Genomic DNA, 70575 nt, shown 5'->3' on the forward strand with positions numbered 1-70575 from the left:
ACGATTTCTGGGGCTTGGGGCATACAAGTCTTCCACTATAGACCGAAGTACGCAGGTGCCCCTCTTAGCCTCAGAACAGGCCTGGAGCTACAGTATTACCTTCTCTTCCCACCAAATACTGATTTGACAATTCAGCCTACACACCTGAAATTCTGGACCGGACCTCCATGATCCAAAAGACAGGAGGATGGATGCCTTACCTCATTTGAATGTGGAGTTACTGGGTCAACTTTTCCCAGAGAGAGATGAAAAAAATGTTTCTCCACCCCCATTACGGAACCAACGGCAGAACAAAGAACTTGGCTCACTCAAGTCTAACTTGGTGAGACAATGAGTTTAATTAGTGACTCACAGAAACTTGGGAAATTTATGGGCCGCCGCACCACTGAAGGAAAAAACCTCCTAACAGTCGGTATGTTGGAGAGAAGCTTGGCCTGGTGAGCACCTCCCTAAGCAACCGTTAACTGCCCTGGGCAAGGGCGGGGCCTCGGGAGCACCTCCCTGCTGTTCAAGAACCTTTCAGAATTAACAGACCACTAGCTTCTACCAGCCCTGAAGTTCAGACAGCATCTTGGGCCTATAGAAATGCTTCCTGTATTTTGCTGTGCCTGATGCGTTTTAAACGTGCGTTGATTTATGACTCTCTTTGCTCTGTAAAACGAGAAAAATCTATGAAACTGCTTCCAGGTTGAATCATGGAATTTAGGGTAGTCTAAATCTGTGTTCCTGGACCATGGTCACTCAAAATGGCTCCAGGAAAAAAAAAAAAACTCTCTCTTATTCCCTTTAAGATGAAAGCTGTGTTTTTTGGCACTTGATAGAGTGCTGGTTTAGCATGTGCATCCTGGATTTGGTCCCCAGCACCACAGAAAACAGGAATAGTGGGATCAGCAGGACCAGACCTTAAAAGACCTTAAAGGTCAATCTGGGCTATGTAGTATAAACAACATTATATATGAGTCTTTTCTATCCAATACCTAAAATTTGTGTTTAGGACAAGGAATTCAAATCTTTTTATCTTCCCCACCTCGGAAGACTTTTATGCAAATGTTTTGATCCCCCACCAAAAAACCCTTTATTTACACAAAAGCCCCCTGCTGTATTAGAGGAAATTGATGGCTGAAGCAGTGACCCCCCTTTTCCTCTTCCTCCTTCTTTTCCTCTGTTCCCTGTATTCTATCCAGGCTAGCCAATTGAATTAAGACTGTGAGGTCTAACACCCCCCCCCCAAAAAAAAGACATAGCCACCACTTGAGTTAGAGTAAAATGCAAGTGCACCCCCTGAGGTGCATTCGGTCAGCTGAGCACACCTTCTTGATCAAGAGTGAAACTTGCCTTGTCCAGACACTTCAGTTGGGATGGTGCTCTCTTTCTTTTCAACCCTCAAGTTATTTCTAACAACAGAGAATGTCAGATTACCCAAAGCTGTGGGAAATACCTCAACAAAGACTGATAGCTGAAATCCCCCTAACAGACTGTCAGTCCTCAGTGCTGAGTTTACATGGCTATAGGCCTAAAAAACAATGTCTATTTTTATTCTTTGTTGGAGATGGTCCCTGCACATCCCCTTGCACAGTTGCATAAGGTCTGAGGAAATGCTGAAGGAAGACCCCAGACTCAAGTATGTAAGAGCAAAGAGCATTTATTATTCCAGCATGCATGTGGGGTCATTCACCTGTACAAAATGGTGATGAGCCTGAGAGGAGCTTGTAGGCTCTTTTTAAACATAGCTAAAGGGAATTTTAGGGACAGTGAGATCATCTCAAACATAATCGGTTAAGCAAGCATTGGTTATTAATATACTTTTAATTGGCTGAGGTTTTATTTTTGGGCATATTTGTACAAGCTTGGGCAAGTCCCAATGTGATCCAGAAGGGGGGCTGTAGGACTTGTCCTTGAGACACTGTGGGCCTGACTTCAGGCTTCTTTCATGTTCTCTTCTCTCCCTTGACCCTGAATGTAATTTGTTGATAAATGGCCTTTTGTTGGGAGAGACAGCTGTCCGCCCCTCAGAGAACTGAAACTTAAATTCAGTTGAACAAGTGAGAGTTTAACCCCTTCAGTTGTTCCTCTTCTGCTGAAGGGGCATAAGGGAGAGGAATCTCTTTCCATCCAGTTGGTTTTGTGGGTCTGGGGTTGATGCGGCTGGAACCTGTGAAAAGACACGGAGGGATCACAAAGTGTCTCACAAGCCTGTGAGTGGTAGGCGGGAGCATCAGGAGGAACTAGGAGGAAGCATCTCTCCTACAACATGTCACAGTCCCCAGGCAGGCAGAGCAGAGAACAGACAAAGCTGTCTTCTTATGCACGTTGGCCAGCCAAACAAGTCCAGCAGAAACCAAGTTACACAAAGCAGCTAACTGGGACCAGGACCTGGGACTTAAGTTCCCAATGGCAGCATGACACATATGTTCCATAGTTCCCATTTTGGTTATGGACCTTGGCACTCATGATTCATGTCCGAGGGAAGTCTGGCCACTTTGTTTCCTGTTTCTTCTCCCACAGTTTGAGTGCAGCCTGTACGGCCCCACGAGGAAGGTGATGAAGGGAGAGAAAGGCAGTCCAGAGAGATGTCGAGAAAGAAGGTTGCTTATTCTTTTGCCCATTGACAACAGGAGTACATGGATCGAGAACACAAGCAAGAGTTTGTATGTCCACTCCAGGTCCACCCTCTTTCTTTCTTTCTTTCTTTTTTTTTTAAATATATATTTTTTTAAATTTAAGTATAATTATTTAAATAATTAACTTAATTTGACATATCAGCCACGGATTCCCCTGTCCTTCCTCCTTCCACCCCCCAGTCCTGCCCTCCAATCCACCCCCCATTCCCACCTCCTCCAAGGCAAGGGCTCCCCTTGAAGGAGGGAGCCTGGGAGAGCAGGAAAATAGAGCTTCTTCTTCCAGAAGACAAAGCAGAGGATCAAAGAAATGATAGAGCTGGGGCAAGAAAGAGGAATAGGGGCTGAGACGGGAGTCCTCAGCACGAGTACTAGTCAAAAGGTAGCTGCTGGCTAGGGTTTGAGTTTACTGTAGTTTTGCAGTTCTGAGTTTAGAGTGTGGAGTTCTTACTGTGGTGGTTAGGAGAGCAAGCACAGAGTTAACTTAGCAACCTATATTTGGCTTGAGCTAGACAGACATGTCTTGGGATTAGAGAGATGGTGAGCAGGTTGACTCACAGCTGTAACTCCAGTTTCAGGAGATCTGACTTCCTCTGCTGGCCGCCACGGGAACAAGGCACATACCTGGCATACATACACATATGCAGGCAGGCAAACACCAATACACACAAAATAAAATTTTAAACCTTAAATATACACTCCTTGCTGAAAAATGCACTTGTCAGCCTGGGACTCCCACCTACATTGCGTAGACCTAAACCTCCCTAGCAATCCTTAGTATGTACTTTTTTGTGGTCAAACACTTCCTGAAGCATGTCTTAATCCTAGGGGCTGTCGGCCAATTCAGCCTTGACTGGTTTTGGGTGGATGCGGTGTTATTCATTAAGCAGCGCTGTTTGTTTACTGTGCGAGAAAAGTCATGAGGTACAACAAAATCCACTATAAGAGTTTATTAAGGGGAGGGTAACAGAAGGGATGTGCTTAGGCCTATGGAAAGATAGTGCAGGAAGAGGTGGGGAGGGATATGTGTGACCCACTTTTATAGACTCCCCCACACATGTGAATATGGGCCTATGCCACGCATGCACATAGATTGTATATGTTCACGCTATACTCAAGTTATGTGATCACACAGCACACAGATTACATAGCATGTAAGGCCCTGGGATGAATAAGCATCGTGCCAGTGCATGCGCTATCATGGGGGAATGGCTAGGAATTCTAACATGCATAGTAAGGCAATCTGTGTCCACTGAGTGAACTGTTAGTAAAACCCCCCACTGCCCATTTTATGCTTATGCAATATTTGATTTATATATGATTAAAATTAGATGCTGAAGTGGAGCAAAAGTAGAAAAGTAAAATCAAATGCATCATGGGAAAGGACATGTACAGCAAACAAATACTTACATAAAAAACTGATTTGGTGCCATGACTTTAATCCCAGCGCTTGAGTAGCAGAGGCTGGTGAATCTCAGTAAGCTCTGGGGCAGCCAGGATAGCCAGTCTCACAAAGCAACAACAAATAAAAACAACAAAACAAAGCAAAATAAAACTCAATAAGCAAACAAACAACAAAGCCCATAAAAATTGACCCCCCTCCCATTGGGTTTAATACATTAAGAGGACAGAATTCAAAAATTATGTCCAATTCATGCATCTTTTTCTTTCTTTCTTTCTTTCTTTCTTTTTGTTTTGTTTTGTTTTGTTTTTCGAGACAAGGTTTCTCTATGTAGTTTTGTGCCTGTCCTGGAATTCACTCTGTAGCCCAGGCTGGCCTCAAACTCACAGAGATCCACCTGGTTCTTCCTCGAGAGTGCTGGGATTAAAGGTGTGCACCACCACAGCCCGGCTCATGCATCATTTTCAAAGACCTGGTACAACCAGAAATACCTTGGACAACAAAGACAACTTTACCTTTAAGATTTATTTTGTTTGTGCATGTGTTTATGTGTGCACATGACATGGGTGTTTGGATGACTTCAGAGATGAGAGGATCAGATCCCTATAGCATGAATTCTAATTGGGCTTATAAATAAAAATCCAGAGTCAGATATCAGGGTGAAAGCTGAAAGAGCAGAGTAGAGCAGCCAGCCACTAGAAAGACTTCTTACCTCTAGGAATCCTCAGACTGAAAGGGCTGAGTTCCTGTCTCCGCCCTGCCTTATCACTTCCTCTCTCCACCCAGCCATATCATTTCCTGTTTCCTCCTCCCAAGTGCTAGGATTAAAGGCATGTGCCTCCCAACTACTGAGATCAAAGGCTAGCTCCAAACTCTGATCTCCAGGCAAGCTTTATTTGTTAGAGCACAAACAAAATATCATCACAGATCCCCAAGAGCTAGGGTTACAAGTGAAGGGCTCTCTAACAGGCCTGAGCATGGCAAACACAGCACAGACAGGCTGTGCCCTTTCCTCTCCCCTTTTTCTTGCTAAACTGTTAGATTATATTCTTAAAGCTATCCCCCGGGGTCCATTCCCTTATTTGGCCACTGACACTGATCACCATTGTCTAACTATCAAAACATCAAGGTCCAGCAATCAAAATTCATTTTTTGGGTACCCTGTCCAATCAGGACTTAGAAACTCACCCGAGCACAGACTTCCCTCTTTCCCCCTTAAAACCCCCTTCTACAGAGACAGCTGCTGATTGTAGTCTGCCTTTGCCTGATCCAAAGGCAGCACTCCCATCACCCTGCTCCAGGGTAAATCTACTTTGCACTGAGAATTCAGTGTTGGGTATATTCTGAGCTCAGACGAGCACCCTTCTCCCTACAACAGGCAGTTGCGACTGCTTAACAGTAATGCTGGGATCCATACTCAGGTCCTCTGGAAGAATAGGAAATGCTCTTAACTGCTAAGAAGTTTCTCCATCCCACACAGTAAACATTTTAAAAAAGTAAATGCTCATGAGTATTCCTGAACCTTATGTGCTGGCTAATTTTCTGTCAACTTGACACAGATGAGGGTCATTGAAGAACCAAATCACCCCCATTTCAAGCAAGCCCCCCCACCCCAGCTTGAAATAGGCCTGAGTTTCAAAATTCTCAGAGCTGCTGACATAGGTCCTAGGACAAAGTCAGGATGTTTGAAGAGCCATCTGGTAGCAACTGATTAAACATAGAATGCCCCAGTGCCGGAGATGGTCAAAGTACCAAGTCAGGATGTTTGAAGGACTATCTGGTAACAATTGATTAACCACAGAATGCCCCAATGCCGGAGGTAATCTATAAAGTTTGACAAACAACTGTTTAAAACTACAAAGTAAGATAACACAGAAATTCTGAAAAGCCCCTGAAACTTGAGCCAATCAGAATTGTACCAGTACTAGCGCCCCTAAATAATGTAGCCTTATGGTTTTTGCCTTTAAAAACTGAGCTTGCAGAGGGGCGGGCACCTCCTCCAGCCTCTACTGTGTTGGATGGCTTGATGAGGTCACTACCTGGTGGCTTAAACTGCTCCAATAAACCTTGTTTTTGCATTTCAGTGAGTTTGTGTCTCTGGTGGTCTCTTGGAGTGGGGGGGCGTCTTGTGCTCAGGGCACAACAGTCATCTGGGAAGAGAGAACCTTAACTGAGAAAATGCTTCCATCATATTGGGCTGCAGGCCATCAGTGGGAGCATTTTCTTGCTTAATGACTGCTGTATCTGGCTCAGTCCACTGTGGGTAGTGTCACCACTGGGTAGGTGGTGGGCTTGGGGTTATAAGAAAAGTAGCTGAATCTGAACCTGAAAAGCAAGCCAGTGTTCCTCCATGGTCTCTGCTTTATTTCCTGCCTTGACTTTCCCCCAGTGATGAATTGTTACCTGGAATTGTAAGATGAAATAACACCTCCCTCGCCTCCCAGCTCCCAGGTTGTTTTATCACAGCACAGAAAGCAAAACTAAGTAGGACACCATCGTGCTTTAAAGGTGGGTCTTACTGATGCATAAAACACAGCTCCCAGCTCAAAGGGGAGGAGAGGTAGTTGATTCTGGGGCCAAATATGAGTGACCATGGTCCAGGAACATGTGGATTATCGCAAGTTCCATCCTATCAGCCTAGCTACAAGGTTAAGTTGGGAATCTAGTTCATTCAACAGAGGGTTTGCCTAACATGCACATGTTGTCTTGCATCCCCAGCACTACATGAAATCTGGTGGTGGTACACTGTGAAGGCCTATACTTAACTTTACAGGCTCAGGAATATGCCATGATAACTTGAACGAATACAGAGCAGTATCCTCCTGCAGACATCCTGTCTGCTGTTTATACAGTAAAGGAAAGCTTAACAGGATCCTGTCTGTGGTTTATGGCCCTTGGAGATATCTAGATAATCCTGCTGAGCAGTCCAGATAATCCTGTTCAGCGGGTTGTGGTTCGCCACCAAAAATCTAGATCAATAGTTTCAAAAAAATCACCTTGCCCCTTCTACCCAATCCCAAGTTGCCAATTCCCAGCTTGTGGTTTTTCCCTATAAAAACTCTCTACACCTGGGCTCGTGGCCATTGCCACATTTCCTTCCATCTGCCGTGTGGTGGCCCAGGTTACACCTGAATAAAAAGACCCTTGTGTGCTTGCATTGGAAACCGGCTCATTGGTGGTCTCTGGGGGTTTCGAGAAACAGGTACAAAGGCACATTTACAATTCTAACACTCTGGATAGAGACAGAAAGATCAGCCCTGGATGAAAATTTTTGTTATGTATGCCTGATGACCTGAGTTCAGTCCCCAAAACCCACGTAAAAGATGAGAGATATGACCCCATAAAAGTTGTCCTCTGACCTCCATCCACACTGTGGTGCACACACACATACACACCAATAATAAACAAAATTTAAGCCAGATGATGGTGGCTCATGCCTTTAATCACAGCACTCGGGAGGCAGAGGAAGGTGGATCTACCAGTTTGAGGCCAGCCTGGTCTATATATTGAGTTCCAGGGCTACATAGAGAAACCCTATCTCAAGAAAAAAAAAAAAAGTAAAATCAAATCAATCAATCAAGACATAAAAATTTAAAATCCCCATGAAACTCAGGCCAGTAATCCCAGCATCTGGGAGGCAGGAATGGAGGTCAACTTTGGCTATAGTGTGAGACAGTGTCAAAATATAAGCCTGGCTAAAGTGAAATTCTTTTTTTTTTTTTTTTTTTTTTTTTTTTGTGTGTGTGTGTGTGTGTGTGTGTGTGTGTGTGTGTGTGTGTGTGTGTGTTTTATTTGTTAGACAGGGTCTCACTGTCAGACCTGGAAATTGTTAATGTAGACTAGGCTGGCATCTAACTCACAGAGATCCAAGTGCTTCTGCCTGCCAAGTGATGGGATCAAAGGCATGCATCACCATATCCAGTGAGTTTAGCTACTCGATATGTAGCCATGGATGCCTTTAACTCCTAATCCTCTGGCCAGTGTTAAAATTACAGGGATCAGTGCTGGAAAGATGGCTTGATGCTTAAAAGCATTTGCTATCCTTGAACAGGACCTGGGTTCAATTCCCAGCATCCACATTGTTGACCCACAACCATCTATAAGCCCACTTTTAGGGCATCAAATACCCTCTTCTGGCCTCCATAACACTAGGCACACACATGGTGCACAGACATACATGCAGGCAACCATCATACACACAAAATAAAATTGAAATAACAGTTCTCTCCAGAAATGCATATTCAAACAAGGATGTACCACCATGTCTGGCTTCCACACATTTTTGCTATGCACCCTGCTGTTTTGAGAGTGAATCTCATGTAACCAAAGACAGCCAGGAGGCAAGATGAGGATGACTTTGAACTAAATTTCCTCTTGTTTCCACCACTAGAATCTTAGGCCTGTGCACCACCATCCCTGTTTAGTGCTAGGAATTGAACCAAGATCCTGTAGTATGCTAAGGCAGCACTCTACCAAGTGAGCTGTATTCTCCACACTACCAAAGCTCTATTCTTATGTTCTGCACCCAGGCTGTCCTGGTATTCACTGTGTAACCCAGACTGACCTCAAACTCTGGCAATCCTCCTGCCTCAGCCAATTCAAAATGTGTTTGCTGTGTATAGCATTCCCCATCTTGAATTTACCCCGAGAAGGCATTATGTCTCACCTCATTTGTATAAATTCAGATATGGCCTAAAAGGGGTGAGAGTAAACAACCAAAGATGTGCTTTTAGGCTTCCTATTAGGATTTCTCCTATTAGGCCTACTGAGGATGGGATGGGTCTCTAATTTGTCAGGACTGCTAGGGCCCAGACTCTGAGTACTCCACAATCCTCGTGTTCTGGAAAGTAGCCTAGTGCACCAAAACATCCTTCCCATACACTAAGATATTTTCCCATTTTTTAACCTAAAAGGCCAGACATACACTTTCCAAATTCCCACTGTCCGCCTCAAAACAATTACCTAAACTTGCCAGCAGAAACAGACCTCCTATGAGTTAAGTCTCAAGCCCTGGGGCAAATGGCTAAGGTGCCTATTTAACATGTCAAAGTGAACCTGGCAGCCAGGTTCTCGCTGCATCCTCAGCACCTGTTACAGAGTCCTTTTGGCTTACATACTCTGAACTCTCCAGCCCTGGGGGCTTCTTGTATAATATTAGAGGGACCAGCCTTAATATTATACATCCCAGGGGCTCAGGAGAGAGAAACTACTAACGGCGAAGACTATTTTCAGGAAATAGAATCTCAGCACACCGAGCTCCATAGTCCACTTGCTCTAATTTCTCTGGCATAACATCCTTTATACACAGCTTTAGTTCTGTTCTCATGTCTAGCTCCTTTCTTGCCTGATTTCTCTCTATACTTATCTATTGCTCCCTCTAAGTTCTATCTTAATTCTCTCATCTTAATTCTTCCTCATCTAGGTCCTTTTCAGCTTGTTCTTGCCCAGCTAGTACTTCCCCATCTGGCTCTTCCTCATCTTCCATCTCATTCATCTAGTACGCTCTTCTAGCCCTTCAATCTAGTTCTTCCCCATCTCAGTTTGTTCCTCTCAAGTTCTTACCCGTCTAGTTCTTCCATTCTCTTTTCTCTTCTCCATCCCTTCGTGCCCTGGAAGTCCTGGTATATAAAGCCAGGCTTCCATGGTCAAACGGAAGGGTGATAAGAATCACATAGGGAGGCAATAACCGTTAATTATCATTTGCAACCCCAAAGGGAAGTGACCCATGGGGAAATGAATTAACTAAAGGCTAAATTTGGGTAATATCTAAGAAGAGGGAATCTTATGTGCTCAGCTATAGTCTTAAACATGTTGGTAGAAAATGTTAAGAATCTATAAGTTGGGTCTATAGGTCAATGGGAGAAAATAAAACTGTCTTCTTTTTTCCTGTGGCTCCTATCTGTCCAAGCTATCTGCGGTTTTTCTGCAGGGTGGGGGAAAGTGTGCTCAGTCGCTAGGCAACCTGTGCACAGCTAGATGCCTCTGGTGATAGTTAAAGGGAGATCTGGAACCAGAGGTAAGATTTGGGAAAGGAGGAAGTAAAGCTTAGTTGGCACATCCGCCAGGCCTTCTCAAACAGGTAGCCTGGATGCTTAAGTCTGTTCTTAGAGAGTACAGAGGTATCTCTGATAAGGTACTTTCCTCCAACTGGGAATGGACCTGGCCAGATGCTGCCAATGATGATAATTACAGGGAGGCTTGAACTGGGGTTCTGGCTGAGCATAGCTGTCAGCACAGAAGGTTATCTAACTATTCCTAGAAGTGGATAGGTAAGGAGTTAGCGGTCTATAAAGTTAGTAAGGCTGTAAGAAAGGAGGGTCCAAGCTAAACTGTGTAAAGTTATTACTTAACGTCCACCTGACCTAGGTGGTGTCTCCTTGTGGAATTTACCTTAAATCAGGAGACTTGCATGTGGACTGTTACTACTGCTAGTCCTCGAAAGTAGTCAAGGGAGAATCTGATTCCAGAGAAAGCCTTTCCTGAGGCAGTTCTTCAAACACCTGGAATGTGTATGTCCAGAGAGTGATCAGTCCACACTGTTAGTCCTTCTTAGGGAAAAGTCAATTGGGAAAACTATGAAGGCACACATGATTTTCATAACAGAATACAGCTGATATATAACAAGCCAAGTAACATGAAAAACTCCTTAGGATTTGGCTTCCTCTGGAGGAATTCCCTGATTCCTCCAGGTAGTGACTTTGCCATAACCAGCTGAGTTCTTATGATATTCCTGTGGCCCGCAGCAGGGGCTGGGATGCCCTTCCCTATTTAATCCAACCATTTTGGTTGCCCTCCCTTTTGTACCTTTGGACTCCTGGCTGCTGCACCTGGTTCCTCTTTTCCCCCTCTCCCTTCCACTCACTCCTTTCCTAATATAGTTCAGGGTCATGACCACTCCGGACTCTCCCAGATGTCTCTGACTCTGGCTATGCTCTCCCTTTTATCTACAATAAACATTCCCCACCACTATACCTAAGAGCAGTCATGTCCTTTCCTTTTTCTTTCTTTTTTTTTTCATTCACTATGAAGCCAACTTTCCTTAAGTTTCTCTCCTCCCTCTAGGACTGTGATCTCGGACCCGCCTGAAACAACACACAGACCTTAAAAAATAAATACATACATAAAGAGGTTTATTTACTTTTATGTTTAGGAATGTTTTGCCTGCATGTATGTATCTGTATCACATATGTTATTGATACCCAGCCTTAGAGGGTGGAGGAGCTCCTGAAATTGGATGAAATTAAAGATGATTGTGAGTCACCACATGGGTGCTGGGAACCTAAAGTCCTCTGCCAGAGCAACAAGTGCTCTTCACCGCTCACTTTACCACTGCTTTAGAATAAGATCAAGTCCTCCCTTAATCAGCATTTTATTTTTAAAAGCAAAGGTGGAAAAAAAAAAAAGATCAAAATGAAGCAGGAAAATAGAATGGAAAACAAGGTCCCGAAAGACCTTCAAAATTAGCATATGAGAAAAAACAGCAAAGAACAGACACACTTGAAAGTAATCTATGGCTCAGAGTGGTGATATATTGTGTACCCTAATAAAGCTTGCCTGAGGATCCAGAGGACAGAGCCAACTACTAGATTAGACACAGAGGCCAGACAGTGGTGGCACACACCTTTAATCCTATCACTAGGGAGACAGAGATCAGGATCTCTATGAGTTCAAGGCCACACTGGAAACAGAGCTAGGCAGTGGTGGCACACACCTTTAATTCTAGTACTGGGAAGCGAAAGCACACGCCTTTAATCTCAGGAAGTGACGGCAGAGAAAGGTATATAAGGCTGAGGAAACAGGAACTAAGGCAGTTCAGCTGAGACCCATTCCAGTGAGGGCTCAGGATTTCAGTCAGAGGATTCGTGGAGTTGGCGAGGAGAGGTTGGCTGTGGCTTACTCTGATTCTCTGAACTTTCAGCTTTCACCACAATATCTAGTACCTTTTTTTTAAAATTAAAGACTATCTGAGATTCGAACAACAATACCACTAAAACCCACACCCCTGAGTAGACAGTTAAACTAGCGAGATATGTGACCTTTGAATTATGTGGGAGTGTGTAACTGGCAGAGTTTGCAAAGAAAAGCACTCTACATTCAAATGAACCTAAACCCCCTTAAACTACAGAACTTTCTTTCTGCTCATTTCAGCTTCCTCCCTTGGAACTCTGCTAATAAACTATACCAGCTTCTCCTGCTGTTGTGTGTCTGCTCAATGCCTCAGGGACTCAAAAACCCAAACTCAGGGGGAGGGATAAGACACACTGACCCAGATATCAGCTAACGTCTAAAGGTCAGAGGCCTCAGAGAAAGCTGTAGATCCCGCCTTCCCCTGGAAATCCAAATACTTGTTCATCCACGGTTCCAAAAAGTTTAGTTAGAGGGGAAAACACCTCTATATTTAAGCTGCATTGGCTCAAGAGTTCAGGGCATGGTGTTGAGGCATTGATCTCAAATAACTTGAAAATTCAGGGCAATTGACTCTGTCCAGAGGATATGGAGAAATCTGATACCCCACAGCCCACACCAGCTCTGGAGCACAAAACCAACACACTAGACAGTGAAGTCTTCCCCAAATTTTTCCCGCCATCACCAGAGTCAAGAAGATCTCTGGCTGGCGCAAAACTACCGAGCAAAGGCGCCAGGCCTGGAATTGCATCGCCACGCAGGAACCTCATAGGACACAGGAGCCCCCACCGATTAGCCAAGCTGGCCAGAGAAAGCCACAGACTGCAGAATTGAGATGGGGAAGCCCGGGCCGCCACGGCTGGGAGCAGCAGTCCACCCACTTCATTCCCGGGGGTCTAGGGATCTGGGAATGAAGTGGGTGGGACTGCTCCCCACACTCACCATTTCTGGCGTTCTCGGGGTCCTGTGTCTTTCCCCCTAGCACAATCGGCGCATAAACAAAGTCAGCGACTCAGCCTGCTACACGCCAGAGCTCCCCTGCAAGCCAGCCGCCTAACCACCTAACCGCCGTACCGCCATACCGAGTTAAGGCGCGTGCCTTCTCCTCCCACGAACCGGTGATTGTACAGCTAGACCCATCCCTTTGGCAATTCCGTTTGGCTAGCGACCCAACTCCACAAAGTCCTGGGAGATCCGACTGCCGAAAGTTAAATCAACAGGTTTTGACCACACAGCCACTTACATGGCTTCCTGCTGGGTGCAGATGCTGCCCAGGCAATTGTATTTAAACAAAACTTGATACTGGATTTTCAGAGTGTCCTCTGCTTGTTTTCCTCGAACTCCACCCAGAGAACTTCACATTTAGTGTCCCAGGGAGACAGCTCCTTGATTTCAAAGGAGTGCTGGCAGGTTAAGTGAGGCCTCTGGAATAGGCGTGGGGTCTTGGGGCTGTAATACTCTGAGAACTTTGAACAAGGTACTCCGCTTCGTGGGCAGGGATTTCTCTCTCACACTATGTCTCGCACTATTAGCTCCATTAATAAAGATATCGTCAAAAGGACGTTAAAATTATTAAATGTCCAGAGAAACTGGAGCTTTAGTACTACGGATGATTGAAAAGAAGACGGAGGTGGGGGCAGTGGGTAGTTTTGGATCAGCTTTGGCAAGCAGCCTGTGTATCACACCAAGATCTGTTGGTTGGGTCTGAGGCTTCATCTTTTATGTTCCTTTCTGGCTAGGTTTCTAGTCTTATCCCTACTTCCACACATAGCTTATAGCTTATCACTACTCCATTTGTGGTTTACTTACGTCATTCTATTGCTCATCATCACTTCTGACCAGGGTTGTTCACCCTAGGCCTTACATGTTCCTTACAAGTTTAAACTGCTTTTAGGTGCATATGCAGTAAGGTAAACCAGGTCCCCAAAATGAATAATTAAAGGGAGAAAAAAGCCGGGCGGTGGTGGCGCACGCCTTTAATCCCAGCACTCGGGAGGCAGAGCCAGGCGGATCTCTGTGAGTTCAAGGCCAGCCTGGACTACCAAGTGAGTTCCAGGAAAGGCGCAAAGCTACACAGAGAAACCCTGTCTCGAAAAACCAAAAAAAAAAAAAAAAAAAAAAAAGGAGAAAAAAACCTCCTATAATTACCATATTTGCCTATGCATGATTGTGCATGCATATAATGAAAAGTAAATGCTTCACGGGAAAGGGCATCCTTACTGAACAGTAACTTACAAACTCAAGCCTGTCAATCAGAACAAAACCCAACACATACCCTAGTGATATACACACACAAAAGGCAACACTTACCTGGTTTGGCAGCATGGGAACATATAACCAGTGCTCAGAAGGTGAAAGCTCAGAAGGATCAGAATGGTTCAATGCCAGCCTTAGTGGCATTTGAGGACAGGCATGCACACTACACATACAAATGAAACACAAAATAAATCTTTAAAAAAGAAATATTTATCAATTCTGGGAGGAAGATTCAAAGAATCAGAGTCTCATTCCCTCCCCAAGGTGCTGTCCTACATGAACCAAACCAACTGGTGAATGAAACCTCCCTCCTCGAAAGCAGTTGTTCCGGGGAAGGGGAGCAAATCTGTTCCCCGAGTCCCTCAGTCTTCACTGGTGATTAGATTCTCAATGTAGGCATTGAGCTCCTCATCCGTGCTGATGTTTATGTCTTCCTGCACCTTCTGCAGGAGTGCTCGGACATTGGTCTGAAGCTTCTGGAGTTTCTCCTCTGTCTCACGGAGTTTTTTCTGGGAGATGAGCAGGCTCTCCTCAGAGGCCTTGGCTCTTGAGTCAGCACAGCTTTGGTAGGACTTACAGAGATTCTGGAGCCCTGCTTCATATTGCTTAAAGCACTCTTTCAGAGGAAGAGACAGTAACTCTTCTGAATTCATAGCACCCAGCTCCTTCTTGGATATCGAAAAACTCAGGGGCATGAAATAACGTAAGCAATTCCAGAGAATCTGGACCAGGAGGTCAGTGGTCTCATGGCTGGTCTTTGGAGCAGTAGTGTCAGGTTCAGTGCAGAAGTAGTCAGAAGTGGAGGACCCTTGTAATGCAATAGCCTGCTGGTCCGTGGTGTCCTCCTCTTCTTTCACACCCTCTTGCTGCCCATCAGTGCTCTGGTATACTGGAGATGGCTTCATCAGCCATACATTTTCACTGCCTTTTTCCACCCAGCAGTCTGTTGGGGTAGTATCCTTGGGCACATCCTCAAACTTGACCTTCCACCATACCACATTCTCACCCACCTCCACGGCAGTGACGCGGCCCTTGTAGCACTCTCCTTTCACACGTACCTCCACGTACAGCCCTTTATCTTTCTGAGCTATCTTGAGGTCCCCTGGATTCTTTTCCTCAGCACTGTCTGAGAGCTCATTTACTTGAATCTTTTCCTCCTTCACAGTCAACCTGCCCCGTTTGCACGACTCCTTCCTTCTCTCCTCAGTCTCTTCCTCATCAGAGACCTCAAGACTCCGCTTACGATCAAATAGTACTGGTGATGGACTAATGGGTGGATCTGGCTTCTCCATCACTGGAGTTTTCATGGCTTCGGGGGTTTCTACCTTGCAAAGGTTGTTGGGGTTGGGGACTACAGATGTTGACAGGGATTGGACCAGAGGAGTCTGGGGTACAGTTTTAACCAGGAGGCTTACCAACTTTGGGGGTGTCTCAGGTGGCTGGAGCATAGCCTCTCTTTGGGCTGCCAGAGCAGGAGACTTTGGGTTGGTGTAGAAGATAGAAGCCCTTTGTAACTGTCTGGGTGGTCTAGGAACATGCATGGACTGAGGTCTTCTTCGGGCATTCTTGTTCACACCACACAACGGTAGTTGAAGACAGTGAAGTCTCTGAGCAGAACATTTAGTGAAAGGTCTGGTGGTCACTTCCAAGGGTAATTTTTTCAGGTCACCTTGGGAACGGATGGACTTGGTTTTCTTAAGGGCCTTCAGCTTCTTCTGCTGTTGGCGAATTTTCTCTGTCAGCTGCTTCCGTCTTTCTTCTTGTGTCTTTGGAGCCTTTTTAAATATTCCCATAGGAATCTTCTGTTGCAGTTCAAAAGCCTCACACTGGTCCTGCTCAGGATCAGGGTTCATTGAGCAAACCCAGTTGTCTGGGTAACCTTCCTCTACAGCACTTAACTGGAAGGGGAGAGTCCTCCACTTCAGACACAAATCACACTGTATGGTGGTCGGGACTTGCATAGCCCTCCTGCGTTTGAAATGCAGCTCCTCAGAGGGGGGTCGGTTCCAGTTGGCAGAGAGGTAGCCAAACTCATCCCAGAACTTAATGATTCCATACTGGGCAATGGCTATGTCCTTCCAGTACTGTGCCAGGTGCTCCCCCATTGCCCGAAGCAGGTGGCGGTACTCCTTGGCATCAGCAAAGTCTTGCTTGTTGTGTGTAGGCTCCAGGACCAAGTAGGGCACATCGATGACTCCAACAACCCCACCACATGTCATGCTCTTTTCCAGCTGTGGACCCACTTTCTCATACATCTTGATCAAACGGCTGCAGTTGTAGATAAACATGCCATCACGGTCACGGTGTTCAATGTTGACCCCAAAAACAAAACTCAGTTCCTTAGGTTCTTTGAGTGCTCGCTGCTTGGCATCCTTGATCCTTTTCTTGACATCAGCTTCTCTTCGAAGGGTGATGGCTGTATTCTGGACCTGTCGTAACATCACCCTGGAGACCCGTGAGATGTCTCCACCTATATGTATTTCTAATGCACGAGCTTTGCTTTCTGCTTCCCGTGCCTTCTCTTCAGCAAGCCATGCTACCTGGTCTGCCTTCTTCACCTCTTGTTCTGCCCGAGTCTTGAAACGGCTTGATGTGAAGGTGTACTTCCTGGGCTTGTACAGGCAGCAGGAGAGCTTTTTGGTCTGCACCTTGTGCCCGTGAATGAAAATCCTCATCCGAGGATCGATGTACAGCACAGCAGCATAGGCACAGAAGGAGTACCGCTCTGGCTTCATACCTTCTTGGGATATCTCCGCCATCCGGATATCTTTTGGATTTGAGGTGATGTCTAGTTCGGGTTCTCCATTGTCCATGAGCTTGAGATTAAAGATGATCACCAGGGTTCCACTATTCCCAGAAATCTTCATGAACTGGGTCATCATTTCTCCCTCAGTGTGGAAGGGAGAATACTTGTAGATGAGTTCTGTCTCAATGGCAAACTTCTCCACATTGTCTGTGACAGGTTCTCCTGTCTGTGTATTCCAAGAAGGCAATGGGACTATCACTTCATCAATGCCTTCTTCCTCATGAAAGGTTCGAGACAGGAAGAGGCAGCTCATGGTGTCTTCCTTCTTGGTGAAGAGGATAAAATCCTTCCCAATACGCATTGAGCCCGATTTTAGTCCATTCCCATATCGCCCAATCTGTGTGGATTCTGGAGTACGTTTGCCTGATTTCCCAAATTGGATCACACTGATGGCATCATTTGGATCCATTCCTGCTCCATTATCCAGAAAACAAAGCATGAATCCTCCTCGAAGATCTTCTCGCCTTTCAGCATAAATATCTATTCGGGTGGCATTGGCATCTCTTGCGTTATCAACCAGTTCAGCAAGGGCACCAAACAAAAATTCATGAGTTGTTGAATTTGTGTGTAGATATTCAAAGGTTAGTTGAGCCCGGTTAAGACTGTTGTAATTGGCGAATGCCATAACTCCAATAAAGTCTCCACTAACCCACTAACCAAGAAATATATATATTGAAGCAGATTTTCTTGGGTTCTGCTCAGTAGAGTCGTTTCTTGCTTCTTAATGATAGATGAAGCAAGTTATCTAGTAACTATCCAAAATACAGAGATATTTGAATTTGAGACTGGCTTTCTTTCTTTCTTTTAATCTTTTCAATGAATATGATGTAATTTTTTTTTTGAGAGGGGGGAGACTAAACTGCATTTCTAAAAAACTTTGAGTGTTGTTTCCATAGTTCATTTCAGACAACCTGGGTCAAAAGTGAATGGTCCTCAACAGCCACAGAGTTGACTGTTACTGTTTTATCTTGACATTCTTCGAGCCATTTCCTGTTCTGAATTTTCTGAGGAGAAGACTTACCAATGTGGAAATCGGCTTCAATCAGGAAATTTCTTTCACCTACATCTTCACCACCAGAGACCCAAGTATCTAGACGCTGTACTGTAGGGACTCTTACCAGAGTAGGTAGTTGTACATCCGGTGTCCTCTTTGGCAACTGATAAAGGTCTTTGGGGCTCCTTACCAGTCTTTCAAATTCAAACAGAGACTAAACTCAGCTTGATGTTATATACCGCAATCACCACAGGGTGATGTGTGAGATGACCTCACACTGGTCAACAGAACCACCCAAATCTCCTGTGGTGGATTGTGACCTTTCGCCACTCCCCTGCCTGCCTGGGTCCTGTGGCCACTTCCTCGCTCCTCCCTGGGAGGAGTGAGTCTCTGCTTTCAAGGCCCAGACCCAGGGTGTAGGACAGTTACCAGAGCACAACTAACCAGTTCGCGCGAGCTGCCCTACCTCCCTGAAGCCTCTGTGTCTCCCTTAGAACTGGAATTTAACCGTAGGCAGCTGGCTTGGAACCACCCGCTGCCTCGGCTTCGGCCTCCGCGGAGCGCCACCTGTCGGCTGGACTATGTCACTACAGTGCTAAAGTCGGGACCAGGTCTGGGTTGGGTGCTGCACCAAAAGAGTTTGCTGCTTCTCTGCCATCGCTAACGTACATCAGTTTCTGCTTTGTGTCGTTTAGTACGCGATGCCTTGGGCCTTATTTTATTAAACATTTTTCTTATGTTATCTGTGTTGACTACTATGCCACCTGTGTGTGGATGCTTGCAGAAGCTAGCAGGTCCTCTGGAGCTGGAGTTACAGGCAGTCCATAAGCCTCCAGACCTGGATGCTGGGAATCGAAGTCAGTTTTCCAGGAAGAACGGTAAGCTCTCTTCACTGTTGAGTCATCTCTCCAGACCTAAACTCTGGCCCTTCTTTAGTTCTTTGAACAAGATGTCAAGAACCTGGATAGACTAGCACAGGTACTATTAGTAAGAGCGAACCCAAGGAACCTATTTTTGTTGTTGTTTGGTGATGAGTAGTGTCTGGCTCCATGTTTTTACAATTAACTAGCCAATTTTTAATTAATACGGGATCCTTGCTGTGATGTGTGTCCCAGAGATTATTGTTTGCTGATCTGGTGCCTGTGTGTCTTGGCATTTGTGGGTTTGGCCTCCAGAAATCTAAACTAGAAACAGTGGTATTAAGCCATTACAAGACCAAGAGTGGTGGTGCACGCCTTTATTCTCAGCATTCAGGAGGCAGAGGAAGGTGCTCTCTGTGAGTTAAAGGCCAGCCTGGTTTGCACAGCTGCCTAGTGAGAACCGAACCAGCCAGAGCTACACAGTGAGATCCTGTCTTTAAAACAGGAAGCCATTGGCTGTGCCAGCCTATGACACATGACACACAGCATGCGGGTTTTCTGTGAGCAAGGATGGGGAGGAACAAAACGGCACACAGTACATTGAACTTGGGGAACTATAAAGGGAACTAGAGGTGACAGGGGATGGAAATGACAAGGCAGGAGGATGACTAAAGCACTTTATTTAAAAAAAAAAAAAAAAAGGAGGGACTCCAGAGATGGCTCAGTGGTTAAGAGTGCTGGCTGCTCTTCAGAGGATCTGGGTTCAATTCCCAGTATCCTATGTGGTAGCTCATAAAAACATCTGTAATTACAGCTCCAGAGGCTCCAACACATTCTTCTGGCCTCTAGGAAAGTATCCATGTGCTGCATATATATATATATATGTGGGCAAAAAACACTATACATATAAAATAAAAAAATTTAATGCCACAATGATATAGAATACCTTGAATACTATTTAATTTTTAGAACGTTTTTATGTATGGGTGTTTTGCATGCATGTGTGTTCGTGTACCATGCCCATGCATGATGCCCCAAGAAGCCAAAAGAAGAACCTGGAACTGGACTTACTGTGACAGCACACACAAAGCCTGCACAGGCTCAAGCCAGACAAAATCCCAATGCTGAGAAGAGGAAGCAAGAGATGGGGAAAAGATCCAAATTGTAGAATTATGGTCCTGTTTGTGTTTGAAAGCAGTTCTTATCATCTTTCCATGTCTGAGCAAACAAATGCCATGCATGGATAATGCTGAGAGCCTCAGTGATAGGCAGGCTATGAATGAATGTATTATGAGACAGAAAAAGGCAAAATTAGTGTTTATTAAATATAATGTGTAACACAGTAGGTTGTACAGACAGAATGGAAGGTGTAGGGTTGAAAGTCTTTTATAACAGTTGAGGAGGATTTATTAATTTTGCTTCATAGGTCATTTGTTTAGGGCCAATATATGAAGGGACAGGCTGATTTTTCTCTACCTTGTCAAGCAGTACATTTTACACTACCAGTTGTCTTTCTTGAAACTGGCCATTTGGGATCCAGTATCATGGATCATTTGGAGTTAGGCACTAAATGTTTTTATTAAGACATCACAACTCACAGTGTCTGGTTATTAAAGTGTGCAGATTTTTGCTTTTATTTTTGGACTTTCTTGTCTCTGGTAATTCTAGTTTCTAAATGGCCATTTCCTGAGCAATCTAGTTCTAGCATGTAGTGTTAATGGAGTTGAAATATAATTTCTTCTGTGATGGGTAGACTTAGGCAAACTCTTCAGTAAGTAGTCTGAGGATTTCAAGGTTTTTTTCATGTGAGAACCTTAAGTTTCTGTGTGGGTGAATGTTAAGGTGTTAGTAAAGAGTTTTGCACATGGGGATGAATGAACGGCAACATAGGGCAAACCCTCAAGTTAAACTCCTCAGTGTTGCTGCCTCAGAAGAAGGGGATGATTCATTCATCTGGGTCAGCGGTTGTGCTGGTTCTCAAGCATGGCAAGATTTTTTTTTTTTTTGGTAAGATTTATTTTTATTTTATGTGGCTATGTATTTTGCCTGCATGTATGTCTGTGCACCACATGAATGCAGTGCCTGAAGAGTAAAAAGAGTGTGTCAGATCATCTGGAACTTGTCTGTTGTTAGTCACCATGTAGGTGCTGGGAACTGAATCAGCACTTGCTGGTACTCTTGCAAAGAGCTGTTAACTGCTGAGCCATTTCACTAGCCCTTGCTTTGTTTTGGGGATAGTTCCATACAGCATATGCTGCCCTTCAACTTTTGACCTTCCTGCCTCAACTGCCAAGTAATGGGATTACAAACCTGTATCACTGTGCCTGGTTCTTTTCTTATGACTTTGGAATACCCTATGAGCTAGTTCCCAAGTTCACTCTTCTTTCATCTTGATTCCTTCGCATAATATGGCTGGCATGTCACTCTGGTTTCTCTGCATATTGAGTAATTACATTCTCTTGTTGGGTTCTTACTGTTTTCTAATAGAAAAATATGAAGAGCTAATATTTATATGTTTGGTTTAAAAAAAAAAAACAAAAAACTTTGGGTACAAAGCCAACCAACCAGGTCATTCCAAATTCCTGAATTGTGTCCACATCAGATCCTCCCCAGATCCCCAGTCCAGGTGGCCCAACCTGCCTTAGGTTTCTCTTCTTTTGGATTTAGGAGACAACCCATGGAACCCTGTGTCTAGACTTCTCTAAGCATTTGTCTGTGACCACATTTCCAGGAAGAAATAAGAAAAGCCCACTAAGTACATGAATAAAAGGAAAACAGCTCTTGGAAAGACAAGGAGAAATTCTGTTTAAACAGCATTATCTCCATTGGGCAGTGGTGGTGCATGCCTTTAATCTCAGCACAAAGGAGGCAGAGACATTCAGATCTCTGTGAGTTTGAGGCCAACCTGGTCTCAAAGCGAGTTTCAGGACACAGAGAAACCCTGTCTCAAACAAACAAAGCTATTAATCTCAAGTTAGGGTTGTAGCTGACTTTGCAGAGTACTCCCTAGCATTCATGAATGTCTGAATTCCATAACACATAAAACTGGGCATGGTGTTGAGGCAGTTAGTTTTTGTCAACATGGTACAAATAGTCCTTCGGGAAGAGGTAACTGAATGAAAAGAGGACATGACTACTCCAAGATGTGGTTGAGGAGCAGATTGTTATTGTAGATATGGGGCAAAGTACAGCCAGAAGCATCTAGAAGAATCCAGAGCAAGGAGAGAAAATAGTACATTGAACATGGTCAACAGACTGAACCAGGCCATGAAAAGTGTTGGGGGGAGGGAGTGCTAGACCTGAGAAAAACCAGATCCTTGACTGTTTGATTAAAGCAAGCTTTATTTAGAACTGGCCAGCTGGCTCTCTCACATTTCAGAGAGCAGCCTCTCACTAGCCTTTGAGGCCCTTTTATAGGGAAGGGTTGGGGTTGATAGAAAACAGCTGTGGGAAAGTTGGCTGTTAGAAAGGAGGCATAAAAATAAGTGCAAGAATACATCATGTGGAAGGGGAGTCATCAAGGTGTCCGGAAAGACACATTTTTGAAAGCCAAAAGGGCAATCACATCACAGATTCTAGAGTTTAGCAAAGCAAAGGGGTGGGCAAACATCATGGGGTCCTTTGTACAGCGCAGGCCAAAAATCATAGTTTGCAGGATGCATTAGGCTTAGGAAACAGAAACTTATTCTTGTAAGGTATGGAGACTTGATAACAATATATAACAATGTGGCTCCTTAACAACAAGGTGGCTCCTGTTTTGTTTCACAGCAGGGAGTGCAAGAGAGAAGTGCGAGAGGGGCTAGTGGACCAAGAAAGCAGGGGGGAGAGAGAGAGAGAGAGAGAGAGAGAGAGAGAGAGAGAGAGAGAGAGCGAGAGAGAGAGAGAGAGAGAGAAACCAGGAAAACCAAGACCAAGACAGCACATGGCTGGACTGGCAGGATTATATTGGAATGGAAAGCTGAGGGAAGTGAAGCCCCTGGGCTAGAAAGGTTTAGGGCAAGGGGAGGGGGTGAGAAGAGTAGAAAGGAGGCCAGAGAGTGAACCTAGAGGCCAGTGTGTGCTTTGGCATGCTAATATGCGGTGACAGACTTGACTACATTGTTGGGGGTTAGGGTGGGGTCTGGAAAGGTTTGAGGCTAGAAAAGCTGTTGAGTACTCAAAACTTAATTGGCTGCTCCATGGGAACTTGGAAGGCAAGAGTATTGAGAGAAATGCAGACAGTTGAGGCTTGGCTTGTGAAGTTCGAGAGGGAAGCAACAACCATCAGAGCAGTCCATGTGATATTTTGAATTGATAATCTGTGGTTTCTGGTCATCTGGGCTGAAGAATCAGTGACTAACAAGAGACCAGTACCACTAAAATGAAACTTTTGCTTTACTAGACCGATGATGCTGGTTAGCTGACATTGACAAATCAGCTGCAGTTAATAGAGATCAACATCACTGAAGTGAAATATTCTGGGAAGAGTTTCTTTGGGGTCAGAGAACAGAATCTGTGGTCCTGAGGGGGCCTGTGAAAGATGAAAGGGTAGTAGAGGCCATTGGTGAAGGTAGCCTTGTAGTGGAGACCCCAGGACTGAAGGGGTGATGGAGAGGGTCAGAGGCTTAACACTATGTAGAGTCCCTAAAGAGATGCCAGAAGGCCAATGGTGAAGGTGCAGCCTTGGTTGCAGTGGAAACTCCAGCATATTGGGGATGCCTGAATTGAGACAGGATCACCAAGGACAGCAGCAGGTATGAAGTGAAGTTGACTTGGGCTAACAAGACAAATTGAGTGTGCTGTGGATGGCAGAGCTGGGGAAGTGGAGCTGCCTAAGCCATTTGGAACCCAGAAGATCATAAGTGAGTCCAAGATGTCAGACAACAAGTTATTGACATTGTTTCCCATGGTTTTGCTTTGATTTGTTTATAACTGTGCCTTGGTACTTCACTTTTGAAACAGAAGTATAGAACATATTTTGTATTGATATGAGTTTATAGTTAAGAGAGTTGAGACTATTATTTATTTTTAACAGGATTAATTTATTATTTTTATTTTATGTGTATAAGTGTTTGCCTGTGTACATCGAGAGCACCATCTATATGCAGTAGCGTGCTGGGAACTGAACCCCGGTCCTCTGCAATATCAGCAAGTGTTCTTAACCACTGAACAATCTCTCTATCCCCAATTATTTATTTTGAAAAATGTTTCCATAGCTAGGTTTGGTGACACAGGCCTTTAATCCCAGCAATTGGGAGGCAGAGGCAGGCAGATCTCTGTGAATTTGAGGCCAGCCTGGTCTATGTAGCAAGTTCTAGAACAGCCTGGGCTACACAGAGAAACTCTGTCTCCAAAACAAAACAAATACAAAAACAAAAACAAAAAAAAACAACAAAAAACAAAACCAGACTTCTTGGGGCTGAAAAGATGGCTCAGTGGTTAAGAGCACTGACTGTTCTTCCAGAGGACCCGGGTTCAATTTCCAGCACCCACAAGGCAGCTCACACCTGCCTGTAGCTCCAGTTCCACGGGACCTGACACCAATGGCAAAACACCAATCACATAAAATAAAAATAAATAAATTAGAATTCCTTAATTATTTTTCCATTTTTATTTTATATGTATGAGTGTTTTTCCTATGAGTATATTTACTTATCACTGGCATTCAGTGCCTTAGAGGCCTAAGAGGACCCCAAATCCCATAGGACAGGAGTTACAGATGATTGTTAATAGTCATCTATGCATTTGGAATCAAACCCAGGTCCTCTGTAAGAGCAACTAGTGTTCTTCAATTTCTATCCCCAAGATTTGAGAATTTTAAAGCAGTAGGATTCTTAAGGATTTGGGGACTTTTAAAAGTAGATTATATTTTACATTACAAAATAATCATGAGACTTAGGAGACAGGGTTATAGTTTTTAAGATTTATTTTATTACCTTTAAAACTTATTTATTTACTAATGATTTATTTAATTGTGTTTGTTTGGTTTTTCAAGGCAGGTTTTTTTTTTTCCTGTATAACAGCCCTGGCTCACTCTGTAGACCAGGCTTGCCCAGAACTTACAGAGATCCGCCTGCCTCTGCTTCCTGAGTGCTGGGACTAAAGGTATACACCACCACTGTCTGGCTAAGGCTATGGTTGTTTTTTGTTTTTTTGTTTTTGTTTTTTTTTATTATGTATACAGCATGTATGACTGCAGGCCAGAAGAGGGTACTAGATCTTGTTACAGATGGTTGTGAGCCACCATGTGGTTGCTGGGAATTGAACTCAGGACCACTAGAAGAGCAGTCAGTGCTCTTAACCTCTGAGCCATCTCTCCAGCCCATGGCTATGGTTTTATAGTGATGAATTTATGTGTCAAGTTGATAAGGGATAGATTATTATAGCTGATTTTAATGTCATTTTAACACAAATTAGAATCACTGAGTAGGGATCCTCAATTGAAGAACTGTCCTGATTGCCTTTACTGACATGGGAAGACCTAATCTGGCTGTGGATTGCACTTTCTGTTAGCAGTTCAGGGGAAAAAAAAAGTGTCAAAAGGAAGATTATTCCCAGCTCACTTGGCATTTTCTTTTGATGTTGATCAGATTTATACTGTTGCTGCTGATTCTTTTACTGATAGCAGAACCATAGTTTCCATTGGAACTAAGGATCAGCAGCTCACCAGCTATGGAGGCACCCAGGCTTGTGGACTGAGTTGTCAGCCACTAGATTGTCAGCCTTTCCAGTAAGAGACAGCTACTGTGGCACTACTCTGACACACTCAGAGGCACTCAGCCTCAAGGACAGAGGAACTAGCCTCTCAGGTATGACTCACCTATTGTAGCCATTTCAACCTTAGTTGCTTAATAAATTCTTATAACACACACACACACACACACACACACACACACACACACGTCTTCCCAATGGTTCTGTTCTTCTAGAGAACCCTGACTAATACAGTGATGCCTAGCTATAAATGGGGAGGTAGAGGCAGGTGCATCAGAAGTTCAAGGCAACCCTTGGCTACAGTTTAAAACCAATCTGAGATTCACAAAATCCTACCAAAAATAAAAAGAAAGGAAAAAAAATAGAAGAAAAAGAAAGACATCATTATATCAAGCAGCCTGTAATCCTAACAGTCAGGAGACTTCTACTAGAGAAGTGCCATGAGTTTAAAGACAGAGTGGACTACATAGTGAGTTTTAGGCCAATCTTGGGTACATAACCAGACCTATTTCAGATGTTCAAAAAAGGGGAACCCAGGAGAGCTTGAGATGTAGTTCAGTTGGTAGAGTGCTTGCCTAGCATGCAAGAACTGAATTTGATCCCTAATATATACTGGGCATTGCGATGCACAACTGTTATTCTAGCACTTGGGAGATGGATGCAGGAGGATCAGATGTTGAAGGCTATCCAGTACCAGATAATTAGAGTCCAGCTTGGGTGAGGTGAGGCAGTGTATACCACCGCTCACCCCCACACACCATTGTAGGGTAAAAGGTTCAGGGAAAGAACACACTGACCCTGACTTGACCCTAAGACCAGGGCCAAGGAAAGAACACCAGAACACCCTGACCCTGACTTGACCCCAATGCCAGGTCCAAGGAATAACACTCTGAGCCTGACTTGACCCCAAGCCCAAGACAGAGGTCAAAGGAAAAATATCCTATCCCTGGTTTGACCCTGCACCACCCGCCCCGCCTCCCCCCACCAAGATTTATGACCACCATCCACCATTTGACTCAACATTAATGGCCAAACCGTGTTTCCTATCCTTCCATACATTCCCACCAAGCTCATTGCACATGCTCAAAACAAAACCAAAAACCATAAAAAGCCTTCCCTTCCATCAAGCCCTCTGCTGTCTTTCTTCATGGTCAGAGGCAGCCACCATTCTGTGCCCCCCCCCCCGCCCCCGTAAATCCCTTGTGTGGGGTTTGTTACATGGTGTGACTTTGTGGTATTCATTGGCTCTGGACTGCCAAGATGCCCTTGCACGGAAAAACTATCCCCATTTATAACCATCCCCACTCCTGGCCAGGTACAGGAGCAAGCAGTGTTATGAAGGACTGTGTCTGGAATTTCATTTCAGTAGTACTCAGGCAGTTAAGAAACAGCTTTTCTTTTCTTTTTTAAATTAATTAATTACTTAATTAATTTTAGGTTTTTTGTTGTTTTTTTTTTTTTTTTTTGAGATAGGTTTCTCTGTGTAACTGCCCTGGCCATGCTGGAACTCTCTTTATAGACCAGGCTTGTGGTATTGTGTTCCCTGAAATATTGTGCATGCTAATAAACTTATCTGGGGTCAGAGACAGAACAGCCACAATATTAAACATGAGGATAGGCAGTGGTAGCACATGCCTTTAATCCTAGCATTCCAGAGGCAGAAATCCATCTGTTCAAGGATACAGCCAAGCATGGTGACTCTCACCTTTAATCCCAGGGAGTGATGGTAGAAAGGAAAGATATATAAGGCATGGAGACCAGAAACTAGAAGCATTTGGCCTGGTTAAGCATTTGGCTGGTGAAGCTTTCAGGCTTCTAGCAGCAGTTCAGCTGAGAACCATTCGGATATGAGGACTCAGAGGCTTCCAGTCTGAGGAAACAAGACCAGCTGAGAAGTTGGCCAGGTGAGGTTAGCTGTGGCTTGTTCTGTCTCTCTGATCTTCCAGTGTTCACCCCAATACCTGGCCTCAGGTTTGATTTTATTAATAAGAACTCTTTAGATTCATGCTACACAGGCTGGCCTGGAACTCACAGAGATCCACCTGCCTCTGCCTCCATAGTGCCTGGCTTTCTTTTTGTATAAGAAAAGCTTGGCCAGTGAGCTGCTTTTCTGGTTCCAGGCTACTGAGGCCTGGTCCCAGAGAACTGGGCTTTCAGGAGGCTCCATAGAAGCCTTCTAAACCAATCAGAATCACTCCTTTTTGGTGCCATCGTACAGAGGTTCTGGACTGCTCAGCTTTGTGTCCTGTCAGGCTCAAGAGCTAAGGAGCTGGTGCTGGTACTGGTGAGTTTGAGAGTAGGTTGTCCTGACAGTAGGAGCAGTTGTGATGGTTCCCAAAGTTCTCTCATCCTTCCCAGCTTAGGTGTCCTGCCACCTGGAGAGTGTGGACCCAAAGTCTACAGCCAATCAGAGCATAAAGGCTGAACAAGGCATCCAATCAAGGTGAAAGTGAGGAGAAGGTGCGGAAGTTTTACAACTTGTGGGTGGTGTTCTAGGGGTCTGGTTCCTTGTCGCCTGTGTGTCAGTTAGTCTGTGTAGGGTAAAAGGTTCCAGCTCACTTCTGGGTTTAAAAGCCCATCAAAACCCACCAATCCCTGAGCTCAAAATCCCACCAATCCCTGGGCTTGCCCCAAGGTCCTGTTGAAATTGAAATCCCACCAATTCTCACCCTGGAAATCTCCACCCTGGAAAAGTCTGCCCCCAAGAAACCTCCTATAAGCCTGTCTCCTGCTCAATTTCCTTGCATTGTCTTACCCCAGCAGAGGCAGCCTGTAGATGTAACCAATGGTCTTTTTTTTTTTTTTTTTTTTTTTTTTTTTTTTTTTTTTTTTTTTTTTTGGTTTTTCGAGACAGGGTTTCTCTGTGTAGCTTTGCGCCTTTCCTGGAACTCGCTTTGGAGACCAGGCTGGCCTCGAACTCACAGAGATCCGCCTGGCTCTGCCTCCCAAGTGCTGGGATTAAAGGCGTGCGCCACCACCGCCCGGCCCAATGGTCTTATTAAATAAGAAACACAGAGAAGATTCAGAGAAGAAAGCCAAGAGGTCAGAGCTAACAGCCTCACCCTTCCTGATTCAGGGAACCTCTTCAGCCAAGAGAGCTCTCCGAAAAAGGGGACCTACTTCCTGTGTGTATGTCTTTATAGTCTTTCTGTTCTGCCTTCTCATTGGTTGTAAACCCAAACATGTGACTGCCTCGTCACTGCCTGAATGTACCGCCCTCCAGGTCCTTAAAGGCGTGCGTCGTCATGCACTTGCTATGGCTCTAATAGCTCTGACCCCCAGGCAACTTTATTTATTAACATACAATTAAAATCACATTTCAGTACAAGTAAAATACCACCACAGCAGCCACTCTCTGGAGTTTCTTCCAATAAATCTCACGTGAGGTTTGTTGTGTTACATGACTTTCTGGCATTCCTTGACTCCTGACTGCCAGGATACCTTGCCCTCTCAGACCAGCAACGCTTCCACCTCAGAGGTGTGTAGCATTTACAGCCTGTGACTTCCACTGATTGTGGACTGAGTAGGAAGGACACCCAGAGACTCAAAGGCTGGGAAATGATTGTGTGGGATCAGGCTTCCAGAGAAGTAGGATCTGGCTGGAATTGGCTGTGGGCAGTATGTGGACAGCCCTTACTGCCCTGGGGTGTGTAGCTTTATGGTGATATCTGGCCTACAGCTCTTCAGATCTGTCCCACTGCACATCTGTTTTAGATTCAGCCTGCAGGCCTCTTGGCAACCCCACACCTGAAACCTGCATTTCCTAGAGTGTGTAGAGATTACTGGAGCATCTTGGGCCACATAACCGCAGAGCCATTTAACCAGGCCCTAGAGAGAAATGTTATGATGCTGATGCTACACGGGAATTCCCTGGTTTTGTTGATCTTCCTGCCTCTGCCTCCTGTGTTACTGGGACTACAAATACCCAACTTCATGCCCAGCTTACTGAGTAGCTTTAGGGTAAAACTGTTCTTGTTCCTTTTTTATTTTGTTGTGTTTTGAAGCAGGGTTTTTTACAGCCTGACCTGGACTCAAACTGTGGAGGAACTTGAAGTCCTGATTCACTGCTTCCCCATCCATGGACTGGAATTACAGGCTTGTGCCAAGACACCAGCCATTTTGTTTTGTTTTGTTCAAAAGAGTCTTTCTATGAAACTGCAGCTGGTGGCCTGGTGCTTTCTTTGTGGCCTAGGTGGCAACAAACTGACCATTCACTCATTGTTTAGCAGCAGTTTCCTCCTAGATGGAAACATTCTATCCTGCTGGGCAGCTCCTTAAACCAGAAGATGAACAACTCAAATAACTTAAGAGAGTCCATTAAAAAGATCAGATTTGCCGGGCGGTGGTGGCGCACGCCTTTAATCCCAGCACTCGGGAGGCAGAGCCAGGCGGATCTCTGTGAGTTCGAGGCCAGCCTGGGCTACCAAGTGAGTTCCAGGAAAGGCGCAAAGCTACACAGAGAAACCCTGTCTCGAAAAACCAAAAAAAAAAAAAAAAAAAAAGATCAGATTCACTAGGCCCCGACTTCCAAGAGTAAACAATAAACCTGCTCAGAATCACTCTCAGACAAGCCAAAATGGAGACTGTGAGATCAGAACAGCCAGCCACCTGGAAGAAGCAGCAACCAATGGAGCTGCCTGGAAGAGGATTAGACCAACAGAGGCACTTGGAAAGAATGGATCTTGTCCAACATGTTAAGTTGCCTGCAGGCTGTACAGAGTGCCCCAGGTTTCCAGTTTTTGTGAGCCTCACCCATGCTGGGGTGATCTTTGGTTATGCAGCTGTCTTTGAGTCATTTCTGCTCTGGTTAGTAACCCCACACCTGTATTTCTGTAAGCAACCCCAGTTAAACAGTTGGTTCACCAAGTAGGACTTCAGTGGTATCCGTACTTTCTGTGCTCCCTGTCTGGGGTAAGTAGGCATGTGTGTTGTATCTACCAAGGAAATAACACCTCTGTCACATGACACCTCTGTCTCTGTCTCCTGTCATTACCGCAACCAGTTTTCATTTCATTTAAGTGAGTTAGATTCATGGGTGCATGAAATGTGATTCAAATAGGCAGCTAACTTAATGTGTGTTTTCAAAATTGTTCTTTGATTAAAATGAAAACTTTGCTGTTTGTTGAAATTTGGTTCCTGGCCTCAAGCGTAGAGGTTCTGGGTGTCACTTACATATTTTTCATGGTTCTATCTTTGTTTCTAATGGGAAAAAAATTTACTCCTTTTCATTTTGGCATAATGCTTATTGATTTTGCATGCTAAGATAATAACAAGTGACTTCTATTTGTATGTTACTCATAAGAGTATTTTCTTGTGAATTTTTAGTCTCCTTTTCTGCTTTGTGAACTGATGGATAGTTGTGACTTTTGTTGTTGTTTGTTTGCTTACAGTAGTGAGATACTTGTTAGATTTGAAGCACCTGTCCTAGCTACTTTTATTTTTCTTTCTTTCTTTTCTTTTCTTTCTTCCTTTCTTTTTTTTCCCTGTGAAGAGATATCATGACTACAACTCTTATAAAGGAAAACATTTAATTGGGACTGGCTTACAGTTCAGAGGTTTAGCTCATTATCATCATGGCGGGAAGCATGGTAGCATGCAGGCAGACATAGTGCTGGATGGAGAAAGAGCTGAGAGTTCTACTTGATCCACAGGAACCAGGAAGTGACTGTCATACTAGACAGACATGGCTTGAGCATTTAAGACCTCAAAGCCCACACCCCAGTGACTCACTTCCTCTAACAAAGCCTGACTCACTCCAAGGCCATACCTCTTAATAGTGACACTCCCTAATAGCCTATGGCAGCCATTTTCTTTCAAACCACCACAACACCATACCTGGTGATTGCTGTGTACATTCTAGCTATGTCAGTCAATGTTTTCTAGTTCCTTGGCTTGTCAATCAAAAATAGCCCCCCAAACTTCCAACAACTCCTTGCCCCCATTTACTCAGAATTATCTATCTGCTTTTCTGGGTTCATTGTTGTTGCTAGTGATGATTGGTTAATTTATAAAGCAGAAAACTTCCTTTTGTTACAGTTCTGAGAACTAGAAACTCCAAGATCAAGGTTATTGGTTCAGGGTTTGGTGGGAAGACCTATCTCTGACTCCATGATACCACATGTTCTGGAAGAGGCAAACACTGAGCCTCACATGATGCAAGGCTAAAGAGCAAGTGAACAAAATGAATGTAAGTCTCTTCCCATCCATTTTATGATTCATTTTTAAAATTTATGTGTGTGTGGGGGTATGCAGTTGTGCAGGTATGCAGGTGCCCTTAGAAGACAAAGAAGTACTCTGATTTCAGATTCCCCTGGAGCTGGAATTACAGGTGGTTGTGAGGTACCTGAAATGTATGCTGGGAACTAAACTCAGGTCCCTTGCAAGAGCAAGTACTTTTAACTGCTGAACCATCTTTCTAGCCCTCAGTACATTTTTTTTTTTCGGTTTTTCAAGACAGGTTTTGTCTGTGTAGCACTGGAGTCTATCCTGGAACTCACTCTATAGACCAGACTGGCCTCGAACTCATAGAGATCCACCTGCCTCTGGGTCCAGAGTGCTGAGATCAAAGGTATGCACCACCACCGCCCAGCTGCCCTCAGTACATTTATGAGGTTTCAAATCCTATCCCTAAGTGTGAAAACTTAATTTTTTACTATTTTATTTTTGTCTTTATTTTGTGTATGTAGGAGTAGGGCATGCAACAGATTCTCAAGTAGCCCAGGTTAGCTTTGAACTTGCTACATAGTTGACAATAGCCTCCAGTTCCTAATGCTAGTGCCTCCAACTCCCACCTCCCCAAGTGCTGCAATTTTAGAAGCGAGCCACCATGCCTGGCTCCAAGGCTTCTTTTGTTTAGAAATTCTAATTAGGTTCTGGAGAAAGGGTTCAGTAGTTTAGAGTACTTAGTGCTTTTGCAGAGGACTGCAGTTACCTCTCCAGCACCCTTGTTGGATGGCTCACAACTTCTGGCACTCCAGCTCCAGATCTGATGCTTTCTTCTGCCTCTGCAGGTACCTGCATTTACAAGTACATTTCTATACTCAGACACATGTAATTAAAAATAAAATAAAAGAATCATTGTCATCCTCATCAACATCATTTAGTATGTGGTGGGATGTGTGCCACAGTGTGCACATGGAGATCAGAGGACAACTTTTGTGGAGACAGTTCTCTCTTTCCACTGTTACCTGGATTCTGGGGATCGAACACAGGTCAACTTTCATGGCAAGCACCTTTACCTGCTGAACCAAGTCACCATCCCCAATAGATGTTTCAAAAACAATAGTATGCCCATACCTTCCTGTGAAGGCATTGAGAGCCAAGGAGCCTGGGAACCTGAGGTGGGGTCGCTTAAGACCACTGGAAATATCAGATGTTTACATTACGATTCATAACAGTAGCAAAATCACAGTTATGAAGTAGCAATAAAAATAATTTTATGGTTGGGGTCACCACAACATGAGGAACTGTAGTCAAAGGTCGCAGCATTAGGAAGGTTGAGAACCACTGCTCTAGAACTTCTAAGATTAATTTCTTTTCTGGGCCGTGTATGTTTCCTTTACTTCCTGAGTCTTATGATCCTCCCTCCAGAAGAGAATATTTTAATTCAAATAAAGTTGCTACATAACATCAGGGATTGTCTTAGAGTCATGGAGTAAAGAATTTCCCAAGTCGACTTCTGACCTCATTTCCAGTAGGAAAAAGAGGAAAGGGCCAGTAAAGATAGGAAAATCAGAGTCTACTAGTCTACTCTGGAGAGTCAGGGACCAGTTCTGTTTAAATTCTACTAATTCCCAGTCTAAGACACATATGAACCCGGTGAAAAGGCCTGCAGAATAGCTTGCTAAGGTGCTGATGCTCTGATCTGTTTGTGCACAGACTCCAGCTAGTTGAAGGAGCCTTTCGGCAGCCTTTCAGGGTCCAGAGGGCGGGTCCTGAATCATTAGCAAATGAGAGGCGCTAGAGCTGTGCAAATCATCCAATCCTTCGTCTGTAGGAGGAGGAGCCCCGCCTTAAGCAGAGGTGCGGGCCTTTTTTACATCGCCATTATCCTTACCCAGTGTATGCAGCTCAAATACTCCAGGGACGAAACCTCTGCCGCGCTGTGAACCTGCTTGGGTCCTTGTTACTTTGAGGAGGACCATAGACAACCCGGAGGCTGGAAATGGTAGGTGTTGGGTCGAGTGCCGGAGGCTGGAAGCACAGTATAGTCAGGTCACCAGCGTCCTTAGGCTCCTCCTCCCCCGAGGCTACAGAGCCCTTAGTGCTGTCCCTGGGCCGGGCGGGGCTCTACACGGGTCCTTGCCCGGTTCTTCTCTTGTGGCCCAGAGGGTGAAGGGAGACTACTTCTTTGTGGGTTCTGCTCGGAGGAAGCCAGGCTCCCGCACTCTCTGCGTTCTGCTCAGAGAAGATCAGATTGGCCTGAAGTTGTTTAACATGCAAAGCAGGGACTCCTGACCACAGCCCCGTGTTCTCCATATGGGTTTTCCTAGATGTTTCAGTCTGTGTCTTTCTGGATTGAACATTGCGGACCAACATGAGTACCATCTGCTTATGGCCTTATTGCTGACGTCCTGAGATGGTACAGACCATAGCACTGCCACAAAAAGGAATAGGGTGCAGGTTGATATGGGGAGGTTGCTCAAAAGGATGAAAATAGAGCAGTCATCTACCACTCCTGAGCATATAGATATCTGTATTCTATAACAGAGTTACTTTCAGATTCTTGTTTATTACTGCTTTATGCACAATAACAAGGAAATAATTCAACAAATTAAATGGGTTAAAAAGTGAGGTATACATCCCATTATGACATATAATTTTATTCAGCCAAAAAGGAAAATGAAAATTTTTAGTACAAATGGATGGATCTGGAAATTATTATATTGAGGCATCCCAGACTCCAGCAAATACCACATTTCTCACCCATATTTGGACTCTAACTTCAAGTTTTTATAAATGTGTTTGTATGTGGGAGTGAGCATAGGTACAGGTTCTGAAATGAGAGAGAAGACCATGGCAGGTCGGGGTGAGGAAGCAGATGAAGCGGTTCACAGAATCCATGAGACATGAAGGTGGAAAGGGGACTGGGCCATTTTACCCATCCACACCTGCTCTTGCCCAGCTTTATCAACTCAATGAATGACACCACAAACTATAAGGGGAACCCTATCTAATTCCAGTCACTACCTCATTTTGATTTTACTGGGGAATGATGGTGCAGAAGAGAAAAGTGAGGGAAGAGAATCAATCAAAACAAAATGTGTATGAAAATGTCATTATAATATCCGTCACTCTGTGCACTAATTTACAAAAAAAAGGAATGCATTGAGTTCAGGAAAGGCTTAGTCACATTAGCTTTTGTGGCAGATCCACGAGAGGTAACCCATTAACTCATGCATTGCCGTGGGATATCTTTCTGTATGCTGTGACTATGTGTTGCTCTGATTGGTTGATAAATAAAGCTGTTTGGCCAATGGTGAGGCAGAATAAGGTTAGGCGGTACATTCCAACTGGAGAGACAGGAAGAAGAAAGGTAGATGGGAGAGAGACGCCAGCATCACCAGCACCGCCAGGAGAAGCAAGATGTGAAAATGCCGATAAGCCACGGCTATGTGGCAACTTAGAGATGAGTAGAATTGGGTCAAGTTATAAGAGCTGCCTAGCAAGAAGCCTGCCATAGACCATGCAATTGGTAATTAATATTAAGCCTCTGAATGATTATTTTATAAACGGCTGTGGGACCTTGGGGCCGGATGAGACCAGAGAAACTATCGGGCTACAATGCATGAAATGAACCTAGTAGTTCATTAATGGGGGCTGCGTTGAAATCCTCTAGAGAAGTTTCACCTTGCCCCTCCTTTTGAATAAAAACTATTCCTACGTTATTTATTACTTTAGTCTTTGTGCTGGCTCATCTTATGTCAATTGGACAAACAAAGTAGACTTCTCTGAAAGGAAGGAACTTGGCCGGAGAAAAATGCCTCCTTAGGATCCAGCTGTAAGGCATTTCTTAATTAGTGATTAGTTGGGGAGGGCCCAGCCCATTGTGTGAGGTGCCATCTCTGGGATGGTGGTCCAGGGTTCTAGAAGAAAGCAGGCTGAGCAAGCCATGTGAAACAAGCCAGTGAGCAGCACCCCTCCATGGCCTCTTCATCAGCTCCTGTCTCCAGGTTCCTGCTCTGTTTGAGTTCCTGCTGTCACTTCCTTCAGTGATGAACAGCAACGTGGAAGTGTAAACCACGCAAACCCGTTCCCCCCGCAACTTGCTTTTTGGTCATGGTGTTTTGTCAAAGCAATAGAAACCTTAACTAAGACAGTCTGCATATGTGTGTGTGTATATGTGTAGGCATGTGCATGCCATGACATGTGTAGAGGTCAGAGGACAACTTGCCAATGTTGGTTCTTTCCTTCTATCTTGTGAGTCTGAGCGATTGAACCTATGTCCTCAGGTTCGGTAGTAGGTGCTTTATGTCCAGTGAGTCATCTGCCCTGCTTAAGTCTCACCTCTTTTTGTTTGTTTGTTTGTTTGTTTGTTTGTTGTTTTTTGAGACAACTTTCTTTCTCTGTGTAACAGCCTTGGTGGTCCTGGAACTCATTCTGAAGACCAGTCTGGCCTGGAACTCACAGAGATCCACCTGCCTCTGCCTCCTGAGTGCTGAGATTAAAGGCATGCGCTACCACCACCAGGTTTGGTCCCACCTCTTAAAATTTCCTAGTGGGTGTTAAATTTCCAGCTTAGTTTCACAGGGGAGAAGATATATTCAAACCACAGCAAGAGACCTGTAAGTTAAATCCCCAAATTTCCATGTATCTTTCCACATGTCCAAACACCACCTTCCTAATTTAAAGCAAAAACATTTGATTCACATTCCTTACTATAGTTGTCATTTTTTTATAAGCCAGGAAATAAGTCCATCTTTTAAATGGGAGGAGAGCAGATGCCTGACACACTCATGGAAAACGTCTTTGTGCCTCTTTTAGTTCCCATAGCTACAGACATATATCTTTATCTTTATGTGTATAGATGTTTTGACTGCATGCATGTCTCTTGTCCTGTGAATATGTGGTGCCAGTGGAGGCCAGAGAGGGCATCAGATCCCCTGCAACTGGAGCTGCAGATGATTGTCAGCCACCTGGTACATCCTCCGGAAGAACAGCCAGGACTCATAACTGCTGGGCATCTCTCCAGCTCTAACTATAGACATCTTATCAGAATGCCTTTGGGTTGAGGTTCTGTCTTGAAAATTTTATGGGCTGATATATCTTCAATATAACTTCCTGTTCTTTTTCTAGCCCTAGGTTTTAGAATTGTCAAACAGTGGTGACCCAAGATGCCAATAGTGTCCAAGTTTTTTGGAGTGAATATCTGTGAATATTAGCATAGAGATACAGGACCTTTCAGGTGTTCATTGAATGCACTGGGAATAGGAGAAACCTTGTACACCCTTGTGACCTTACAGCTTCCTTTTCCTAACAGAAGTTTGATTTTTTTTTTTGATACTTGTAGGTGGTCCACTAGTTAGATATTAAGAAGACAGGTAGAAATGATTCTACCTTCTAAGTTCTCTCATATTTCTGAAGGGAGAAAAACAATCTCAGAGGACAAGAAAATTGACCACATTAAAGGCAATGCCAGACTCTGGCCAGCCCAGTTTATATTGGGCACACAGAACTCAATCAGGAGTGTACAACCTTTAAATATTGCAACATAATGTTGTCATCTCTGCAGTTCATGTTTTAGAACTGCACAAGCATAGCAGCAACAAAAATCTCCATGTTTTAGGTGAGTTTCCATTTGGTGTTACATTCAGAGCCCTCCTTGGTTGCATATGGCCATATGTGGCCTGGGAGACACACGTTGGATGCCTGGTAGTGATGGACATTGAATACTGCAGTGAACAGGATGGATGGGGTCAGGAGCATCCTAGGTAATATTGTGACTTCTCTTAAAACCCTAGTCAGACTGGGCTTGATGATGAATGCCTGTGATCTCCGTGTGTGGGAGGTGGAGGTGGGGCACCAGAAGGTCAACACTAGTCTGAGATGCATGATATTCTGTTCTTAGCAAATAAACAAAAACAAAACGCCAAAACTTGAGTCAGACATGCCTGACTTCTAATCCAAAATTGACCCGGCCTTAATTTGTTTCATCTTAACAGTCCATTAAGCCCTTTTCTTTCTTCCCACCCACCTTCCTTTCTTTCTTGGATTGATTATTTTTTCTTTTTTTTCAAGACAGGGTTTTTTTTTTGTGTAGTTTTAGAGCCTGTCCTGGAACTAGCTCTGTAGACCAGGCTGGCGTCGAACTCACAGAGATCTGCCTGCCTCTGCCTACTGAGTGCTGGGATTAAAGTTGTGTGCCACCACCGCCCAGCATTTGGATTGATTTTTTTCTTTGTTTATCTATTTGAAACAAAAATCTTGCTCTGTAGCCTAGGCTGGCATAGAATTCACTCTGGAGCTCAGGTTGGCCTTGAACTTATAACATCTTCTGCTTCCACCGCCAGAGTGCTGAAATTACAGCCCCATCACACCTGCCTTCTTCAATTTTCTTTCTTTTCTTTTTTTGGTTTTTCAAGACCAGGCTTCTCTGTGTAGCTCTGGCTGTCCTGGAATTCTCTCTGTAGACCAGGCTGGCCTGGAACTCACAGAGATCCACCTGCCTCTGCCTCCCAAGTGCTGGGATTACAGGCTTGCACCACCACTGCCTGGTTAGCTTCTTCAGTTTTCATAACAACTTCAAACATAAGTTCCAAAGAGACACTTGGATTTTAGGGGAACATTTAAATAGCTAAGTTTATGTTACATTTGTTAATTTATTATTGTTGTTGTTGTTATTATGCACCTCATTCTTTTTTGTGTTTTAAGTATGTTATTGATTTTTTGAGAACTTCCTACATGCATATAGTATATATGGATCATCACTCTCTACTCTTCCCCATAACTCCTCTCAGATCTGCTCTCAACCCTCCCAACTTCTACCTTTGTATTTGTCCTCTTTTTTTTTTTTGATAACCTATTTGATTCCAATTTAGTGGCCTTTTAACTAATAGATATGGGACAACCCACTGGAGAGTAGTTAACTTACTAGGAGCTACATTCTTTTTTTTTACATTTTATTTTATTTATTATTTTTTCATTTTACATATCAACCACAGTTCTCCCTCTCTCCCCTTCTCCCAATCCCCCCACCTCTCCCGGACCCCATCCTCCATCCACTCCTCATAGGGGGTAAGGCCTTCCTTGGGTAGTTAACACAGGCTGGCATACCAAGCTGGGGTAGGTTAAAGCCCCTCCTCACTGGATCAATGCTGAGCAAGGAATCCTACCATAGGGAATGGACTCTAAAAGCCAGTTCATGTACCTGGGATAAGTCCTGGTCTCCCTGCCAGGGGCCCCACAAATAGATCAAACCACACAACTGCTACCCATATTCAAAAGGCCTAGTTCAGTCCCATGCAGGCTTCCCAGCTATCAGTTCAGAGTCCGTGAGCTCCCACTAGCTTGGGTCAGCTGTCTTCGTGGTTTTCTCCATCATGATTTTGACCCATCCTTTCTCCTATAGTCCCTCCTTCCTCTCTTCAACTGATCTCCAGGAGCTCGGCCAAGTGCTTGGCTGGGTCTCTGCATCTGCTTCCATGAGTCTCTGGATGTAGGTTCTATGATGAAAATTAGGGTAGTCACCAATCTGACTACAAGGGAAGGCTAGTTCAGGCACCCTCTCCATTATTGCTAGGAGTCTTAGTTGGGGTCATCATTGTGGGTTCCTGGGGATTTCCCTAGCACCAGCTTCCTCCCTAACCCCGTAATGGCTCCCTCTGTCAAGATAGCTCTTTCATTTAGGAGCTATGTTCTTAAAAAAAAAATTTTCCTTCTTCAGAAGCCATCAACTATCAATAACTCCTCATCTAGGGGTAACAGCCAATGAACACTTCCTGTCTCCATGTCAGAATGTTGATTGCTTGATCCTGGACAGATGTTGTGCAGGCAACCACAGCTGCTGTGAGTTCATGAATGCAGTGGTCTGTTGTGTCCAGAGGACACTGTTTTACTCTGGTCTTCTCCTAGTTCTGGCTCTTAGGACTTTTAGCTCTTCTTCATGGTAGTCCTTAAGCCATACTGGGGAGAGGAGTTGTAATGATATGCTGTAGGCATCCTGTTTGTGGCTGAGTGTTCTGCAGACACTTATTCTTGGTATCTTCACCAGTTGTGAGTTTCTGCACTCAACTGATAGTCACTGAACAGAGAGACTTCTCTAATGATATCTGAGAGATTCACTAATGTATGGGAATAGAGGTATAAATTTAGAGGGAGTTTTGTACGGTCATATCATCCTTTTTATGTATTTAAATGTATGTGTGTGTATCTGTACGTGTGTGTGTGTGTGTGTGTGTGTGTGTGTGTGTGTGTGTGTGTGTGTGTGTGTACACATGCACACACTCATACCACAGTGTGCATGTGAAGTCAGAGGAACTAGCAGGAGTTGGCTTTGCCATTGTATGATGTGGGCTTCAGGGCACCCAGGATTGATCGTAGGTCATCAGGTTTAGTAGTGGCAAGCACCCAGACCCACTGAACTACTTCACCAGCTCTCATTTGTTTTTTTCAATTTACCTGTTTTTTTCTTGTCATAGTATATTACATTTCTTGGTCTTTTTTTTTTTTTTTTTTTTTTTTTTTAGGGTGACTTCAAATGGAGTTTTAGGACTTAGCCTTCAGAATGCTACTGGAAATAAAAACCTTAGAAACAAGTAAAATTGGGGCCTGGAGAGATGGCTCAGCAGTTAAGAGCACTGACTGCTCTTCCAAAGGACCGGGTTCAATTTCCAGTGCCAATATGGTAGCTTACAATTGTCTGTAACTCCAGTTCCAGGGGCCCTGACATCTTCATACAGACATACATGCAGGCAAAACATCAATGCACAGAAATAAAAAGAAACTACACACACACACACACACACACACACACACACACACACACACACGATCAAAATGTTAAAAAAAAAAATAAGTCGGGTGGCGGTGGTGTAAGCCTTTAATCCCAGCACTTGGGAGGCAGAGCCAGGCAGATCTCTGTGAGTTCGAGGCCAGCGTGGTCTACAGAGCGAGATCCAGGACAGGCACCAAAACTACATAGAGAAACCCTATCTCGGAAAAAAAAAGCAAAAAAAAAAAAAAATTAGGGAAAATTATTTTTCGATGATGGTCAAGCGGGTAAATATATTTTTGGATGACAGTGAGGTAGATGTAATGGTGAATTACAAAAGTTTCTAAAACATTCTAGGGTAAGACACTTGGATGCTAACTAATTTCTCCCTTTTGATGCCTGGTTTTGCAGGTAGTATAGACAAGCCTTTATCATTAATACATTTAAAAATTAATACATATATCATTAATACATAAAAATACATAAAAAATAAATTGTTAAATTTATTATTGTCCTTTTAATGTGTATGAACGTTTTGGCTGTGTATATGTCTGTGCACCTGATGACCTTGGAGGCTAGAACATGGCATTGCAGTTCCTAGAACTGGAGTTACAAATTTTTGTGAGCTGCTATATAGATGATGGGAATTGAACCTGGGTTTTCCAGAACAGCAGTCGGTGTCCTTAACCACTGAGCTGTCACTCCAGCCCCTATTGTTAATAATTTGTAATAAATTAATTAATTGAGACAGGGTTTCTCTATGTTAGTAGTTCTCAACCTGTGAGTTACAACCTCTTTTGGGGGTTGAATGATCCTTTCACAGGAGTTCATTCAGACCATCAGAAAACACAGATATTTACATTATGATTCATAACACTAGCAAAATTACAGTTATGAAGTGGCAATGAAAACAATTTTATGGTTGAAGGTCACCACAACATGAGGAATTGTATTAAAGGGTCACAGCATTAGGAAGGTTGAGAACCACTGCTCTGTGTAGCCTTGGTTGAGCTCACTATGCGAATTCCAATTATTACCAATTATTAGGGTCTTGATCAGGTGTTTCTAAGTTGTAGGCCTCTTACTCAAAGATTTGAAATAAAGTCTCACACAGAGTGCAAAAGCAGTAAGGTAACTTTATTCTAAGCAAAGACCATAGTACCATTTTGTTACATTGTCTAGAGGGACAGACAGCAGGCCACCTGAATGAAAAAGTAAGTAGAAGTTTGGGGCTTCCTTTTATACAGTTTAAGAGAAGGAGGAGTTTGGTTGTGAATGGGTGTAGTGAGGACAGATCCCTGCTTTGGTTGACAGGCTTAGATGAGGTGGATCTTTGCCCACTGTGCATGTCTCTTTTCACGGTGTGTCGAACTTTAATAATGTACATACCCAACTATGCATAGGTGGAAGATGGGAAGTAGAAGATTCTCCCTAAAAGTTCACTCAGAAGACACAGTTTGCCTTACTGCCCATGTACCAAAAATCAGATTAGGCCAGACTGGACCCATGGTTCTTAGATGTATTCAAGAGTGTTTGAATAGAAATGGCTCTTGAGGATTGCTGAAGATAACTTGTTTCCATCATTTAAAGCAGGTATATCTATGTATCTCAATGTAGATAGAGGCCCCAGGCTAACAGGCTATTCAGTACATTGTTTGATGAGCTGTTAGAGTATGTACAGGTAATGAGTTCAGCTTGTCATGTTCATCATTAGAGGAAGTGTATGTACATGGCCCCAACAGAATAGAGTCCCAGGTTGCTAAACTACCCTATGCTTGCCTGCCTCAGGATGACCTCAAACTTGTGATCTTTCTGTCTTTGCCTCCAGAATATTAGTAGAACAAGTACACACAACCATGAGAAATTTTTAAAAGGACTGACATCTTTATTGTCTAGAAGAAATAGGTATTTGTGCTTTACTTCTATATTTTTGAGAGGGTATTTTCTGTGTAGCCAAGGCTCATCTGGAATTTGATTTGTGGACCAACTTGCCCTCAGTCTTGTGGCAGTCATCCCGTTTCTGCATCCTGAGTGCTAGTGTTAGAGGAGTTTGCTACCGTGGCTGGTGTACTTGTTAAGCAACAATTTGTTTGTCTTACAATTTCCCATACATACATATATATACATATATATATATACATATATATGTATATGTATGTATGTATATAAACACAGAATCTGAGATTCAATTTTACTGAAATCTTCAAACACTACATATTTTCTCTCTTACGTAATTGCCTAGGGCTGAGGAGATGGCTCCGTGAGTAAATCACTTGCCATGCAAGTGTTGGGACCTAAGTTTGAATCCTCAGAACTTGTTTAAATTCCAGATGTGGTAGTGCACACCTGTACTCCCAGTGTTCCTGTGATGAGATGAGAGGTGGAGACAGGAGAATCCTCTGAAGCTGTTGGGCCAGCTGACCTGGGCATGCACAACAGTGACCGATAGAGATCTTACCTCAAACAAAGTGGAAGGTGAACATCTGAGGTCCTTCTCTGACACACACAGAAAAAGTGGGCCAGTGAGATGGCTAAGTGGGTAAAGGTGCTTGTAGACAAGCTCGATGACTTAATGCGTTCATCCCTGGAATCCACATGATGGAGAGAATTGACTTCTCACAGGAAGAGGACCCCTTGGTAGTGAAACACTGGAGAACTAGGATTCATATACATGTGCCCGTAGGTTGGAATGCAAGGGAGAAGTGTCTATTTTTCTGAGGTTGTACTTGTTATTCCAAGAGCTGTATCTACACATTGTCTTCCCCTCTCTCCTCTTTTTCCTCCTCTTCATTTTCTGTAAAAGATTTGCTTTTATTCATGTGTGCATATGTGTGGGTATGTGCTCAAGAATGTAGGTGCTGAGAACTGAACTTTGGTCCTCTAGAAGAGCAGAAAGTTCTTAATCAATGGAGTTCTTTCTCCAGCCCATACACATTGGTTTTGTTTTGTTTTTAAATGTTGACCGGGGTAGGGCCTGATTTTATCTGAATGTATGGAAATAGCAGTCTGCAAGGTCTTTAGGTCTGGTATATCATGGGTTAGGCAGTTAAAGCCTTTACTGCCTAGGAAAGAACAAGAAAAGGAGGCAAAATCAGACCTTAGACTAGAGAGTATTATCCCTTGAGATCAGCCCATTCTCGGGCTGTCAATAAAGAAGGGCTGTGTGCTGGCTCAGGCAGAGGGTGGATCAAAATCCCAGCTTCTGAAGGAGAGCTTTAAGGAAAGTCTCTTTAATGAGTTTCCCAAGCCCGGTATGTTGGAACCTGCTTGTAATCTGAAGCAGGAGCATTGTCATAGGGTCATCCTGCATTAGACAATTCTCCAGGCTAGTCTTTACCTGATTCACCCCCTGACTCCCTCCAAAAAAGTGTGATCTGCTACTAATCAGTTAAACTTTTCATATTTTTTTAAGGCAAAAATTGGTAATCTGGAAAGTGTGTGTCTGGCCCTGGCCCAGTCTTAGCTTTGAAAAAGAGACATCATCTAAAAAGGCATGGTATTTGGTTGTACTAGGTTGTTTCTTGGGAATAGAAATAGATTGGCTGGCTAAGAGTTTATAAGAATTGTAAGTAATATTAAGTAATATTTAGCATCTCCGACTGTTTATTTTCAAATATAGTGAGGTGCCAGTTAGAATATAATTTGTGGAAATTGGGAGTCTTTAAGGTAGACTGAAAGGATATAACTCAGTTGGCAGAGTACTTGTCTAGTATGCATGAAGCCCTGGATTGGATGAGTGGTACCACATAGAAGCACTGAGTGTGGTGCTGCAGGCCTGTCATCCCAGTACTCTGGGGGTGGAGTGCAGAAGGATCAGAAGTTCAAGAACTACCTAGCAAGTTTGAGGCTGTGGTGATGAACACCATGCTGCCAAGCCTGAGGACCTGAGTTCAATCCCAGATACCCACATGGTGGAAGGCAAGAACTAACTCCTAGTTGTACTTTGACCTCCACACATGCTTGTGCCACATGCTCCCCCTCTGTGCAAATAAACAAATAAATAAATGTTCCTCCCTCCACTACAATTAGAAAGTCTATGGAGGATAGTCTGGGAGACACTTTGAGAACCTACTGCAGGTAAGAGTTTTAGAGTTTGATGGTTTTTAAAGTATATAATAAAATTTAAAAATTAGTTGCCTTTGTCCTTGTTTCAACTACAGAGAACTCAAAACCCTTAGAATTTCTGGAGCAGTAGGAGTATCTGAATGTTTACCATAAGCTCCTTTCATGTACTATCTGAATTCATGCTAATGAGGTTATTCACTGCCATCTGTCTATAATGTCTGGAAAAATAGATGGGGCATAGAAGAACAAATGGATGCTTTGGCTTGGCATCTGTGGTAGAGATGTGTGTTGGTACTGAGCCCTCAGTCCTTCAGGACTTGGCTAACACTGGGTATAGTCAGAATTGAACTGTAGTACACCTAGTATTTGAATGTTGATTGGTGTTCAGCAGAAACCAGACATTTTGTTCACAAGTGATGCTAGCAAAAGACCCAGTAACTTAGGACTTTCAATTGACTCTGAGACTATTCCAATTTCCTTTCTGGTTGCTGTGATAAAAAGACCCTGAAAAATGCAACTTAAAAGGGAAAAGTTTTTTGTTTGTTTTTAAGGACGTCATCATAAAAGTAGAACAGAAGTCCACTCTAACACATGCATATGGAAAGACATGTACTAGAGTTCATATACTACACTTCCCTTATTATGTTATTTTCTTTGTATTGAGGATTGAACCCATAGCCCCACACATGATGTCAGTGCTTCACTGAGATGCATCCCCAGCCTCAAAGGGTTTTCTTTTGTTTGACTAGATAAAGGTTTTGTTTTGATGTACTAAAGGTCTGCTTTGGGAAACAACTTTATGTAAGAGATGATTTTTTGGGGGGAGAACAGTGAGCTCTTGCTAACAATATTCTCATTATTTCATGAGTCCTTTGACATTTTCCAGGAAGAGCTGGTATGTTTTCCTATTTGCATAGAGAATTCATAAGTTTTTTTGTTTTGTTTTGTTTTTAGTATTTAATACAGGGTTGACAGTTGAGATATTAGATACAGACTTACTAAAGTTGTTAACCTGCGCATTTACAGAACATGCCCTTGTTTTCCTTCATACAAAGTGGCCTCAAGAAGGGTTAAGCATTCTCTTTCTGAGGAGATCTTTAGGGATTCAAAATCTGGAGATTATTTTGTCATCAGATAGGCTCCTTCTGATAGGTATGTCAAAAACTTGCAAATATCTAGAGAAAACATCAATTAAAATATATTTTTAGCCTGAGCAGGAGTAGCAGGCTGATTTTCCTGGGCTCATCCAGTCCATTCCAGTATCAGGCACCAGATCCTGCAAAAGGTTTGAATTGGTGCTCGAGAATTTCTAAGAAGGCTGGTAAGATGGCTTTGTGGGTGAAGACACCAGCCTCCAAGTAGGCTGACTCACATTGTGAAAAGATAACCAGCTTCCAGACCTTTATATAAACACCTTAGCATATAAACCAGAATAAACCAATAGATAATAGGTATTTTTGGCGTTGTTTGTTTTTGTTTTTGAGACAAGTGTAGCTAGAGTTTTCCTGCCTAGCCACAGTCAGGACAAATCTCTGTCACCCGCCAGTCCCACAGCCGCTCAGATCCAACCAAGTAAACACAGAGACTTATATTGCTTACAACTGTATGGCCATGGCAGGCTTCTGCTAACTGTTCTTACATCTTAATTTAATCCACTTCTATAAATCTATACCTTGCCACGTGGCTCGTGGCTTACCGGCGTCTTCATATGCTGCTTTTTATGGCGGCGGCTGGCAGTGTCTCCTCCCACCCTCCTGTTCTCTCAATTCTCCTCTCTGTTAGTCCCGCCTATACTTCCTGCCTGGCTACTGGCCAATCAGTGTTTTATTTATTGACCAATTAGAAAAATTTGACATACAGACCATCCTACAGCAGACAAAGTTCCTCTGTATAGTCCTGGCTGTCCTGGAACTCACTCTGTAGACCAGGCTGGCCCAGAACTCCAAGATCCATCTGCCTCTGCCTTCTGAGTGCTGGATTAGAGGCATACATCACTACCACCCAGCTCAAATAAATATTGAAAGAACAATGCAGCAGGCTCAGTTTATAGTTACTAGGGTTATATAGCAATACAGTGGGTGCACACCCATATGTTATAGAACATACAAAGAGAAATTTTGGCCAATATACCATATTCTCTGTTTATCATGAAATTATCTAGAGTTTCATATTTTTGTATAATGCTATAGTCAGTTATTTTTCTGGGCCTGCATTTAGGAATGGAACAGGAAGACCAGAACGTTGAAACTGACTACAGAAGTTCCCAGTATTTGGCTGTTGCTGTCACTTTATGGTTCCAATCTAATGTGAGAATTTCTGTGTGGAGGTTGCCAGCATCATGTGACTTAAGATCTGATTTTAGATCACCAATGTTGTTACTTACCCTTCTCTTAGAAATATGTGGCATATTTTAGGAGTCTGTGACCTTTGAGGATGTGGCTGTAAAGTTCAGTATGGAAGAGTGGGCACTGCTGAGTCCTTCTCAAAAGAAGCTCTACAGAGATGTGATGCAGGAAACATTCAGGAACTTGGCTGCCATAGGTAAGAATGAGGTCGCCTTATTATGTAATCAAGTACATCCTGTTCATCAGTGCACATTCACACGTTGTGGAATTTACAAGGGGAAATTTTGGCCAATATACCAGATTATATCATGAAATTATCTAGAGTTTCATACTTTTGTATAATGCTATAGTAAGTCAGTTATTTTTCTGGGCCTGCATTTAGGAATGGAACAGGAAGACCAGAACTTTGAAAAAGACTACAGAAGTTCCCAGAGAAATCCAAAGTAAGTTGCCCTCAAAAAATGAAGCAATATTCATCTTTGAATGAGAAGGATTTTTAAAAACAAACCAAATGATATAGATGGTCCAATCCCCAATTAATGGACCTTCAGAAAACTGTCTCTATAAATGCACATAGGTTTGACTATCTATATTTAGAAAATCCCTGAACTCAACATATTTTTATATTTTAGATGCTCATAGCATGAAAATGTTGCTTTAAGGGATACTTATTTGTTACTATTATCTTTTTAAAGGCTTATTTTTAAGTTACATATATATGCATAGGTGTGTGCATGTGACTGTTGGTGTCCACAGAAACCCGAATTGTCAGTTCACCCTGGATCTGGAGTTACAGGTGGTTGTGAGCAGTCTGACATGGGTGCTAAGAGCTGAACTCAGGTCCTATGGGGGAGCAGTATTTGTTCTCAACTCCTGAGCTCTCCCTCTAGCCTCTTAATTATTGTTTTGGAGATAGGGTCTTGTATTGCCTAAGCTAGCCTCAAACTGGTTATGACCCTGAACTTGGCCTTAGCCCCTGATCCTCCAGCCTTCACCTCCCAAGTGTTGGCATCATAGACTTGCCTTACCACTGGGGCACAGTTTGATATTCTGTCTCAAAAGACCTATGCACCTTAAAAAAAAACAGACGCCGGGCGGTGGTGGCGCACGCCTTTAATCCCAGCACTCGGGAAGCAGAGCCAGGCGGATCTCTGTGAGTTCGAGGCCAGCCTGGGCTACCAAGTGAGTTCCAGGAAAGGCGCAAAGCTACACAGAGAAACCCTGTCTCGAAAAACCAAAAAAAAAAAAAAAAAAAAAAAAAAGACAAAAATCAAAACAATAGGAAAAAGTAAAACTTTCTAGGAATACCACTATGATAACGACCTCAAGCCACACTGTACAATGTTCATCTGGTTGTGTTTAAAACTTCTTAAAATTGCCGGGCGGTGGTGGCGCACGCCTTTAATCCCAGCACTCGGGAGGCAGAGCCAGGCGGATCTCTGTGAGTTCGAGGCCAGCCTGGACTACCAAGTGAGTTCCAGGAAAGGCGCAAAGCTACACAGAGAAACCCTGTCTCGAAAAACCAAAAAAAAAAAAAAAAAAAAAAACTTCTTAAAATTGTTATTTTGTTGGAAAATAATAATAAAACCTTGTTTTTTCAGAAGTCAAATGGGAAAGAGTCTTTATGAACATAATGAAGATAATCAATGTGTAGAAAATTTCAGCTGGATTCTAGATCCTACTCTATATAAAGATAATCCTCTTAGGTTCAAGCCATGTGAAAGGCATATGTGTAGAAATGTTCTCAATGGTCATTCATCCTTAAATGTGCCTATCACAGTTCAATTTGGACACAAACCATATGAGTATCAGAAATATGCAAAGCAGCTGTATGAATGTAAGGAATGTACAAACAACTCCAGCTTCCCCCAGTGCCTTCTGATGCATACGAGAACTCAAACTGAAGAGAAACTTTATGAAAGTAAACAATGTGGAAAAACTTTTAGTGATAATCCCTCCCAGATACTTGAAAGAATCCATGCTTCAAAGAAACCAGATGTATGCAAACAGTATAGGAAAGAATTCAGGAACAATGTTACCAAAAGACAAATGGTAACATGCAAGGGTGATGGTCCGTGTAAGTGTAAGAAATGTACTAAAGATTTTGCCTATTCCACTTCACTTTTTATGCATTCAAGTTCTCATATTGGAGAGAAGGTATATGTGCGTAAACAATGTAATAAAGACTTTCCTAATCCTGCTTACCTTGAATGCCATGAAAAGGTGCATCGTGAAGAAAGACCCTATGTTTGTAAGTACTGTAAGAAAACATTTACTCGTTCTGGTTCCTTGAGATGTCATGAAAGAATTCATACTGGAGAGAAACCATATGCATGTAAGCAATGTGGGAAAGCCTTTACTACACACACTTCTCTCCGATGCCATGAGAAGATTCACACCGGAGAAAAACCTTATGAATGTAAACAATGTGGAAAATCTTTCATGCTCTACAGATATTTGCAAAGACATGAACGAATTCACAGTGGACAGAAACCTTATGAATGTAAGCAATGTGGTAAAGCTTTTTATGTTCACAGTGTTCTTCGATATCATGAAAGGATCCACAGTGGAGAGAAACCTTATGATTGTAAGCATTGTGGGAAAGCATTCACTCATTCCAATTATTTGAGATGCCATGAAAGGATTCACAGTGAAGAAAAGCCCTATGTATGTAAACAATGTGGTAAAGCCTTCACTACACACAATTCCCTTCATCACCATGAAAGGACTCACATTGGAGAGAAACCCTATGTATGTAAGCAATGTGATAAAGCTTTCAGAACACAGAATTCCCTTTATCATCATGAAAGGACCCATACTGGAGAGAAACCCTATGGATGTAAACAATGTGGTAAAGCTTTTACATTGTGCAGGTCCTTACAAAGACATGAACGAATTCATAGTGGGGAGAAATCGTGTGGATGTAAGCACTGTGGGAAACTCTTTTCATGTTTGAGTGAGGTTCAAAGGCTATGAACAGACTCACACTGGAATAAAGTCTTATATATGTAAACAATGTGGGAAAGCCTTCTCTAAAAATAGTTACCTTCAGTATCATGAAAAGATTCATAGTGGAGAGAAACCTTGTGTATGTAAGCAGTGTGGAAAAGTGTTCACTTTTTACAGTTCTCTTCAACGCCATGAAAGAACTCACAATGGAGAGAAACCTTATGTATGTAAGCCATGTGGGAAAGCATTTACTTTTTCCAGTTCCCTTCAACGTCATGAAAGGATTCACAGTGGAGAGAAACCCTATATATGTAGGCACTGTGGGAAAGCCTTTCCTTCTTTGAATCAGGTTCAGAGACATGAGCAAACACACAGTACAGTTAAACCCTTTGTATGTAATCAGTGTAGTAAAGCCTTTACTCTACATAGTTCCCTTCGGGACCATGAGAGGGTCCATAGTGGAGAGAAACCATATATATGCAAGCAATGTGGTAAAGCCTTCACTTATCACAGTTCCCTTTGGTACCACGGAAAGATTCATAGTGGAGAGAAACCTTATATATGTAAGCAATGTGGAAAAGCATTCTTGCAGTGCAGTTCCTTGCAAAGACATGAGCGAATTCACTCTGAAGTGAAACCCTGTGCAGAAGAGTGTGATCCTGTTAACTAGAGAAGCCCTAGAACACTAAAGAGTTTAGATGGCCATTTTTGTGGGAGTGTGGAAGGTCAAAATGCCAATAGAAATGCAGAAAATAAAGAATTCTCATTAGGTTTCAGAAAAGAATGAGTGCTTTATTGGGAAATGGACTAGAAACTATGCATATTACATTTTGACAAATAATCTGGTTTTATTCTGCCCATGTCTAAAGAATTTGAGGTTTAATTAAAGGACATTTTACTAGATCAAGGCAATTTGAAGACAGTGTAGTATTCAGTGTGTCATGGTTATTGCTCACCACTCTTACCTAGGTTTGCAGAGAGATGGAGAGGAAGAGAGAGAGATGTAAAAAATGTCTAGTTTGTTGAGAAAATCATAAGTGAATTTAATGCTGCACAAAAGGAATGCATGGTGGGGGGCTGTGATTGTTAAAAAGATTAGCACAGCTAAGAATAAAGCATGCATTTTGCACTGGGACAATAGGAAGGATACATTGAGGGCATAGTCCTCCCATTGAAGACTCTAGCTTGTAAGTGTATAAAATTGTTTGAAAGGAGAGACTGAAGTGATCTCTTGTTCAAAATAATTGCCTAGGGAAGTATTTTTTTCCTGGTTCAACCGCTAAGACACATGGGCTATTTCAGTTTCACTTGAAGGGGGCCAGTCTACATCTCCAGCCAGCATCAAAACTTGACAGCATCCTTCATGCAAAATGCAAGACTAGACCTGAGTTATGGTAGCTTGCTCCAAGCCCACTAAGGCCAGATGATATGTGTCACATTTAGATTCCCTGCAAGGAAAGCAATGTGTAGCACATTCAAATTTTATGAAAGGATGTCCTGAGAGGCCGCCTTTCATTGTTGTGAATTTAATGCTGTGAAGCTGTGAAGGTGAGCCTTGTGTTACAGCAGAGATTCTAGGAAATGCCAGGACCATGCTTAGTCTGTTAAGGAGGTAGGGAGTAGAACCAGTCTAGTGCAATGGTTGCTGCAGGGTACAGAAATGGAGGAGTGGGTTTATAGAAGGCTAATGGAGCTCAGATGATATCAACAATAGCTCTAGATGCTGACAAATATCTTCAGGATTTGGTGATTGTGTTTCTGGGTTTTGGCCTTGCTTTTGGCACAGTCTTTCTCTGCTATATTCTCAGTTCTCCCTTTTGGAATGGAAATGTTTATTACATAGCATTGTCTATTCAGCTTTGTAACCTCTTTTGATTTTCTAAGGGCTCACAGTTCCAAGATTGCCTTGAGTCTAAAAAAAAAAGTGTTTGGACTTTGGACCATACAGTGTTTAAAGTACTAAGACTGTGGGCACTTTTGAAGTTGGAATGGATTATTTTTGCTTTATGAGACGGCCACAAACCTTTGAGGACCAGGGATAGAACAGTATGATGAAAAAGGATGGTTCTGGGCATCAGCTTTAGAGGTAGACTTGATGATGGCTAATTTTTTTTGTCAACCTGGCTGGATTTATAATCACCTAAGAAACAAACAAACAAAAACAAACACTTATGGCACATCCAGAGAGATGTAACTGATAAGGGAAGACCCACCACTTTGGGTCTCATCTCATGGCTTGGGGCCCAGACTGAATAAATACTGAGAAAGGAGTAAACTAACAGAGCACCAGCATTTGTCTTCCAGCTCACCACCATGCCTTCCCTGTTAAAATGAACCATTTTTTAAAGATAAGATAAACATTTATGTAAGTTGTTTTTGTATGGTATTTTGTCATGACATCAAGAAGAATAACTTTTACACCCTGTGAATACTATCAATATGGACATCCTTTATCATGAAATGATTTGTTCATAGTCTAAAGAAACCCCCCTCTATCCTGCAAACTATGCAAGAAAGCCTTCTAGTTTTTGAATTTGTTTGATTAAACTCACACTGGAGAAAACCATATGGGCACAAGCAATGTGGCATATCTGTCTTGCTGTGATTTCTTTCAAAGATGTATAAGCAGCCACACTTGAAGGTATCCTTCAGTGTAGAGTGTGGAAAGTTCCCGTTATCACAAGTCCATTCTAGCAAACTTGACAGTGATTAATGAAGAAAATGTGTATTAGTGTAACATGTGGAAGGACGTCTCAATTCAGAAATTTCAAAAAATGGGTTTGGTGGAATGGGTCAGTGAGTAAAGGTCTTTGCTGCCAAGCCCGATGACATGAGTTGATTCCCAGAAGGAGAGAACCAACTCTTCCAAGTTGTCCTCTGACCTCCATACACACAGTGTTGTATGTGCATCCCACCCCCTTTCCACATAAAGATAAATATATTAATTAATTAAAGAAAACCCTTAAAAATACCACACTCTGATTGGGAAATGTGCATTAGAATAATGTACAGAAGTCTTCAGCTGGTCTACATGTTTGAGTACATGCTGGATCAAACTCTTGGAAATGGGAAAAAGAAAACTTGGTTATAATAAAGAGGTTCAAAATCCTGTGAAGTTTCTTCATGCAGTCCACTTCTAGAAACAAGCAAGCAGTATAAAATGTGATGTAAAATAATTTGTGTAGAATTCTCCAGAAATTAGAAAACCTGATGGAAGATGTTCTGAGAGTTATAAATATGTTTATCAGTTGCTGGTTGTTGAGTCCCATTTATTATTTATTTTTTAAAACAATTTAAAAATTTGATATCTATGGGTGTTTTGCCTGCATGTGTGTTTGTGCACCACATGTATACAGTGCCTGTGGAGCCCAAAAGAAGCCATCGTGTCTCCTGCAACTGGAATTACAGATGGTTCTCGGGCACCATGTGGGTGATAGACACTGAGCCCTGGTCCTCTGGAAAAGCAGCAAATACTCATAACCATTGAGTCATCTCTCCAGCCCCTAAAAATAAAATAATTTTACATTTGGTGAGGTGGCTAGCTTCCTGGTGACCTGAATGGGATCCCCATGACTCATGTGGCAAAAGGAGAGAACTAACTCATGAAAGTTGTCCTCTGACCTCAACTCTAATGCCATGGCACCAGAATGCATACATACACACATGAAATAAAGAAATGCAACCTTTTTTAATTTAAGGACTCATTCTTTTGTTGTCATTTTGTTTTTTTGAGGTAGAGTTTCTCTCCATAGCCCTGGCTGGCTTGGAACTTGCTCTGTAAACTAGACAGGCCTTGAACTCAGAGATCTGCCTACTTCTGCTTCTGCCTTCCAAATGTGGGATTCAAGGTGTGTACTACCACGACCCTTCTTATGACTCAGAAGTAGATCTTTGGACAACGTATTTTTAAATACACCCCTGAAAGTACATATTGGAGTGAAATAATCATCTAAGGTTAATTATGAACTTAGTTGGTAGTATGCTCTGTTATTTCTATATTTATTGATTTATTTATTAAAATGTTTTTATTTGTATGTGTATGTGCACATGTGTAGGTGGGTGCCAGTGGAAGCAATAAGAGGGCACTGGATCCTTTGGACCTGGACTCACAGGTGTGTGTGTGTGTGTGCCACCATTTTTGTGTGCTGTAATCTAAACTCTGGTTCTCAGGATTGAGCAGCAAGTGTTGTTAACCAATAATCAGTCTCTCCATCCCCTATTTCTTTTTGGAACAGTATCTTACTAAATAACCCAGGCTGCTCTTTAGCTCATGATGATCCTCCTCCTTCAATGTCCTGGGGGTAGTGTATTTTGTGTATGTATGTGTGTGTGTGTGTGTGTGTGTGTGTGTGTGTGTGTGAGAGAGAGAGAGAGAGAGAGAGAGAGAGAGAGAGAGAGAGAGAGAGAGAGAGAGAGAGAGAGATGAACTTTCTTGATGGTATTTTAAGAGAGTAGGGATGTGGTTGATATATTGGGCACCCCAATAAACTTACCTGGGGGTCAGAGAACAGAACAGCCATAATATTAAACATAGAGGTTAGGCAGTGGTAGCACATGCCTTTAATCCTAGCATTTCAGAGGCAGAGATGCGTCTGCATCTCTGTGAGTTCAAAGCCACACTAGAAACAGCCAGGCATGGTGACTCACACCTTTAATCTCAGGAAGTGATGGCAGAAAGCAGAAAAATATAAGGTATGAGGACCAGGAACTAGCCTGGTTAAGCTTTTAGACTTTTGAGCAGTAGTTCAGCTGAGATTCATTTTGGATGAAGACTCAGAGGCTTCCAGTCTGAGGAAACAGGATCAGCTGAGGAATTGGCAAGGTGAGGTGGCTGTGACTTGTTCTGTTTCTCTGATCATTTAGTGTTCACCCCAATACCTGGCTCTGGGTTTGTTTTTATTAATAAGAACATTTAAGATTCGTGCTACATAGGGCTCCTTAAGCCCTCCTATTATTCTGGGGGTTTGGGACGGAACCTGTGAGGGAGATGCTCAGTATCAGGGACTGGGTTGGGAAAGGGACTGCTCAGCCATCAAATGTAGTAATATTACTTTTCTAATTTTGTTCTGTTACTTATTTTGATTTCTTTTGAGACAGGGTTTCATTTGACTAGCACATTACATGCGTGCACTACTGTACCTATGGCTACTTTTAAATTATGTTGAATTCATGTCTTCTCAATATTCCACTAGGCTTAATGTAGTTTTCAAATAATTGGGTCATTTAACAATGGGTGTTTTATGGGGCTGGTGAGATGGGTCAGTGGTTAAGAGCACTAGCTGCTCTTCCAGAAGACCCGTTTGGTTTCTAGCACTTATTTTGGTTGGCTCACAATTGCCAGATCCAGGGCATGAGACACCTTCTAGGGGTTTCTGTGGGCACCCACAAAATACATATGTATAAATAATAAATTTTAAAAATTTTGCTTGTTATTTTTATGTGTATGGTTTTCTTGGCTGCATGTGCCTGGTGCCCACAGAGGTCAAAGATGCTGTAGGTGCAGGGGTGTTTTGTAGATGTATCCATTGGGACTGGCTTCTGTAACTCTGCATTTTGATTGGTTGTAATTTTCTGTAATGGGTACATTCAAAATATAATTATCGACTGTACTGGCTTTGTTAAAGAAACTCTTGTTTCTGCTACTGTACTCCAGCATAGGTAGCCTGCAAACTTCTGGGATTTCTCCTATCCCACTTCCCATCTCATTGTAAAAGTGCTGGGAATACAGATGAACAGATTCAACCTATCCCATCAAACATTTTGAATAGGTTCCAGGGATCTGAACTCAGGCTATCGGGCTTGCATTGCTGTTTTGTGTTGATCAAGTAGTCCTGAGCATGGTTGAAATACTCACTGTGACTCCACTGGAGAAAACCGATTTTCCCTCTCCCAGGAGTAACAAAGGCAAATAGCTTCTTGGTTAGGAGTGAGACTTTGTGCCCATTTTTCCTTTTTCATGCTGGGGTTTTGTCTGGCTTGGATCTACACAGGTCTTTTGCATTCTGTCACATACTTTGTGAGTTCATATGTACATCAGCCCTGCACTGTTTGGAAGATGCTGTGTTCTTGGAGTCATCCACCACCTCTGACTTTTAAAAATCTTTTTGCCTCCTCTTCCAAATAGATCCCTGAGCCTTGAGGGGGAGGGCTTAATAATGACATTTCATTTAGGGGTGAGTTCTCCAAAGTCTCCAACTCTCTACACATTGTCCAGTTGTGGGTTTCTGAAAAAAAAAAAAAAAGTACAAAATCTTGCTTTTATACCTGCTGAGACCAAGAGCATTTGCTGCCTCATGGCACAAATGTAACTCTATCTTACAATGAGGTCTCGTTTCCTAATTTAGAGAAGTATTTTATACAAGCCTCCATATTCTTATTGCAGGAACTTCAGCTGTGAGAAAGATGAATGTGCCTTTCAGGATCCTCTACTCTAGCCCATCTACTCTAAACTCATCCCCAGAGGACAACTGATCCCTGTTCAACTTCCAGCTTCTCCATCAGCAGCCACCCCTTTGTTTAACAGCTCCGTCCTGGCCTCCTCTCTGCAATCTCTCATCTTCCTCTTTTTCATCTTCCTCTTCTGGAGCATTCTCCAATGCTCCCCCTCCCTATGCACAAGCATGTACACACATTCACCCAGGAATTTCATGAACTTTACATGGAACCTGGGGAATAATGAAAAAGTATCTTCTCTCTCAGAAAACACCCTTCCCCTTTGCAGGGTGCCTAATGGGGATCTTATCACCCGAGGGATATTCTTCTTTCTCATATCAGACCTATATGAAACACAATCCAAACCAGGGTTGTTCAGCTAGAATCTTTCCATCTTTATTGAGGAATTTCAAAGGCCTGACCCCTGACTCTGTAAACAAGACTGTGTTGTCCAGAGCTTCCTGATCAGAGATCCTTAGTAATTTACATGAGCCTATACAATTGGGGCTCAGGGAAGAGCCCTACAAATTCTAACTGAGCCTCTTTTTAAAGGTACAGATACTCTTTAGACCTCCATTTCCATTCTCTAATCTTGTCCCACCTGTTGTTAGGCCAAGACTTCTCCAAGAAGTCTTCAGAACCCTATGGGGGACCATACCCCACCCCCACATTTCCCCAGAGTACTCGAGTAGGAGCAGCAGGAAATATTAGTTAGAAGGATAGAGGGGAGAGAAACAGATAGAAAACACAGGATAGACTCAGGAGGGCCTGGATCCTAATACATCAGCCCCAACTGTTTCTGCCCTAGGGTATTTAAAGGAATGCCAAGGGGTGGAGCAAAAGACGTTCCCCCAGCACAGCCAAGTGCAGACCATCTCTGACACCTGCACTCAGGCCCATGGTCCAATTATCCTCTTTATGCAGACCTGCTGGGTAAAGCCACTAGGAAACCTAGAAATGGGCTTCAACAGAACCCACTCTTTTTATTGCCTGTCCGGCATTGGGGGACTATGCCATAGGAAGACTGGCAAACAAATTTCATCTGCATACTCATAGATCTTCAAGAAAGGGACTCAAACATGTATTAGTTCTAGTAGATGTTTCACTAGGTAAAGAAAGCCATTTGCTACTAAAACAGAAAAGGTCTCAGATGTAACCACTGTTGTCATAGAATATATTGTTCCTTGTATTGGGCTCCCTGTCCTTACAGTCTGATAAAGACATGGCTTTCATTTATATACCACTCATGGAGGAGGTAAAACTCTTAAAATTAAATATCTCCACATAGCCTGGCATCCTAATCTTCCAGGAAGGTTGAAAGGACTAATAAAACATTTTAGTGCAAATGGAGTCCATAAGAGGACCCAGATCCCCTGGAACTGGAGTTATAGGCAATTATGAGTGACTTGAAATGAGCAACAGGAACTGAACCTAGATTCTCCATAAGAGCAGCAAGTGCTCTAAAAATGCTGAGCCATCTCTCTATAGCTCTCTAATTTAACTCCTAAGAGATCTCTCAGTAAGCTCACACTGGAGACTTGACAGTCTTGACCCACTCTTCTCCCAACCGCAGTTTTAAAATCCCACATTATTCCCAAGTCTACAGTCTACCCCAGACCCTTTGAAGTCTTTTACAGTGTGTCCTTTCTCCAGAAAAACCTCTTTCTAGATCCAGAGACTCATTATCTGTCTTAGTTTGTCATTGCAATACATGATCAAGGCTATCATTGAGTACCAAGAGAAATACAGCTCCAAGCCTATGGCCACCTTTTGGGGACAACTTTCTCACATAAACAAAAGAAATTAAGTTAAAAGGCCATGTCTTAGTTACTTTTCACTTGCTGTGACAAAACACCATGGCCAAGATAATTTATAAAACAAAGCATTTAATTTGGAGCTCATGGTTCTAACAGGTTAGAGTCCATGACTCTCTGGTCAGGAAGTATGGCAGCAGGCAGGTAGGCATTGCACTGAGGCAATAGCTGAGAACTTACATCCTAATTCACAAGCAAAAGACAGAGAGAGCTAATAAGGATGGCACCAGCTTTTGAAACTTCAAAGCCCACCCCCAGTAGCACATTTTCTCCAACAAGGCCACACCTTCTAATCCTTCCCAAACAGTTCTACCAACTCAGGGCCAAGTATTTAAATATATAAGCCTATGGTACCATTCTCATTCAAACCACTACAGACCATTTGAAGCTTTCTGCACTTGAACTTATAAGTTTCCAATTGCTGTCAAATTGCAAGGCCAATCTTTATGGATTCATCTCTTCAGAGTTAAGACTGTTCTAGTCCCAGAAACATGAATGGCCTATTCCTATGAGTCTCCTGGAGACATCCATCATCTCTTTCAGTGAAACAAAGACTGCAAGCTATTCAGCTCCAGATGGTATGGTCTAAGGAATATCAGTCATTACCATCAACACCAACACCTTTGTTCTACCACTAAGGAACTCTTGACCTACAAGCAAATCATAGCCTTCAACATCTTAAGATAACCCTTCCTCCAAAATATGGGTCAAGATTCTTATGTCCTATGGTCCTAAAACCCCATGACAAACCCACAATGTCAACCAAGACCCCCTTCTCAGCTATGAGGCAATTCTAAAATAAAATGATCCTTTATTCCTTATCAAAAAGTTGACTTTGGTCATCTATTGGGTAAGGGGGAATATAGAGATAAAAAGGCAATAAATCAAAGCAAAAATTATCTACTTTAACAATCAGACCCTGACTGTTTGGCACCCAAATTAATGACATGTGATGTCTTATACAATTAGAATCCATGGTTTGCTTCAAATGGCTAGTTACAGGAAAAATGAAGTGTTGTAAAATTTATCACTTAAAAGATAATGAGTTGCTTGTTTCTCATCTGTTCAAATATATCCTACAGAAATGTCAAAAGGACCAGTCTCTTGTTCTCTCTTAGAATTTCCCATTGGGTTTCTGTTTCCTCCACAATGTATGTTCTTTAAAATTTTTATTATTTTTAATTATGTGTGTCACAATACGGGTGTGATCATATGAATATGAATACCCATAGAAGCCAGAGGTGTCAGATATCTTGAGGATGGAGTTAGCAGAAAGTTGTGAGTCATCTGATATGAATACTAGGAACTAAACTTGGGTCCTCTGCAAGACAGTATGTGCTCTTAACCACTAAGTCATCTCTCCAGCCTTCACAGTGTACATTCTTTATTAAAACTTTTATATCAATTATGGTCTGGTAAATACTTTTACCTTGTGACTTGGGCTCAACATTCCCAGCATGACAAGTATCAATGCTTCTTTGTAATTATGATGATTCTAAGTTAAAATTTGTACATAGGTTCTCAACTGTAGGGCTCAGGTCCTAGACTTGATGTGAAACTGATATGTAGTTCTGTCCTATAGTATCCATGCTTCCCCAAAAATCCTTTGTGGAAAGAATAATCCCTAGAGCAACAGACTAGTGATGTGGATCTTTTACAGGAGAGAGTGGTCTAGATCACAGGAGCTGTCACCTTATCTGCTCAATCCAGTAATAAAATGTCTTATAGGGATGAATTTATTCTCTCTTGCTCATCAACTTTCCAAATATGAAGATGTGGCAAGAACATCTTCACTAAGTACAGTTGTCCTGATCTTGGACATCCCTGAATTCAGAACTGTGAAGAGATCAATTTTTTTTTTTAAATAAAGTACCCAGCTTTGGGTTTTCTTTCTTTCTTTCTTTCTTTCTTTCTTTCTTTCTTTCTTTCTTTCTTTCTTTCTTTCTTTCTTTCTCTCGCTCTCTCGCTCTCTCACTCCTTCTCTCTTTCTTTCCTTCTTAACAAATGTTTATTTTTAAATATATGTATATTGTGTGGGGGGCGGGGAGGTGTCTTTGCTTGTGGGGTTTCCAGGGCTGAGGGAGTCCAGAAGGAGGCATTGGGTCTGCTAGAGCTGGAGATACCAGTGATTATGAGCTGCCTGACACAGGTGCTTGGAACTGAACTTGGGCCTTCTACAAGAGCAGTAAGTAATCTTAACCACTGTCTCTCCAGCCCTGCTCTCTGATTCTTGATTGCTGATGCAGTATGAACAGTTGTAGCAAGGTCTTGTTGCCATGACTTTTCTACCATGATGGATTGACACAAACTACACACACATAACTGGGGAGATGAGGAAGGAAAAAACAACAGATTCACATACAGAAAAACTGGAATAGGGTGGACCATGCACTCCAATGAAGATACACCAGCGGAGCTCAGAAACTTGGACCAGTTTATTTTATATAGCAGAATCAAGAATGGATTAACAATATACAGCTGAGTGAGGAAGAGGGGTTATAATTTATAGCGGGGCATGGTTAGCTGATCAGTTGTGGGAACAATCTCAGGCTGTAAACATTTAGGAAGAAGCTGAGGTCGGCAATTGCCCTGTACACTGTCAACACTCACACAGGGGCCAGGAGTAGGTTTTACTATTTCTCTGAGCCTGACTTGTGGAGGGATTTGCCATTCTCATGGGTCTGAGGCACTGGAATCCTTGACAAGGCTGTGCTCATGTCAACAACATATATTCACTCAGGACTTCTTCCACTTCCTATGGGATTGTATCTAAAAGCTAAGAAAACCATCAGATAGTATCTGAGGCTTATACCAGAAATGTCCCCACTTTGCTATACCTGCCTACTTGACATTTCTACCAACAGATTTTAAAAGTGTCTTGTTCTATAACTTTATTCTTTTTTAAGAGAAATATATTTATAAAGAGAAAAAATTTTCCACAACATGGTATTTGTGCTAACCTAAGTCATGCTCCCAGGTTACTCTTCTTTAGCACTAGAATAAACTATCTCTTTATTCCCTTTGAGTTGTTGCTAAAATTCCTTTCTGGACAAGACATAAATCGTATCTTACCTCCACTACCCTGTCTTTCCAAGGTCCCAACAACAAACCGCAGTACAATGCCACAAAGGCTCACCCAGGGAAAACAATGGGTTTACTGGACTTACAGGGCATAGGCGAGGAGTTACTTACAGGAATGTAGGTGCTCCTTCCTCCAGTACAGCACTGGAAGTCTTTACTCAATAGTGCTGATGTCCCTCCCACGGCTGCACAGATAGACACCCTTCTTCCCTAGTCTTTTTCTACTTATACACTCTAGCCTCCTGTTGCTCACAGACCCCAGTTGAGGCCACATGCAATTAGGGCAAAATTGCATACAACTGGTTGGGAAGAATGACTGGACACTTGGGTGAGGGTCCCATGACCCTGTGTGCTCTCTCCTTCTATGAGGGAAAGTCAACAGTGAACAAGCCCAAGTAGCATGATCCTTTGCTAGAATGCTCAGCTGAATTCCTGAAGATGATGGCCTTTTGGCTGGAAGATAGTTCTGTACAAGATGAAAGAGCTGTTTTGTGTCGGCACTATAGAGAGACAAAAGGAGCTATTTTACCTCTCGACAGCAGTGATAAAAATAGCCTGACAACAAGCAAGTTAGGGAAGAAAGGATGTATTTCAGCTTACTGTTCCAGGGGGGATATAGTTCATTATGATGGAGAAGGCATGGCAGCAAGAATGTCAGGCTGTCCTGGTAATGAGGAAATATAATGATCACATTCCATCAAAATAAGAAGGCTAAGTGTGAGCACAGAAATTGGAGTGTTGTGGGTCTGGGGTTGTTCAGAGATTCACCAGACTGACTCAAGTTTTGGTTTTAGTAAATCAGAGGCTTTTTATTAAAAAAGATTGGCCAGGACCAAACCAGAAAGAGTCCTCTAGGTAATGCCCCAGCTACTGTTAGCCAAAGGATTATGAAGGCAAAACCACAAAGTTATAATTTTGGGAAGCCAATTTAACTTATATCCTGTCTGAATCCAGGTAAGGCTTGATTTTGTAACAGATGTCCAGCAGGTGCCTCAGCCATCCATGCAAGCATGTGTTTCATACAAAAGCAGAATTTATTAGTTAGTGTGTTTAATCTTGTGACCTTGTAAGAATAGCTCAGGCTGTGAACTATTTTGTAACAATCAGCATTTTTTTTTAAAGAATAGCTTAACTAGCCAGGCTTGGTGGCCCACATGAAGGACTTGGGCAGCAGAGGTAGGTGGATTTCTGTGAGTTTGACCCAGACTGGTCTAAAAAGTGAGTTTCTTGGAAAGCCAGGACTGTTACACAGAGAAACCAAAAAAAAAAAAAAAAGACTAGCCCAACTACACCAAGAAGTGGTCCATCATTCAGGGTAGGAACAAATTCCTTATGGCTTATACAAGTTAGAAATAATTTTGTTTTTACAAGCCTAGCACAGCAAATTTATCCTTTAAACCTATTGTTCGCCATCACAAGGGCTAGGCTATATTACCTCAGATCCCTTCCTCCTGCAAGGCTCCACTTGTCAAAGATTCCATAGCCTTCCTAAACAGTGCCACCAACTACAGCTTGAATGTGCAAATACATGAGCCGATGCAGCTACCTTTTTCATTCAAACCACAGTAGGAACCATATAACCAACTAAGCCCTGCAACATAGATATTTTTATGCAAGCAACTTTGTTTGCACTTTGAACTTCTTCAGTTATGTAAGACATGAGCAAACTAAAGCCAAGCTGTCCCCATTTTATCATAAGAATGGCTACTTTCTAGTTTCCGATAAGATCTCCTCTTTTCAAATACCTTATCAGAGTGGCCTTTGTCACTTGTTCTCCTATCAAAATTCAATTCAAGGGCACTTGAATAATGTCTGACAGGATTCAGGACAGGGGTTCTCAACCCATAGGTCATATCCTTTTTGGGGTTTTCAAATGACAGTTTTACAAGGGTTGCCTAAGACCATTGGAAAACACAGACATTTACATTACAATTTATAACAGTAGCAAAATTACAGTTACGAAGCAGCAACAAGGAAAACAGTTTCTAATACATCCCTATGTAAATAGAAAATTCATTCATAAAAGAGGAGACATTGTATAACAGAATCACAGTCTGTCTTAACACACGGCTTACAGACAAACTGCTATTTACTTAGAAATATGCGCATGTCACCCTTTTCCATGAAGAATAATCAGGTTATGTATTGAAAGAGGAAACACAAAAGATGAGTGCTTTGAGAAGTCACAGCCAAACATATTTTAAGATGTCAGAATAGAGATTTCCCATAAGAAAAAGAAAATGGGGACTGGAAAGACGGCCTTTTTAAAAAATGTGTATGAGCATTTGCCTGCACGTATGTCTGTGTATCACATACATGTCTGATGTCCACTGAGGTTAGAAGTGGATTCCCTGGGACTGGAGTCATAGATCACTATGAAACACCATGTAGACACTGAAAATTGAACCCAGTCTTCTGCAAGAGTAACAAATACTCTTAACCTCTGAGACAACTCTGTATCCCAAGATGGCTCAGCTTTGAAGAGTGCTTGCTGCTCTTGCAGAAGACCAGTTTGATTCCCAGCACCCATGCTCACAACCACCTCTAACTCCAGCACCAGAGGATGTCTTCTGGCCTCCAAAGGTACCTGTACCCACATGTACTACACACATACATGGATACACATGAATAAATAATAAATTTTCTAAAGAAAAAAAAAGCATCTGAAATGGACAGAAAAATGTAACTCTATAAATATAAGAATGACACTTCAGGGTAACAGAAAAGACATCCAGCCCCAGTTTACTTCTCCATGGGATACATATAAGCCAACTTCTGAGTAATGTGCTCATGGAAGAGTCATGAGTGAACTCTGGAAACTGGCTTAACAGAAAACAAAGTGTAGCTAGGCAGCGCTGTTGCATGTCTTTAGCCCCAGCACTTGGGAACCAGAGGCAGCTAGCCAGTGAGCTCTTGCCGAAGTGGCAGAGTGAAGGTTTCTTCTTTATATATTTTAGAGGAAAATGGAAGTTTCATATCACATTTTCAATGGGCTGTACATGCTTGCAGTTATGCTCTCTCTGATTCCTGGCTGGCAAGGGAGTGGAGGGAGTCTGTTAGCATGCATGCAGAATCATGAAGCCTGCATGTAGAATCAGCTGTGAGAGTGGGGAAAGCAAGAATCTCTAAAAAGAAATGACCCGGAGAGCTTTACAAAATGACCAGGTCCTTACTAACAGCAAGCTACTGTAGGGATCAGAAAGCCCAGTATAATCATAACTCAGCAGCCCAATAGACACCTGTTCCACTGACTGAGCTGGTGGTGGTTAAACCAGACAGCTGTGGATTGGGGTAGCGATTCTGGCACAAACTTGCCAGAGTTTTTACTGTGAGTATATGGGCTGGAATAGAACAGGTGGAAGGGAAAGTGGATTAGTGATCCTGTCCTCTTGTAGTTTGAATGAAAATGGCCCCCATAGGCTCATAGGGAGTGGCACTATTGGGAGGTATGGCTTTGTAGAGTAAGTGAGGCCTTGCTGGAGAAAGTGTGTAACTGGGGAAGGGCTTTAGGGTTTCAGAAGCCCAAGCCAGGCCCATTCTCTCTTCCTGCTGTCCGCTGATCCAGAGCTGAATTTTCAGCTCTTCTCCAGCACCACTTCTGCCTGCGTGCCACCATGCTTCCTGCCATGATTATAAATGGACAAAAACCTCTGAACTTGTAAGCCAGCCCCAATTAAATATTTTCCTTTATAAGAGTTGCCGTGGTAGCTGGGTGCACCCCTTTAATCCCAGCACTCGGGAGGCAGATCCAGGAGGATCTCTGTGAGTTCAAGACCAGCCTGGTCTGCAGAGCAAGATCCAGGACAGGCACCAAAACTACGTGGAGAAACTGTCTCGAAAAACCAAAAAAAAAAAAAAAAAAAAAAGATTGCCATGGTCATAGTGTTTCTTCACAGCAATAAAACCCTAAATAAGGAACCCAGGGCTCTGCAGCCGGTCGCCAAGGAAGCTTAAGATGATACTTTTCCGTACCCTGGTCTCTGACACCCAACACAAACACCTACCATTTCCGACTTCCGGTTTGTCTCCTGGTTCTCCTCAGTTGGTGGCCTGTGCAAGGTCATAGATAGAAGGTTGGTCACCCTAAGTTACCTAGCAGCATTCATGGGATTCCAAGATTGTAGACATCTAAGGCGGGGCTCCCGCAGATGTCCAATTAGAAAATTTGCCGGTCCCAGCGCTTCTAATTGGCTAGTGACCCAGGATCCATCATCTGAAACCAGAGTGGAATGGGTCCTGGCTAGGGTGGGGTGGGATTGCAAATACCTTATTGCAGTCTCAATGGCTTTTCCTACATGTCAGGCATACCTGGCCCAGACTGCGGATTAGTAGAATTTAAGCAGACTTGCTTCTGACTCTCCAAAGTGGACACCGACCTTTCCGTTCCTGATTGGGTCCTGATTGATGCTTCTTCTTACTGGAAATAGGGTCAGAAGCGCACCACAGAATTCCAGACCTGATGACCCATGGAGACTGACTTCAGAGAAGAAGGGGAGTCCCAGTCATCTTGAAAAGATAGAAAGATCCTGTTGTTACACTTCATAAATTTAGATGATTCAGTAGCTGTGTGATTCACTGGAGAAGGGGGTGGGGTGGATGGAGGCTAAAACAGGAGGTCTGCTACCCAGCTGGGGTAAAACTGAGGGATCGGTTTTGGAGGAGGTGAAGAAGAGGTAAAAATGATCTGCAGTTAGCCTACCAGCTTCCCTGGCTTGAGAGGCATGTGGGTTCCCAGGGAATGCCTGCTATAGTTGGGGGCTAGGGAAAGCAATGAGTCATGGGGGGTGAGGGGAGTGTGAGAAGATGTGTATGATCTACTACTGCATACGGGGGGCTAGGGAAGGGATGACAGGCCTCAGTAGGTATTCTGCTGCAGAGCTAGGAATGAGTTGAGGGATTGGATTTGGAGGAGACTCATGGTTTTTGTTGTTGTTGTTCTGTTTTGTTTTTTAAGGTGAAAATCTTCAGTTCCTAACCTCTCCATTTCCTGCACTAGCCATTAAATGAGTTGTTCACAATGAAGGAAAAATGGCATTGGATTATATGTTCACCCCACGCTATCCCTATAGGCCTGCATATGTTACATGGAAGGAAGGGAATTTAATCTTACTTATTTTGGCTGTAAAAAAAAATTGATCATTCTGTGGACATGGTTATTGATATTCTAGCATAGAATGGTTGAACTTAATGCTTTTTCTAGTTCATGTTGAAACCAACATGATAAGCATATATTAAAAACTTTACTGTGGGCCTAGTGTAGTGGTGCAGGCTTAATCCCAGCCCTGGGAAGCTAGAGGCAGCAAAGTTGTTAGTTTAAGGTCAACCTGGGCTACATAGCATTCTAGTTTCTAGCCTTGGACATAGATCTAAACACTGCCTCCCAAAATAAAAATGATGTATATTTCATTTTGCATTTTACTTTCTTATCAGTCAGTACAGCATTCATTTGTTTCTGAAATTACATTATAAAAATTATAATTGAGCAGGGTGGTGGTGGCGGCGGCGGCGGCGGCGGCGGCGGCGGCGGTGGCGGCGGCGGCACACGCCTTTAATCCCAGCACTCTGGAGGTAGAGCCAGGCAGATCTCTGTGAGTTTGAGGCCAGCCTGGACTAGAGAGCGAGGTCTAGGACAGGCACCAAAACTACACAGAGAAACCTTGTCTTGAACGACCCCCCACAAAAAAAATATAATTGTAATTTTGCTGCTTAATGTGTTTATGACCTGAGACTTACCAGTTTTTCTATAGTGTAAGCTGTCTGATGCCTGCAATCCTGTGTCATGTTCTTGGTTTCATGCCAAGGCCTTGGTATGTACTTCCTCAGTGATTAACTAAAGAATTTTAGGATTAACCTTGACCCAGACTTTTTTTTTGAGACAAGTGTTGTGGGATGTTCTGTATGTTAAAAGTGTTGCTCTGATTGGTTAATAAATAAAATACTGATTGGCCAGTAACCAGGCAGGAAGTATAGGCAGGACAAGGAGAGAAGAGAATTCTGGGAACAGGAAGGCTGAGTCAGAGAGACACTGCCAGCTGCCGCCATGAAAAGCGAGATATAAGGTACTGGTAAGCAACGAGCCATGTGGCAACTTATAGACTAATAGAAATGGGTTAATTTAAGATGTAAGAACAGTTAGCAAGAAGTCTGCCATGGCCATACAGTTTATAAGTAATAGAAGTCTCTTGTGTTTACTTGGTTAGGTCTGAGCAGCTGCGGGACTGGCGGGTGAGAGAGATTTATCCTGACTGTGAGCCAGGCAGGACCAGGAAAACTCTAGCTACAGACAAGTCTCACTATGTAGCTCTGGCTGTCCTGGAAGTCAATGTGTAAATCAGGATGGCTTAGAAATCATAGCTTTCCTCCTGCCTCCACCTCCTTAGTTGATTCAGACTTCTTAAGACAAGGCCTCTAAGATTCTCCAGTCCCCAAGATGAACTCAGGGCCAATATTCTTCCAGTCACCAGAGATTGTCACTCTCTGTAAAGCATAACAAGGTCCAGAATGTTATGTTTAGGCCTATATCTGAGTTAGCCATATATAATAAGATGCACTTACAGGACTGAAAAGATGGCTCAGTGGTTAAGAGTGCTTGCTGCTCTTGTTACCCAAATCAGCTGTCTACAACAGCCTGTAACTTCAGGGGATATGATGCTCTTCCTTTCTGAAAGCACCTGCATTCATGTGCACAGATACACAGATACACAGATACAGCAATATGCCCACAGTCAATGGTAAAAATAAAAACCTTGTAGAAAGGTACATTTCCTAGTGAGCCTTGTGATAGAGAACTCCTTAAGAACAGTTGCGGCCGGGTGGTGGTGGCGCACGCCTTTAATCCCAGCACTCGGGAGGCAGAGGCAGGCGGATCTCTGTGAGTTCGAGGCCAGCCTGGGCTACCAAGTGAGTTCCAGGAAAGGCGCAAAGCTACACAGAGAAACCCTGTCTTGAAAAACAAAAACAAAACAAAAGAACAGTTGCTTTGCTCTCTAGTGTACTGTATTAGACAAACTTCATGAGATGTTCAATGTTTAGTATTATGCTGACTTTGCTGTACTTGATTCTATTAAACCGAGACTAGTAGAATTATTCCGATGACACTTTTGTTAAGCCAGATGGATGATGTTCAGAAGATTATATATATATAATTATTATATAATAATAATATAATATATATATTAAGTATTTTCATATAATTGTTATTCATAATTGATGGAAAGTTCACAAATAGGCAGTCTCATAACTGGAGAAAGATTTGTCAACTTACCATTTCAATTCTTAGTGAAATAACAATGAATAGAATGTGAAGGCCATGGGAGTTCTAGACTTGTAGATTCTAATAGTAATTACCATTAAATAGTTAAGTTCTGAATCTGTAAATGCATCATTATCATATTTGCTTTCCTGTGTTTCCAGAACTCATATTCCAACCTGGAGCATTTATGTAATCTTATGTTAGTCTGAATGTTTTATCCTATCATATAATATGAGGAACTTAACCTTCAATGAGACAGAAAGGGGGAAAGATCCTTTAAGAATATGAGCACAGCTCTTACGTGCTAATGAATGCTGTGGGATTCTTTCTGTATGTTGTGAATATGTGTTACTCTCATTGCCTAATAAATAAAGCTGCATTGGCCTATAGCAGGGCAGGATGCAGCCAGGTGGGAACATCCAAGAGAGACAATGAAAGGAGAAAGGAGAATAAGGGGAGATACCAAACTGCTGTCCAAGGAGCAACATGTAATGGGATGCAGGCAAAGCCACAGAACACGTGGCGATACATAGATTAATAGTTATGGGTTGATGTAGCTGAAGTTTTCTCCAGTCCAGCCTGGGCCCGCAGTCACTCAGACCCAAATAAACACACAGATGCTTACATTAATTAAAAACTGTATGGTGTAATGACTCAGGCTTCTTGCTAGCTAGATCTTACAGCTTAAATTAACCCATTTCTATAAATCTGTACTTTGCCACATGGCTTGTGACTTACTGGTATCTTTACATCTTGCTTCCTCTGTGTCTGGCTGGCAACTCCTGACTCAGCCTTCTTGTTCCCAGAATTCTCCTCTCTCTTTGTCCCACCTATACTTCCTGCCTGGCTACTGGCCAATCAGAACTTTATTAACCAATTAGAGCAACACATTCACAGCATACAGAGCAATGTCAACAGCTGGTTGAGTTAAGTTATAAGAACTAGCTAGCAAGAAGCCTGAACCATAGATCATATAATTTGCAATTAATATTAAGCCTCAGAGTTATTCTTTTATAAGCAACTGCAGAACCAAAGAAACATGGGACCATGGGGCCAGGTGGGACCGGAGAAACTTGTGGCTATAGATGAATGCCTCCAGGTTTGGCTTACCTGAAAGTTTGGCTTACCCTCCCCTCCACCAAAGGCTCAGGGGACATTACAGAAGAGGGGACAAGAAGAATGTAAGACCTTAAGGATGAGTGTTGTGAAATGCCCTCTTCTGCAATATTGTGGTTGTTATGCACATCAACTCACAGCAGCTGTGGTGCTGGAATGCAATCAAGCCAGTTAGGAATTCCTACATGGACAATAGATGAGCTACTGAGCCCCATACCTAGCTGAGGAGCCACTGGCAGTTAATGCTTCTAGAAAATAAAGAAATAATCACTTTTCTTCATGGGTATGGTCATTTGTAGGTTGCCCATGCCCCAGAAGATAACCCCCACACCCGTTTTGCATATGAGAAGCACTAATTGGACTTGGTATGTTAAAAACAAAAATACATGAAGTTGAGAGATGTGATATGCGGGTTTTGTGGAGAGTTGGAGAGAGGTAGGAATGGACATTATGCATTGTGTGTGTGTATGTACAATTTTCAAATAATAAAAATATCATTAAAAAATCTGTGTAAAACTGTCAATCTTGCTGTGTTTGTGTCCAAGTGGTGGTACTTAGATTACTATGAATAAGAAGAAATCATTCAATGAAGAAATGACTTTGAAGGCACTGTGATTTTCAAATCTCTCCACCCCATCACTGTCATAAAATTTAGATGTGGCATTGTGAATAGCATGGCGAAATCTTGAAAATTCCTCCATCATTCACTTCATATATCCACCATGTGCTTTAACATCAGAAGAAAAGTGGTTATTTTATTAGTTACTTATAGTTATGACAAAATATCTGATAGAAGCAACTTATGATAGGAAATGTTTATTTTGGTTCACTGTTTGGAAGGATACAAACCATAACGGTGACAGGCACATGGCAAAGTTCATGTTGATGTGGCTGAACTCACTACATCCTGACAGACTAGGAAGTACACAGAGATGAGGCCAGAAGTGAGCTTATGGCTCTAACCTGACAACTGTCCCCATAGACTCCTTCCTCAAGCTAAGACTACATTTCAACTTCGATACAATCTCCAAAAACAGCACTACCACCGGGGAGCCAAG

The 70575-nt window shown here is 42.8% G+C and overlaps 2 protein-coding genes and 1 long non-coding RNA gene across 4 annotated transcripts; 1 reads left to right on the top strand and 2 right to left on the bottom strand.

The window, feature by feature from the left end:
* Positions 1 to 1676: 1676 nt before the first annotated feature.
* Positions 1677 to 33696, bottom strand: LOC128115686 (uncharacterized). Its single transcript, XR_008220273.1, has 4 exons — positions 33591 to 33696; positions 32466 to 32548; positions 4029 to 4125; positions 1677 to 2152 (listed from the first exon to the last, which is right to left on the bottom strand). It is a non-coding gene; the product is annotated as an uncharacterized LOC128115686 (long non-coding RNA).
* Positions 14544 to 17644, bottom strand: LOC128115684 (ATPase MORC2B-like). The gene has a single exon (XM_052746664.1). It carries the CDS (start codon positions 17610 to 17612, stop codon positions 14544 to 14546), a length of 3069 nt encoding a protein of 1022 aa, XP_052602624.1. The 5' UTR covers positions 17613 to 17644.
* On the top strand, positions 33550 to 59765 carry LOC128115685 (zinc finger protein 709-like). Of its 2 annotated transcripts, XM_052746666.1 has the most exons (5): positions 33550 to 33701; positions 46943 to 47069; positions 47256 to 47316; positions 53878 to 53934; positions 56205 to 59765. In XM_052746666.1, exons 1-5 carry the CDS (start codon positions 33699 to 33701, stop codon positions 56254 to 56256), a joined length of 300 nt encoding a protein of 99 aa, XP_052602626.1. In that variant the 5' UTR covers positions 33550 to 33698; the 3' UTR covers positions 56257 to 59765. The 2 variants fall into 2 exon arrangements, with proteins under 2 accessions (XP_052602626.1, XP_052602625.1); XM_052746665.1 differs by lacking the exons at positions 53878 to 53934; positions 56205 to 59765 and adding an exon at positions 48475 to 49954.
* Positions 59766 to 70575: the final 10810 nt, after the last annotated feature.

The sequence above is a fragment of the Peromyscus californicus genome, unplaced genomic scaffold (genome assembly GCF_007827085.1).
Source record: "Peromyscus californicus insignis strain IS unplaced genomic scaffold, ASM782708v3 Scaffold_1__1_contigs__length_55948999, whole genome shotgun sequence".
In the NCBI taxonomy this organism is placed as follows: Eukaryota; Metazoa; Chordata; class Mammalia; order Rodentia; family Cricetidae; genus Peromyscus; species Peromyscus californicus.

What these genes read in the sequence shown, in the direction of transcription:
- LOC128115684 (XM_052746664.1), bottom strand. Translation starts at nt 17,612, where the DNA reads ATGGCATTCGCCAATTACAACAGTCTTAACCGGGCTCAACTAACCTTT.
- LOC128115685 (XM_052746665.1), top strand. An exon ending in CAGGAACTTGGCTGCCATAG is followed by an intron (nt 47,070 to 47,255) that starts GTAAGAATGAGG and finishes GCCTGCATTTAG; the next exon opens with GAATGGAACAGGAAGACCAG. An exon ending in AGTTCCCAGAGAAATCCAAA is followed by an intron (nt 47,317 to 48,474) that starts GTAAGTTGCCCT and finishes TTGTTTTTTCAG; the next exon opens with AAGTCAAATGGGAAAGAGTC.